Source organism: Styela clava, chromosome 3 (assembly GCF_964204865.1).
Source record: "Styela clava chromosome 3, kaStyClav1.hap1.2, whole genome shotgun sequence".
NCBI lineage: Eukaryota > Metazoa > Chordata > Ascidiacea > Stolidobranchia > Styelidae > Styela > Styela clava.
Window position 1 is genome coordinate 19,999,491 of NC_135252.1, and position 72,089 is coordinate 20,071,579.

At 35.1% G+C, this 72,089-nt stretch overlaps 4 protein-coding genes across 5 annotated transcripts in view; all 4 read right to left on the bottom strand.

Moving 5' to 3' along the window:
* The window catches only part of LOC120342406 (uncharacterized), an 8,466-nt gene extending 5,999 nt beyond the window's left edge, over window positions 1–2,467 (bottom strand). For both annotated transcript variants that reach the window (XM_078111164.1, XM_078111163.1), the window contains exons 1-3: window positions 2,328–2,467; window positions 1,343–1,532; window positions 589–687 (exon numbers count right to left, since the gene is read on the bottom strand). In XM_078111164.1, coding sequence (XP_077967290.1) covers window positions 589–687; window positions 1,343–1,532; window positions 2,328–2,421 — 383 coding nt within the window. In that variant the 5' untranslated portion in view covers window positions 2,422–2,467. The remainder of the gene's footprint in view (window positions 1–588; window positions 688–1,342; window positions 1,533–2,327) is intronic.
* Window positions 2,468–26,771: 24,304 nt separating this feature from the next.
* On the bottom strand, window positions 26,772–38,464 carry LOC120343236 (macrophage mannose receptor 1-like). Its single transcript, XM_078111260.1, has 13 exons — window positions 38,336–38,464; window positions 37,033–37,204; window positions 36,852–36,950; window positions 36,419–36,537; window positions 35,847–36,006; window positions 34,641–34,736; window positions 33,622–33,734; window positions 31,323–31,616; window positions 30,187–30,277; window positions 29,825–29,856; window positions 28,922–29,000; window positions 28,294–28,358; window positions 26,772–27,601 (listed from the first exon to the last, which is right to left on the bottom strand). The coding sequence occupies exons 1-13, from the start codon at window positions 38,379–38,381 to the stop codon at window positions 27,570–27,572; spliced, it is 1,398 nt and encodes a 465-aa protein (XP_077967386.1). The 5' UTR covers window positions 38,382–38,464; the 3' UTR covers window positions 26,772–27,569.
* A 4,941-nt stretch (window positions 38,465–43,405) lies between these two features.
* LOC144420786 (asialoglycoprotein receptor 2-like) lies at window positions 43,406–47,279 on the bottom strand. The gene is made up of 4 exons (XM_078110434.1): window positions 47,180–47,279; window positions 44,040–44,211; window positions 43,859–43,957; window positions 43,406–43,532 (listed from the first exon to the last, which is right to left on the bottom strand). The coding sequence occupies exons 1-4, from the start codon at window positions 47,232–47,234 to the stop codon at window positions 43,406–43,408; spliced, it is 453 nt and encodes a 150-aa protein (XP_077966560.1). The 5' UTR covers window positions 47,235–47,279.
* Window positions 47,280–48,736: 1,457 nt separating this feature from the next.
* Window positions 48,737–58,766, bottom strand: LOC120343273 (hemicentin-1-like). Its single transcript, XM_039412411.2, has 9 exons — window positions 58,640–58,766; window positions 58,003–58,098; window positions 57,398–57,510; window positions 54,964–55,257; window positions 53,035–53,125; window positions 52,842–52,873; window positions 51,550–51,628; window positions 50,837–50,901; window positions 48,737–50,329 (listed from the first exon to the last, which is right to left on the bottom strand). Exons 2-9 carry the CDS (start codon window positions 58,044–58,046, stop codon window positions 50,298–50,300), a joined length of 750 nt encoding a protein of 249 aa, XP_039268345.2. The 5' UTR covers window positions 58,047–58,098; window positions 58,640–58,766; the 3' UTR covers window positions 48,737–50,297.
* Window positions 58,767–72,089: the final 13,323 nt, after the last annotated feature.

The following is a 72,089-nucleotide window of genomic DNA, read 5'->3' on the forward strand; positions in this document are numbered from 1 at the left end:
TCTTACACATAAACTACTACCACTTGCATTCAATTTCATCCCTTTCCTTTACATAAAGTACTACCAATGTTTCTCTCATGACACTGTAGTCGTATAAGTTTTTTAGGATGAGCATTAAAACAATTCCTTTCTCACATATATCACCGCCAAGTTTCATTACATGCAAGTTTTCTCCATCGTAATATTTGCTATAAATATTTGTAACTGACATAATAGATTGATTTAGTCGTTTTCAAACCAACGTTTCCCAGTCGAGGAGGAATTCCTCTCAAGGGTGGATTTTGCCCTGTACTTGCTGTAGTATTACTATTATTCGGTGATTCCTTTTTGTAACTATAATTCTTCTTTATGCACACATCAAAAACTTTTTAACTATACGAAAATGGTGATGCGATTTGCGCATAACAATAGATAAATATCGTTTAAAGATTGAATAAACAAAGTACCGATGCTTTTTTAGGTATAATGAGGGGGAATAAATGGGTTCAAAATAGTCGATTGGAGGGATTTATCGAAAAAGTTAGGAACCACTTTCATTATTGATTACTGAGGGTTGAACTCAATTCAAATGAAATTGCAGTTGTTTACCAGTTAGTATAGTTCACATCTATAGGAGTTCCATCTATCCATGTCCAATAACCATCATGGTGGATGTCGGTTCCACCGATCCAAGCCGCGGGAAAAGCCCTGAAAAGGACGAGATACTAAATGCATAACGCATTCATATAAATTTTCATAAAAAATTGTGCATGTCAGTCTCTCCCTATTTAAAAAGGCGAAATATTTTCAAGTGTATTTGTATTTCGGATACACATTGAAGGAAAATTATAAAATTATCAATGCTGTTGTCGATGTCAGGTTGTAAACGCATTAAGATTTTTATTTCACTGTCATGTTAACATCACGTGTCAGAAAATAGTTTCATGATATAAATGAAGATTTCAATGGTTGTATAGTTATTAAAACGATGTCACAACAACAGACCATATTAGCTTGGTTTACTTTGTGTCATTATATATTATTGAATCGAAGTTATAGTCCATAAAGTTCTTTTACAATTTCAATTTTGTTATGAAGTCAGTCAGTTCTCAAATATCTTAACCAGGTTCGTTGTATTTTTTTCTGTAATTGTTTTTAGTATGTAGTATTTTCACTTCATTTAATACATCTCCGAAGGGCAAAACAATAAATTAATGATATCGATAAATCCCCTTTGCAATTTTGAAAAATGTTAGGACTTCATGGACGCCTTGTATTTACACAAGATAAGTGAATACTAAGTCAATATTTATAATGCGTAGTTCGGGAGGTCTTACAAATAAACCAATAACGCTGAAGATACCAGAATGCAAGAAGGTCTCCCACAGCTTCGTTCACATATTTTTCCTCAATGACGACGAGACGAGCTCCCTGTCTCCAAACTGTACAAAGAGACTGTGCTTGATAGAACGATACGTTGTCTTTCTCTTCATGAAAATAAGTCAAAGCATAGTTTCCAGAATATAACGTTGAAACCTTATCTTTCATCACATCTGAAAGTGAAAGAGCATCATTAGAAGATGTTTGTTTTCTAACACGGAGCTCTATTCGGAAAGCTTGAGCAGCGCCTTATTTGCAGTATGAAGGCGTGAAAACACCGAATCTATAACGAATTCGGCTATTGTCTTGAGGACATTGAAATAATGCAGAAATTGTCAACAATCAACGTTTATTTTGTTAGAATATTGAGACGACACTTGAAGATTTAAACCTATTTTTCCTATTTTTCATTGATCAAATGATTTTAAACCCTAACACTGCTATTTAATGGATACATTGAAAGCAATTTACACAAACTTTTTTCTTCATATTGCTTTTGCAAAAACGACGAAATATATCAGAGAAGGAAGCTTGTCAGCATATTTATACTCTCCGCCACATACAACACCACATACCTGTGGTCGGAGCGTATATACTTAAACAATACGACAAGTCCAAAATGATGTTACAAAGATCGTATCCAATATCGCGTTTAAAATGCTAAAAATGAGTGCGTAATTATTACGAGTACTTCCCACGCTGAACTGCTTTGGAAAATTTGCCTCAAGGTGGGCACGATGGCCTGCAAATAAAGTGTTGGGGTCAAAACGGGTTTACAGCCTAAGCTCAGCCCCTCATATTCATAATTTAATTAAATGGGTAGACAAGACAAACCGAAAAACAGCCTTTAGCGCGTCAGTAGCTGCTGCTTGTAAAAGGCCTTGTTCGGAGTAAAATCGTGTGATGAAACATAATAATTTAAAATATTCCTTATTAGTATTTATTACAGTTATCAAACGTTCACCTACCTGGACCAGTCATTATAAACGTGTCAAGTACTGGAATAACATCTGGACAAGCTATCTTCCACAAAATCACTAATATAACTATCTTGCTAAACATTATGTACTAATAACCTGCGAAAAAATACTCCTAAAGTTCATAAATCTGCATATTGAATATCAAATATCTGTGGTAAACCTCCTCCTTACATTTATTCGTTAAAAACAACCCCGCTAACTATTTATACACGGCTCTGCTATCTCTATTCCTGGCAATATTGTAATCATACTGTTTCCTGTATATTTATCTTTACAAGTGTCTTATACCATTAAATTCTGCACCAATATGTCGGTAATATAACACTGTAATGATACGGGGTCGGATACAGAGCAATCAAGGTGTAACCTTACTTACACCATGTATCTTACCTATTGTTATTTATAATTTTAAGACCATTAAAATTTGAAAACCTGGCTAGCCGCAGGACACATATATATAATATGAAAAACTAATTTGGAACCGCAAAAAAATATAGAAAAGTATCATGGAATAATAGGTGGCATTATTCATGATAAATTTATTTGAAAAAGTCATTATTAAAGATTGAGAGTAAAGTGAACCATTTTTTCCATAATCTGTGGGAATCCAAGCAACAAACCCAAATGTCTGTTATTAATATAGAATATTTAGAAAAAATATAAATGTTTCACATTTAACAAGTAAAGACAATAAACTATAAATTTCATAATTACAAAGATGACTCGTTGGATTTTTTACTTTACCGCTGTCAAGTTTTTTGGTTACTACTTATTCTCTGAGATAGTTATCGGATTTAAATTCGTACTGTATTTTTAATGTGGTTCTGTAATCCATACGCTTACTAGCGTAACTCAGATTTGACAATTTCGATAATCTCGATTTTGCTTTACTCAATCAGGATTGGGTGGATCATGGTGTCTGCTAAACTGTGCGATGCAACAGCTTCACTCATTTCTCAAGTTTTAGACGGAGTTCCGTGAAACACTGGTGTTCCGTGAAAGACATTCAGGTGTCCGTGTCAACTTTTCGTGAAACATTTTTTTATTATTGGTATATTTTATGATATAAAATAATACAAATTTGGAATAAAATAAAAGGTTACGTGATCATGAGTATCAACTGAGCAAACTCGGATCCCCAGAGTTTCCAGAGATTAATTCATCATTAAGATTTTGCCAGCAGTTTGTCAACGATATCACAATACGTAGCGCACCGCACGTTATTATATCAATTACCTTAGTTATGAAGGGAAATAGAAACTGGTCATCGTTGAAGATGATCTGGGTGTTTGTCTTTTATTGGTATCTGGTAGAATAGGTGACTTGTTACCAATCAAAACAAGCGCATAAATTCGAATTTGTTTGGTCTTTTTCCAACTGAAGTCTTAACCTACTAATATTTCCACCATTTTATTTTATTTCCCGAAACTAATCGAGATGAGAATTAAGACGAATAATAATTATTTGGATCGAATATTTCCAGAAAATATAAAACCTTTTATTTGGTGTTATACGCAAAAAATTTAAGGCATAAAAAGTGTTCCGTAGTTCAAACAAGGTTGAAAATCACAGTCTTAAGTAACTGTTTCAGGGTAAAACATTATCTCACACTTTTGAGCAACCTCAAACCTAAAAATCTTGTACCCATCCTAACACGCACTGATTTCGTCTTGTTTGAATCAACCCAAAACCTAAATCAGTGATGGTTCCTATTTACTCTACAGCATCTTTTTAAGCCTCGCCCGTTTTTAGAATTTGTCTAGTCTCGCGCCCCATCTCGAAAATACCTAGCTAACAATAAGCTGAAAATAATAGTTAGTAAGGTAAGGTATGCTTTATTTGAAAACGTTCTGAAAATACGTGGATGGAACGTGAATATCCAAAATAAAGAAATGTAAATAATCAAAATAAGGCGGACAAGATCAAATCTAACAAATCTACCCCCACGCCCCCTCAAAAAATTGTCTACGCCTCTTTGTAGGGCGCGCCCCACTGTTTGAGAATAACTGCTCTACAATGAAACTCTTCAATCGTAAAATTTAACAATATCCTGGTTATTTTATATCAAGCATAATGTCACAAATTATATTTCAAACAACATCACTTACATTTAAAGCAAAAAAGTTGAGATTTCAAGTTTAAATAATAGTAATTAAGAAGCAATTAAGTAATTAAGATCAAAGCATCAAAATAGCATTCCGGCTAAAAATTCAATCATACACCATATCGGTGTTATCGGAAGGCGGTTGATTAAAGTGCCTTAGGTGTAGCGCGGCAATACATATTTATGTTGAACAGAATGTGGTAATTTATATTGCATAATTATTGCTTATTTTAGTAATCTTATCTTTGTTGTGTCTATTACCTGACAGCAGTAATTTATTTGATGTATCATACTTTGCAGCAATACATATATATATTGTCCATAATGTCGTAATTTATATTTCATATTTTGTGCTCATTTTGGTATTCTCAACTTTTAAAAAAAATTAATTTATCTGATGTGTCATACTTTTATCTGAGTCATATTCTGTTGGTGCTTTATCGTTCGTGTACTGTTATAAGGTGCTGCTAACATTTTATTGAACTGAAGTTTAATATATATATATGTAAAATTCATGCAGTCGTTTGCAAAGTGATTAACTGAACGTAGGTTGAGACAAAGAATATTGAAATAAATTTACTGATTTGATTTGGTGAAAATTATACTTTGAATTTCAACTTAATTTACAAAAATTATTACAGTTTTAATATGAGATAAGAATAAATTTTCTTTGTATATATCAATTAATGCAATCATGACCTAAAATCTCCAAAAAAAATTATCGTCAAAATCAACATCGAATTCTTTAACTCTTTTGCTCTTGTTCCAGGTAAAACACTGAAAAATAAAGGAGTCAACTGAATATTATAAATATTTGATGGTAATTGTGTCATAATTCAAATAGGAAATTGGAATCTGCTTTTTGTTTCTGAATAATTGTGTCTTCCTCTCAAAGCATGGACTTGTACAAACAGACACTGAAAAGTAACGATATGTAAAGATATTATTTTAGACCAAAATCGTTCAGCTTGGCACTGCCTACCCTTTCATTACATCCTGGGTGAGCTGAGCATGGCATTTAAACCCGAGATGTGAGATCTGAGATGTCAACACAGCCAGGTCAAACAACTAGCGAACAACGTGATATCGTTTTTTTTACTCTACTAATTTATAGACGCACTATATGAATTAACTTTGAGCAATTCTTTGTCTTTGAACTACTTGAAACAGTTTAAATTTGGTAACTGGATAATCTGTACATTTAAAATGTACATGTGGTCTAATTCAGAAGCAGCTTTAGAATCCATTATTTGAGCTCCACTCCAGGGAAGGGTCTTCGAGGGTGCCCCCCCCCCCCCCTTTTTTTTAGCAATTTTGTCGCTTGAAACGCTAGACTTTCAACGCAGACGCCCTCAAGACTTGCAAACCCGCGTTTTCGGGCCCGCTAACTGTTAGGTTCTAACTTGGCAATTGGAAATTTCACAAACCCCTGCTTTGAGAATTCCAACACAATTCTATTATTTATCACCTTCGTTGTTGGTGTAACCACGTATTTCAGTCTTGAGTTTAGTAGACGTCTTCGCGGAGATCCTCCTATAAAAACAAAAAAAATTTTCTGAATAATAGCATGATATAATCAAGGGCGCCACTTTGGTATGCGATCTCAGCGTAATAAAACTACGTTGGTACATGATCTCAATCGCATACCAAAGTGGAAATTTTACTATGCGCTCACTCGCATAAACTCATGCTCACAGAATTTATTTATTAGCCCTAACCCCAACTCCGTTATTGCTAGATCCGATTAATATTGAAATCTCTGAGATCACACAATCGCTGAGATTGCATACCAAAGTGTAAGTATAAGCAAGCTTAACATGTGAAATATTACTTTTGGTAAAAATTGATGTTTATCAATCAGTAAAAAAGTCCGTTTTACAAAATATACCAAGAAAAAGATTATCATATATTTCAACTGGGGAAAGGAAGCCGCAAGAAATCAAAGCATATATAGTTTGGATTAATTGAGAATGAAAGGAAAAACTCAATGTGATAGTTCTGAGTCACTCTACAGCAACTGAACTCCCTTAATTTCAATATATGACTTATAACAATAACATTTACGATTATTTTTTAACATACAAAATATTACCTTTGGCAAAGAATAAAGACGAACTGAAGTATTAGAACAACGAACATTGTAATAAGAACAGGAAGTACCCATCCGTAATCTGAAAAAAAAATAAGTAGAGCTCACAGTTTTCAATTCCTTATCAATTTTCAACTGCACAGAAAAAGTAAAAAAATACCTATATAAATCTAATCGTTCACATTTTATTCTATTGACAATCGATATGATTTGCCAAACAATCTCTGCCCTGCTTATCATTTGTGAAAGTGGCAAGAGTATCACCGGAATAATTTTTTTAATTAAGGGCGTGTTGCATGGTTATTTGTAGAAAATAGGAGATAATCTTGGTCACTGGGCATTGATTTAAAAAATTGAATAAAAGGTAGGTATTGGGTTCGGAATTGCATCTCCGCCGATGTATAGATTTATACTTTACTATTGTACGGAGATCAGCTAAATTCGTGCAAAAGTATGCTCAACAGCTCCGCAATGAGACAAACAGTATAAACAGCACATATATTATAGCAAAAATGAGCCACCTTTTTTGCCGGTAGGCCATATAGCCAGCTTCAGACATCTAGCTGAGCCACACAAATAAATTAGTTTTCCATGTACACAACGAATTAAAACATAAGCGACAACCAGAGCGACTCGAAAAAGTCAAGAAAAGAGAATGAAGGGGCCGAGAAAAACGGCGAAAGATTTACCGCAGCGACAAGAGCAAAAATCGTTATGAATTTTTACCTATGTGAGCGACTTTTTAAACATAAACCGTCGGGTTTGGAGTTTATGCTTGATGGGAAAAAATCTGACCGTTGACAAAGGGCTACACTGAATGATTTGGCGGGCCGGATTGTGGCCGTGGGACGCTTGTTGCACATCCCTGCATTATAGTAATAGTACAAATATTAATTCTGTCTTATTATTCAGAAATCGATGTATATTAATATAGGTTACTCACCAGCACAAGCATTTTCTTCTGGGTTGTTCTCACTAAAAAAAAAACGCGTTTATATATTTTGACAAAGCAAATATAATTCCAACACAAAGTGCATGTAAATGTGACGTTGAAAAGACATTTTATGAACAATATTTACAGTGTCACAAAAGCAAAAGTAGAAAACAATGAGACTCGTGCCTAAACGTGCCATTTGCCCATGTCAGGTTTAAACTGATGTCCCAAATTATAAACACTGTTAAACAAAAATCACAAATAGGACAAAAATGCATAACTTACATATCATGTTCATTGTTCTCCCTTGCATAAAATTCCTGCTCCAAACCTTTGATCTGGTCATATTCTGGGATTGGTTCTCCAAGCGGAAGCACTAAACAAAAAAGCAGGAAACAATCGTTACTCTATCTTCATATGATTTCGGTGGCCTATAGTGAGCAAAACGTTAGACTTGACTATGTTGGTACCACAGGGTAAAATCGGTTTTAAACTCCACGGCCAGTAATAAACAGAGTAGATAATGCCGAACCGAAGAGACTTATTGAAAGACTTGTTCCGACCAGGAGCCGGGTTAATACATAATATAATAATAATATACATAACATTGACGGAAGTAAAGTTTGGGACCCTGATATGTGTATAATATGATATGATTTTAATAAGTATCCCGAGGAGAAGCACCATGACGTCCGACCGATTATCACTGGCCAACACATTTTTTGGTGCTCAAGGTTTCTAAGCTGATTTAGGTTAATTTAGGGGTGCTGAGTACGAAAATTATACTAGTTTTTTCTCATCAGGTCAAATTGTTGAAATTTTTGCTATTTTATACCTTTGTGGTGCTTAGGTTGTGCGTGCGCCAAGATGACGCACAACCTGAATCTTCATCTGGTAAACATACTATGTTTAGGTTGTGCGCCATCTTGGTGCACATTCTACCCAAGCGCCCCTTTTTTACTTTAAAATTAGGGGGATTTCTACATGCATTTTAGCGTTATAATTGCAAGTATAGGTTTTTATTGTGATGTATGCCAAAGGATTATGATATCACACACCTTAAAAGTCAAAGAAAAAGTCAAATTTACTATATAAAAAGATACGTAGTTGATAAAAAGTGGACACTGTGTAGCAAATAAGCCTGCCGATTGCGGTATATTTTGTTAAGTCAGACAGGAAATGAATAATCTGCGTTGTTTTGCTTGAGTTGCAGATTTTTGGAGCAAAAATTAAGAATGGCTACATCTTCTCTCAGTCGACATTGTTTAAACAATCCAAATGTATTTTGCTATATTTGCGCAGAATATACATTGCAATTCAACAGGAAAGGGAGCAGTAAATTTGTGAAGTCTGATTATCTTGCTTGCTTCAAAGTAATGCTGGGTGATCAAGATATGATATGGGCACCCCATATTGTATGTAAGCAATGTGTTGAACATCTTCGATAGTGGACAAAAAAGGATGGAAAGTCACTCAGCTTTGGTATTCCAATGGTCTGGCGGGAACCGAAAAATCATTTTGATGACTGCTACTTCTGTGCAGTAAACACTAAGGAAATCAATAGGAAGAACAGAAAATCGTTGGTTCATCCAAACCTCGAGTCAGAAATTAGGCCAATTCTACAATGCAATGAAATTCCTGTTCCAGTGTTTGAAGGCTTGCCCGAATTGGAATTGTCTGGCTGTGAAGAAGACCTAACCTTCGTTTTGTCCACTGATAGTAGTGGAGGCACTGTTTCAGATATCGGTTTTCCTTCTTCACTGCCACAGCTTTTTTCTCAAGAGGAACTTAATAATCTGACTAGAGATCTCAACTTTTCCAAAAAATCTTCTGAACTTCTAGCTTCAAGACTCAATAAAAAAAGTCTACTTCAGCCGAAAACTCTCATAACATTCTATAGAAAACGCCATATTGAATTCTTGTCATATTTCACTCAGGAAAAAGACATAGTATATTGCAACAACGTTACCAGCCTGCTGCGGCAGCTTGGTGTCCAACAGTATGACCCTCAAGATTGGCGCCTTTTTATAGACAGTTCCAAATGAAGTTTAAAATGTGTTCCTCTTCACAATGGAAACTTATTTGGATCTCTTCCTCTAAGTCTAGGTCATTCAACAACCAATGGATCGATCATATGTGTCGATTTGAAAATGATTGGATTTCTCCTTGGTCTACAAGGTGGCTACACAAAATTTCCTTGCTTCTTGTGTCTGTGGGACTGCGGGGCAAGAACACAGCATTTAATAGAAAAAGATTGGCCTGTGCGCAGTGAGTTGATTCCTGGCCCTCTCAATGTTTTGGCTCCTACTTTGGTCGACCGTTCAAAAATTGTGTTTTCTCTTCTTCACATAAAGCTTGGCATCATGAAACAGCTCTTGAGAAAGATGGCAACGGTTTCAAATAAATTTGCAGGAAATATTCAGGTCTAACCACAGAAAAATTAAGAGCTGGAAATTTTGATGGATGTACAAATGTAGTAAAATTCTTTTTGGGAAAAACAAAGGCGCCCAACTACAAGGTGCTTGTTGAAACACTACTTACGAGTCTTCGTCAACTGCGGTGCAAATATGAGCATCAAGTTACATTTTTTGCACAGCCATCTTGCCCGTTTTCCAGAAAATCTAGGTGATGTGAGCGATAAGCAATGGGAGCGCTTCCATCAAGATATCAGCGACATAGAAGTTCGCTATCAAGGTCGTTGGGATTCCACCATGCTTGCAGACAACTGTTGGTCTATCAGGCGCGATGATGCCGGGGCCTTCAATTCTAGGAAATCATTAAAACGTCAATTTATAGTTAATGACATCAATTAGTTAGCATTTATTACAACTTCCAGCTTTAATTGTCAATATTTTGGTGAGATTCCATGAATATGTTCAATAAAATTACAGAAAAATGTTGTTTCTTCAATTTGCCTATCTTAATTGTAGCTATCGGCATCCTGTATAGAGGGATATACCATAGAAGAAAAACTAAATCTGATAGAGAAAAAGTAACGGCATTTCTGGAATCAGCGCCTTCCAATTTGCTAAAAACGTTTAAAACATCTTGGGCACCATAAAAAAATTTTTTTTTTGTCGGCCAGTGTTATCAGTCCAAGTCGGGTATGAAAATAGCTTCTCGTTGTTTCATGTTCGTGTTCTTGAATGGCCAAATGAGCCGTAGTTAAACAAAGATACCGTGCAGCGACGTTGAGTCAGCGAGACATCTCGCATAAAAATCGGAATTTGAATCTGCAAACATACGCAGGTATTTATCGATTCTGTGGAAAGGGTGTTCCTAGCGCTTGTCTAGAATATCGGATCCTCACTCCTTGCCGTCACCTCATCAGGAGTTCTTGGGTAAGCAATGCAAAACCGAAAGAAGTCCGGTCCTGTTGAACTTCCGATTCTCAACCAATCGGCGTGGCGCAGTGCTGGGCCACAGAAATAGTGACGCACATGAAGCTAATCTTATTTGCGTCACTATTGTTAAATTTTGATTGCAGTAGCAATGAATGATAAAGCTGTTTCTTCTACTAAGTGGCAATTTTCATTCTGATTTTAAATTGAAAGAATTTATTTTTGCGAAATTATTTTTCTGTTTTTTTTTTAACTTTTTTCACGCATGAAAACGTTAAGTGACCATAAAATTTTGGGGCAACAAAATGTGCCAGAAAAAAAAGGTTAAGAAGCGCTGTCTAAATCATAGTAACTATGCCTACCAAGCAGTTAGTTACCGTGTTCGGGTGAAAGACATGTATATGCTTCGTATAATAAATATATAACCTTAGTCGGAGTAAAGCCCGTATGTCGGTTATGTGTATATTGTAAAGGATAGTATAGAGTAATAATATTTATCTTAGGAGAGATAATCCGTTGGGACAGATCAATTATGTGACACATAAAGCCTCTCTCGCCAATTATCAGTCCATGTATGTTATGGGAATAGCCAGGCTTGTCCATGGGACATATTTTTCTGTCCCATTCCCACCCCATCTCATAGCAATTATGCCTCTCCCATCCCATGGGATTCCCATTGGAATAAAATTCAATAAAAATTGCTAAATTTAGATATAGCGTATAATAAATAGAACTACATTTACGAAGAGACATGCAAAAAAACAAAATTTACGAACTTTTTATTCATAACTATTGTACTTGTGTCCATCAGCCCCTTCACGAAGTGTATTGTTAATGCTAAATATATTTTATAATCAACGAGATAGCTATGCTCAAATATATGGACACGAAGTCCATAACGAAATGTTTCACCATCATAGAATCCCATTCTCATGTACAAGCCAGGGCATAGCATTGCTACTAATTGTCTCATGTTTGTGTTCTTGAAACGTCGAAGTGACGTGGCCAACCAGCCCTAGAATGAAACCACCGTGTGGCGGCGTGGAGTCAATATGACCTTTCGCACGAAAATCAGAAATTCGATTGTGCAACCCACGCAGGTTTCTCAGCTTTGCAATAGGTGTTTGTAACGCTTGGGTTGGAAAATCGTTGAATTAATTATCATGTAAATAATCTTTGGCTTGTTAACCGACCGAATTTAGAAATGTACTCAATTAGGGGGTTTGTTAAATGTTCATGGTGCATCGACCAATAACAATTATTTTGAAGAACAAAGTTAGAAAGCTATAACATGAAAATAAAAAGGGCATGTGACACCATAAATATTTTTCGAGGGATAAATTTAGAAATCGGTGACTGAAGATTTAGTAATTTAAATGCTGTATATATTCTAATAATATGCTGCAATAAAATTAGAAAAAAAGGTGAGAACTTTTTACAAAACCGCCGCGAGAACCACACCCCCGCGCTTAAAATAAGAAACTAGTAATAATCCAGTTAGGGTCAGGGTTAGGTATGCAAGTTGCGCTGAAATTCAAATTTTTTTATTTGGCAACTTGGCGAGTGTGTTTTTTTTTCGAAGTTCACATTTCTGCATCAGTGGGGTTTTGTACAAAAGATCAAGAGACATACAATGATACCGAACCTTTTAGTTTCGAAAATCCTTCTGTCCATCCTTTGGTGCCATTTGCATAGTTGATCGCGTAGCATCCATAAGTTCCGGCATCATCTAGTCGAGCATTGTTAATTAGAAGAGTAGATTTTGCTGATTCAGCAGATTGATGAATCCGCTCATCAGTTTTATCAGTGATTCGTTGATTGTCTTTGTACCACGCAACATCGGGAAGTGGGAATCCGTCGGCGGTGCACTCGATTTTGATATTTCTGACTTCCGATATAATGATGTTCTGGCTTGACATTCTCAAAGAATGAGGGCTAACTGATAAAAATGAAACGTGTCTTATAAAATTTCACTGTTCAAAACAGTTTGACAAAAAGTTTTTTGCGTGAGTGCGTTTGAATAAACTTGAACAAGAAAAGAAAGATTTGGCAAATATTGTAAAACTGTCGTCGAAAAGTTTCTAAAACTTTTTAACTTTTATTTATGGATGATATTTAATTGGATACTCCCGTAGTATGTGAACCAAGATGACGGACACCGGAACGTAGTATGTGTACCAGGTTACGGTCAGGCCATAATTTTAGGTATAAATACTACGAGAGTCACTTGGTGGTCCCTGAGCTTGTAATAGAACTAAAATAAGGAAAATTGGAATCAAATTATGACCTAACCCTAACCTGGTACACTTACTATGTTCAGGTGTCTTGGTTCACATACTACGGGACTCAACGGGAGCATACCTTTAATTGATGAATAATATGAATGTTCAGGTATACGACTTAGATAAGCGACTTCGCGTATTCCTGACGTTGATAAGAAAAAATCTGCATATTTGATGCCATATTACAGTTATTAATCGGTAAGGTTACACGGGTATAAGATAAGAGGCGTATTCGAAATTTTCGGATTTTGCTGTAATGAAGTTATGGCTAGACCTTCTAAAAGCATGAGGTCGATCAAAAAATTTTTAATATGAATTAAATTCAACAATTCAAAATTGAATTTTCAAAGCAAAAATATGTTTTGAAATAAACTCCAAAGAAAAATAAACGACAAATATTGAAGATATATATTCACTGCTTTCAAAAATCTATCACTTGTGTAATCATTCCAATAACGTATACTTGCTTACTGTTATGTCCGTAAAATGAACATTCATTTATACAGTCGATTTCGATTCCTCGAATAGGAATACTGTTCACAAATCGTTATCTTTAGTGGCATATTACAGTTACAGAGGTAAAGGATAAAAGGTTGTTTAAATATTTCCGGATTTTACTGTGAAGACGTTTTGACTTGACATTCTTAAAGAATGAGAACAAATTGAGGAAATGTAATGCAACTTTATTGTTCGAAAAAGTTTAAGCAATGATTTGAAGGAAGCGTTAATGCGTTTGAATTAAGTGTGGTAAAACATGTTTCAAGAATGTAGCCATAATGCCTCTAAAAATCTTTCAACAACAGAGATTCCCCGAGGAACGGCGAGGTAACCGGAACTGGCATTAAATTTTGTAATATGCCGTATAATTGCTCAATAATATGATTTTATGAAGACTGAACATTAAATTAGACAGTTTGTTTCAGCAGGTTCAGCTTAAAAACGTGTCTTTTTTGTGTCAATCATCGGTATTAGTATTGTAAGGACAATAAACCACTAATATTGAAATATTGTCGTTGTAATGCTTTTGAAAAGATTTTTGTTATGTTTTACATTTTGCAAAATAATTCGAACAAAATGCACACTCATTTACGTAAAACCGCGTGTGTTGATGATGGGAATACTGTTAGCAAAATATGTATATTTAATCTGTAACTTTAATATGGCAATAGATAACATAGGACTACATGCGCGTTTATCAAATGTTCATACTTGACTTGCTTCAGAATTAAGTTTGTGTAATCAAGCATCGTCACCTTACATCAGTGATCGGCAAAGTGTTTTATGTGAGGCGCAAATGATAAAACGGAAAAGGTTTCAAAGCCCAACAATTTCTTTGAAAATTTTTAATTGTTAAGGGACATTTAATTAATAATTGTTTAGTTGAAATGAACGTACTGTATGATTGTTTTGTTTTATATATAGACAAAAACCAGTTGGCAAAAAGTTGTATGTAATATTGGATTTATAGAATTAATTTTTGTATCAATGCCATAATTGAAGTTTATTGGAGGCCCAATGGAGAATGCTCGGCGGTTTGCCCACAGTTTGCCGACCGCTGCCTCACTCACACCAATTTATTATTATTCAGTGATATGACAATATTTAGTTTAGATTAGTCTTTTGTCTGAGCTGACTTGTAAAAGAAATACAGCAATACCACTTGTTTGTCACTCGCGCAAAATATTGACATTCTCATCAAAGTAATATTTTGCACGTAAAGAGCTGATAAATTGCAGGTTTGCAGAAAACAAACTAAGCAAGTAAGTGTTGCTAAGAAAACTCCTTTCAAGTTGAGACTCGATAAATATATATTGAATGTCATAAATACGATCCATGTTTCAGCATATTTGCAATGTTTACATTTTTTAATCATCATGGAACAAAAACAGGACGATATCTTATAAAAACAAAAGAGCGATGCTCAAATATACAGACACGATGGCAAAGAGGGACATTGGTCTGTCTACCTTACCTTTTACAGTACCTTAGTTTACAAAGTCCAGTATACGGTACGTTTAAATTCACTCCATTCAAGTCAAGAAACTCGGAACATTCCGAGTCATAGCATAAGTGCACAAAACTATGACGTGGGTCGGCGGCAAATCTATGTTCATGCTTCATGTTTGTAAAAATTTAACAACCCTATTTTTCAGAACAACTTTTCGAAGTTATCAATACTCACTGGATTCGCATAAATATTTATGCTTCGACCCTTCGCAATCGTCGTTTTCCCACCCAATATAGCTCGTGGTTAAACATCTATTCCTCTGTGAATCTCTCGGCATGCCAGGGGCCCTGTCAAAACATTGATTTTAAAATAGTGCGTATAGAGAGTGAGTTCTCCTCAAACCATTAATAATAATGATTAAACTATTATTTGGGAAAAATAATATTTAAAACCAATAGCGATAAAGTTTTTTTTATTTTATATTCGCTTTCATAATAGTAACTACACTTCTAATATTTTTTATTATTTTATGTTCCAAGCAATCTAAAACCAAATTAAACAAGCACACCTTATGTAAGTGAAAACACTGTAAAACGCAAAGTAAACTCAAGTAGATGAACTTAACACAATTGCTTATAACGGTGGCCGTACAATTTAACCCACGTACATTTGAACCATGTACATTTGAACCCATGTGTATATCCGCGGGTTCAATCTATATGCGGTTGCTAAAACCCATGGGTTAGGGTTAGTATGGGTTTAAATGTCAGTAAAACAAAAACATATCATAGGTGCAATAGCATGCAGGTGCAATTGTCGTGGGTTCAAATGTACACGGGTTCAAATGTAATGGAACCGATTATATCTTAAAACATAAATGTCTCCAATCATATTACCATTCCTGAAAACTTATAATGGCTCCTCCATTCCATTGCCAGTTGTTGTTTTGATTCATAGCATTCCCTCCAATCCAGTACTTTGAAGTCATTTCTCTGAACGCATAAGATTGTAATTAATTTTGCTGCTTAGTACAATTCTTTTGCATCAAACTTTCCATTAATGATCCTTTGTTACCAGCTAAACATTAGGGCTCCATATACGACGGTAAAATGAATAATAATATATTAACCCACGATTCCATCAAATTACAGGCAAATTGTTGAAATAGTTATACCGAATGTCATAAAGAATTGAATGTTATATCGAGGTGTTCCCTTAAATTATAAAAAGCAGCAAGTGGGGAGGGAAAACTATGGGGTAAAAAATCAAAGAAACCAGAGAAAATAAATAAAAAATATAGACTGCAAACAATTCTTCCATCTACAAGTATACTGAAAATTCGAAATCGTCCATTAGCTGTGAGAAAAGCAAGATTTTCGATATCAACATTTTCTCTCGCAAAAATATCTATCAACAATCTATACAGAAAAATCAAACCTTTCGTGTGCAAGAATGAAAATCAAATATTGCGGAAAATGTTTAAAACATTGCTTTTCAAAATTCCTTTTGGCTTCGTTCTACTAATTTTAATTTCACTTTGTTTGAATTAAATTAAAATACAGTAATGGGTGCTCCCGAAGTATGCGAACCAAGATGGCGGACATCGGAACGTAACATGGGTAACAGGTTAGGGCTAGGCGATAATTTCTTTCCAATTTTCCTTATTTTAGTCCTATTATCAGTTCGAAGTTTATCCAAGAGCCTCCCGTAGTATTTATACCTAATATTATGGCCTAACCCTAACCTAGTACATATATTACATTCCGATGTCCGCCATCATGGTTCGCATACTTCGGGAGCCCCCAGTAATGTATACCTTCCTAATTTGCGTTGTACAGCTTGAAATGTGCCGGTATTTTTTACTTCCACAAGTCGCATTCCCATATCAGCACAGGTCTTTTCGGCTTCTTGAAAAGAAACCCCTGTGACACCTGGTACTAGAACCATATGACTGAATGATGACACGGAAGAGAGTTCTAAAAATTAAATTATGGAGAATTAATCACGTTTCGCACTTAGACACTCATGTTATGTTTGTTATAATTGTTCAGCAAGTCTATTCAAGGTACTTTACTGTAAATAAAAACAATTGGTTCTTACTTTTTCTTATATAGCACACCACAATTAACTCGGAAATGAACAAAAAGTGTAGTTGTAAAAGAAACGTACTGGTGTGTTAAAAATCTTTTTTTTTGTCAGAGGCTCGAACAGTATACTTATGTTTTTTATTTATGATAATTGTCTGTGAATAATCCAATTTCTTTTTCCTTTTCAGATGAATATTATATTTTTTCTCAATTTTTAGTCTTGTGAATGATTTTAAAACAACCTCCTTAACCAATGTGTAGATATACATTTAAGAAATGAACAAGATAGCCTATTGTAGGACCTTTATAAACGAACTAAGTACATTTGCATACCTGTCTGGCAGATAAAACCTTTGCGTAAGCTACAAGGCTGATCGGCCCACCATTCACTTGGAGTTATTATAATTAGGCAGTGCTTGTTGTTGTTATGGTTGTCAGGCTGTTCATATGCCCTGGAATAATAAAAGTAATAATTGTTACAATGGGCATTTCAAATCGAATGTTCAAATAGTAAATAATTGTAATTCGTTCAGTCGATATTTTCAAATCGCCGTCATCTTTTTCTCCAACCCGTCATTTATTTATTAGAGCTATATCTTTAAAATGCAATTCTGACATTTAACTTTTTTTTTTCTTGTAAGTTATTAATAAAACATGTTTATATTTTATTTTGTGTTGATTTCCAATTAAAAAAAATGTTTAAAAGTTTTTTTTTTTTAAAGTTTATTTTTTATTTTGTGTTAATTTTCAATTAAAATGAAAAGTTTTTTACATGACCAAACTCCAGATTTTTGACTGGATAAAAGAGCAAATTGGACATAATCTGACAGCGGTTTTTAATCACAGTTATTCAGCATTCCTGCAAACAGAATAACTTTATGTTTACAGTATTTTTTCTGCTTCATTTTTTGGATTGAATTCGCTAGATTACACTGTAATGGCACAATAACCTAATATCTCCTAATTAATATTCACTACTTTATTCAAGCTACACAAGTGATCGTACCAATGTTGGTATCCATCCCACAGCGGTGTACTATCTGTCCATCTCCAATACTCTTCTCCGTACATATCCGTGCCACCAATCCATGTTTCTTTATAGTCACTGAAATATTGAATTCATTTTTGAAACGTGAAATGCTTTCAAAAAGTTCCATACGGCAATATTGCTCATTTAAATTTTTTACCACCCAGGCATGAGATTAATAATCGCATCTTGAATGATTTTTTCATCCACTTTCACCAGGTTTCCATTCATTGTAACGCAAGCGTGCGCAGCCTCACAAAATTCGACAGTGTCATCACCCCCATAATAGTATGTGAGCTGGTAATCTTCGACGGTAATCGAATACAGTGTATCTGAACACGCAAAAAAGTAAAAATTAAAGTCATTTCAAATATTTATTTTTAATGTTCAACATCCACCGATTCCAAAGATGCTAGGGAGAGTCAAAGAATTGTAATATAATATTTCCCGCACCTTAGATGTGGTGATGAGCAAGTCGTATTATTCATCTAACTAGCAACGCACCAGTATATTGGTACAAGGTACGTATAAATGCTCAATTGCCAGGAACAATATCTAAAAATTTGGTACTCCCGTGGTGTGTGTACCAGATTAGGGTTAAAGTTTATTTCATTCCGATTTTCCATATTTTACATCTACTACGAGTTCGGGACTGTCTGACCAAATTAACATATAGGGAAAACAACAGCCTTCCATCTTCGACTACTAAAACTTCGATTGGTTTAGTACATGGAAAGAAAATGAATATTTAGTCCAAATAGCAACAACAACAACAACAACAACAACAACAACAACTACAACTACAACAACAACAACAACAACAACAAGAAAAATAGACAATTTATTGAAACTAATCGGAGGTCGCATTTAGTGGGGACATGGGGAGATGCAATTATTTTAGAAGTTTCCCAAATTATTTCAATTCGGAGGTAAAAATCATTAATTTTTACTATTATGTTGACGTAATCATGCAAAAAAGCCGAGTACACTTCAACAGAATGCACACCAAATTGAAACAAACTTGAATGCTTCTAGATCAGTGATTCTCAAACTAGGGTTTGAGAGCCGCATGCGCATGGAAAGATTTTAGACATGGCTGTAATCATTGGCTTGCTTTCGTGGATTTTCAGTTTTTGTCGCATTTCCAGATCTTATGTATAAATCAAATAACTCGATGATTATTTTAATTTCTATAGCATTTTAATTTTGTTCCAGTAATCGAAAATAGTCCCGAAAAATCTGGCGATCATCTCAAGCAGCTACTGCAGCTTGCATCCTCAACGATTACGACCCGCTTTGACAAACTTATTAGTAACCAAAGCCTAATTAAAAAGCTGTTAAGGTAGGGTGGGCAAAATTGAATCTTTTTTCGAATCGGATAATTTAAATGTGTGTTTTTTTTTTATACATAACAGGGATCCAGAACGTCGGAGGTCGATACTCCACTTGGAAATTAATAGAAACAATAAAAAGTCGGCAATAAAGCGTTTTTTAATGATTAATTTTATCATAATTTCTGATTGTCTTTGTCACCGCAATCGTTTTGGCGGCGATATTCTAAAGTTGGTATTCTATATTTCCGCTCTTTCTCGTTTTTACAAGAATAAGCGGTCGCCGAATATCGAAATTTCATATTTCTAGTATACCCTTGCGTTCACATCAGCGACAGCTGTTGAATACATTTAAGGACTGATTTCAAAACCAAATTAATTCTATTCTAAGGTTATCTTCTGCGTTGGATTCGATCTTCCTTATCACTGCTTGTAAATTAACCGTGCATGTTTAAAGTGAACGGTAACCGAGATGCAGATATTTATTATAATGATATTTAATTTTCTCATGCTTTTCATGGTGTCCGTGTTATTTTAGTATTAGGTAGATAAATCTAGCAAAATTACGATTGCGTGAATCCTGAATGTTGATTTAAAATAGCGATTAAATAAATTGGCAATAAAGGCATTTCTAGGCCTTTGTGCCTAATAGGAGGTCAGACTCTAATTATACCTAATTCCTTCAAGTTTTAACATTTTTTGTTTTCAAAAAAACAACACCCCGATGGTTATTATATAGCTAAAATACGTACTGAGTAATGCTCAATTTTCTTTGCGGAATTTGCAAATTCAGCACTTCACTTAATGATTTTGATTATGTCATGCCTTGAGGCTTAATTAACTGCCCAAATGCTTTAAAATTTAACAATTGTAATCATTTTCGATGATAATAGACGCAACAATTCGTGAACGAGTCAGTGTGCATTGTTACAACGAAATTCACGATTGATTTTACGTTCTACTCTTGGCTCAACGGCCATGCAGGGTCGAGTAAAATGTTTACATATTCGAAACATTACTTGGCAAAGGATGGAAGGGATCACTAAAGAGCTAATACAAAGTGCTTTAAAAGGAGTAGAACATGACATTTCCTATCTGGTTACAACTTAATGAGTGTTTTCCATACAAGTAACTTATACCAGCTTTTGGAAAAACTTTTGGTCATTTTTAAATCCATGCTATTTACATAACTAGAGTGTTTTAACGACCTAAAATCACCTTTTTCACAATGAAACGCCGAAAAGTCATTTTAACATTTAATTTTAAGAAATTTATGTTCGGTAATGCAAGAAATTGCTAATGACATGTCACCAAGCATGCCGAGTTTAAATCTGGGAAATTTATTTTAAATACCTAATCTGGTTTGACGTTTCTAAATTTACGGAACGGTCGGTACGTTTTTTTTTGCAAAATGATGAATTGAAAGGATACGTTAGGTGCAAAAATGAGCATATAACACCATAACGCAAAGACGACTTTTCAAATTTCCTTTTTTTTTCTGATAGCGAGCGCCGTTGGGAAATCTCGCACAATTCACGATTGAGTTGGAGACGCTCGAGTTCGGTGTCCAAGCAAAGCGGCGCAGGACACGTGGTACCGGATATTCGAATCGTAAAATGCCATTCGAACATTTTATTATTGGAAAATTTTGCCCAGCCCTAGTTGTTACGTGTGTTGTTGTTACGATGACTTAGTATTTTAATTACGCGCTTAAGGTTTGTTGCTATTTTACCTTGCGTTGTTTGTGTGTGGCTCTTCATACCTTTGAGGTTTGAAATTTGAAAAATAATCAATACAAGTATATATTGCAAGAGATTGTGCGGATTTTGCATTACTATTACAATTCCGGTCCTTACTATATCTGCAGCAACTTCCTAGTAAACGTGACTGCTTGGTAGGAGAGTAAAATTCAGGATAAAAAAATTAGAAATAAAGGTTAACAATTGATATTTGTTACGGTAAAATACCTAGTTTGATCCTATATTCTATTTAAAAATGTATCCTCTATCTTGCATAAGATTAGAATAATATAAATTCTAGGTGTAACGGAAGAACGAAGTTAATAAAGCATCTGGCAAATTCAAAATGTTGAAACTTACCTGCCCAAGCACATGTCCATGTTAATAACAAGACTGATATCAGAAGCAACCTCATGTTCAGTTACGACTCATAAGTTGTTAACAATATAATACCTAAAAATAGTTGAATATTTAAGAACATAATATTGTTTGCTCATTCAAAATATGCTTGACGTTTCATAGACGATGGCTGCTAATTGCGACAAGAGAGAACACATATTATGACAATTCTAAGTCATTCAAAAGTCTTTACACACGAACAAAAATACACTGCCTTTCCGTCACATTTTATTTATAATATCTAAAAAACAATTTAATATTTGAGAATCAAACAAAACATTGTATTATTTTCTGATAAAAATGCGCTTAATGTTTTATAGAAACTGGACAACTAGCTGCTAATTTCGACAAGAGAGAAAGCGTTAATGCACACAAACACAAATATACTATATTTCTGTCACGTTTCTTCTGACCAAAGTCACACTTTCGCCCCATTGCTACGATATGCTTGCATTATATGCATAGCAAAAGAATAAAAGAAGGATGAGTAGTTGGTCCTACAGAAACCCAATTGTTAATATTTATTAGAGCAGTCGTTCTCAAATTTTAGAGCCGCCCCTCATTTATAATTTGTCAATCTCTCACCCAACCTTAAAAATACCACTAAGCTACTAATGAATATAGTAAGGCAAACGTACGTTGGGAAACACTATATTACAGCAATTGCCAATTTAAAACAATTCTATGATGAGATATAGCGTGTCTCAACACCGAGCTAGCCCAAAAGCAAACAGGTCAATATTTAATGAATTTCTCAATTTTTTAAAAATACACAGACATTGTTTTGCAGTTTGCAAAAAATCAATTCAATCGTGATAATTAGGTCCAAGGTTCATTTGAAACATCGCTGTTACTCGCGTACATTTATATTTTTGACACGATGTATGCATATGCATCGTTTCGTCGAACTGTTGCTGTTGTTGTTTTGAAAATTTGTCTTTACTAGGAACGCATGCGGCCGTCGTGAAAAAATAATGCGTCCACATACAAAATCCTACGAACAAAAAAAAATTCAAAAATAGGATTTGGCGGCTATGCTTTGCAAACTTTTATAAAATAAATTCATTAAAATATTTGAAATTTTATTATACTTTTGGGGACAAGAAAATGGGGGGGGGGGGGGGCGAGCGCCCCTCCCACTTCCCCGACTTTTTATTTTTTTTTGTCAAAATTGTGCAACCATTATCCAACTTGCTGCAATATATCTGCTCAAGAATAGGTCCACCGAAACGAAAAATCCGTTTAAAATGCGAATATTGAAAAAACTCAGATATGTCGACATCGGATGGCCTGTCAAAATATCAAAAACAGTCACCTCAAACCCGATGCCATCAGTAGCCCAATTAGTAGCGCTTTTCCAAGCCCCTAATTATGGTTATTGATTACCAATTGAGATTCCAGCCTACATTTACGAATGCCGTCAATCATGTTTTGTCGACGTACGATTGAATCATCTCATTAGCATACTCGACCAGGATAACACATGGAAGTTGGTCGCAAGGTGGTAAAGTTTATTTTGACGATCGAGTCGTGATTGTAGCGCCGTTAAGTTAGGTACTGAGTGGTATAGCGTCGTGGGTCGAAGATAAGTAAGTTGAGGGAGGTCAGGCAGTTATTCAAGGGTGGGAAGTTTGAGGCAGATAGTGCAGTGGGTCGAGGATAGAAAAGTTGAGGATAAAAAGGTTGAAGGGGATAGGAAGGTCGGGGGAAATAGGACAGTAGTTCGTGGATGGGAAGTTTGAGGGATATATGGCAGTGGGTAGAGTATAGGAAGGTTGAGGGTGGTGGAGCAGTTGGCCAGGCGAGGGGAGACAGGGCAGCGGATCGAGAATAGGAAAGTGGAAGGAGGTAGGGCAGTGGGTCGAAGATTTAAGGTGGGGTGAATGTATAACTTCACGGGCTCTAAAGTCTAAACCATAGGTAGGCAAACTTTCGTCGTTCGCGGGCCAAAATTAAAGGTTGCAAGTCATTGGCGGGCCGCACGTATTTTAGAAAGGTAAAATCCAAAGGAATGGCCAACAAATCACATCTTTTCAGCGTCATTGAACCATTTGCGCTCAGCATCAACCTTTTTACGTTCTGTTGCCATTTCACTAATTATAATCAATTATAGGCTCATTGAACGAGTGATTGTGAGTTATATACTTGGTATGTTATAGTATAATTTAGTTTCTTAAAACAAATTTTGTCACGTAAAAAATATATTCGTCAATAAAGCTGTTTTGTTAATATAATTCAGTGAAGCGTCGCAGCCGAATCCGGCCCGAGGACCGTAGTTTGCCGACCCCTGATCTAAACCCTTTAATGAAAGTTTGATCATTTTACTGTGTCGGCCGATATTTTACCCATCACTGCATCTAGAAATCACTGATACATTCATGCATAGACCGAATTCGATATGAAGGTATCAAATATAATTGGCTCCATAACTGCAAACTCTCCCTTAACAACGAAACATTGCGATAATCCTAAGTGCTGAATGAGCAACTCAAAAATACGATTTCAATCCATTCATTGCTAGTAACAAGTATTTCATGGTTGCCGTAGTATATTAGTCTACTCAAAAGCGAGCAACGATGAGCACAATTGAATTGATATGACAAGACATTTTGAATTCTCGGGTCGGCCATGGATTGAGCGATGAGTGTTTCTCGGGAATTTTCTATTCTGAACCGGTAATTTTCTATCTTGCCAGAAAACCATGGCTGCTGCGCCCTTAGTTATAGACAATGTTATATTTGAATCGCTACCACATTTCGACACCATCATTGTCAAATTTTATTAGGGACGTTAATGCTTATTCACAGCTACGAAATTACCCAAGTCAGTTTTTTTAAGTGAACGAATAGCTCGCGGAGCACTGAAGCTCCGTACGGAGCACTTATGGCAGTGGGGATCAACGCCCGACAAAAGACTCATCTTCTCACCCTCATCGAATAGAAATACATTACTCAAACCATACATATAAGCGGAATAACAGCGAATAATGTATAAAAATTGGTTTCACGTGTATCTTACAGCAAAGCCTCCAAAATTCATTAAAAAACCAATACATTTTCACCCGCCTATCAACGTTTTCATACATAAAATACAATTACAGATCGAGGCTAGTGGTAGAAAAATATGTTCGAGTTGCCGTCTCTCAAATTAAACCTCGATTTGATATGTTGTGTATTATACATAAAGCTTATAATTTGCATTAGTCATAATAAACGCTATTATTTACAATTTTAGGGGAAAAGTTTCATATAATTTTGTGCAAGAAAAATGCTATAGTCGACAATAACCTTAAAATCGATAACTATTTACATGTTTACCGAATGCTTGGGTCGCGCGAAAAAGTAGTTGCGGACCCCTGCGTTAGAGTACCCAGATAATCATGTGAACAACTCAGAAGCGCAGAATTGTATTCCTAAATTACAATTTTTGAATTTTTTATCATTTCCAAATTTTTTAATCGCGATTTAAACCACCCTCCAGACTATTGCCATACCAGGTTTTCCGGTCCCGCTGGCTGATACAGTGTAACTTGACAATTAGTTATTTCAGAACAACCGCCAGGAGGCTGATTTGGACCGATTCAACATTTCTGCAAACTTTGCCCCCTCCTACATAAGAACCCCAAAACTTTCAAAATACGAATTTGGCAACATCAATAAGTGAGTTTTACGTCATATTCGCAACGATCCTGTTTTGTTAACCTGGGAAAGTGAGTACAAAATATATATTAAATATAGTAAAATTAACAAAATAATGTCTCAAGCCATTATGCCCTCTCAACCCTAGGCTATCCTTCATTGAGGCTTGATATTTTTTTGCCAGTGTTTTCAATATTCGTGGTTCACAGCGTCACAATATATTTGTAAAAGAAAACTGATAAACTTTTTTAAACTTGGGGCACTCCTTCGAACACGAGCCCTGGAAAATCTTACCTTCAAGTGATAGTTGAGTCCCCCTACCCCGATATTCAGTTAACATTGAAGCCACCGCCCTTGGTTATATAAAGAAATGTTGTAGCTTCCTGGTTAAACTGTTTCTATTGCTCAAGCGGATGAATGCGTATTTTTTCTAACAAATCGCTACGTTCAATAATTTATTAATATAAATACACTACAGAGATATTTTATTATCACGGTATAAACCTAATAGAACAATAAAATTAAGCATTGCGAAACCATTCCTTAGCAATTTTATTTTCAACATAGAATGCACTCGTTTCATCACTGTTTACCACCACTACTTTATCACTATTCATTCATACATAGAACGATATTTTTTTCTTCATATATATTTGATGCCGACATAAAAGAATTTGATATCGGCAGCAAATTCTTTTCGAGGCCAACCAGCTTGTAATTTTGTAAACAAATTTGAAAAAAATCTAGGTTTTGTGTATTTTCGTAAAGTATGATGTTTTTCTGAAATTATAATCATTTCATTCACGGTATCTGGACAACTATGTTAAATTAAATATGTAACAGCTGATACGATTTGGTTGTGACCGCGCTATTTCATTTCTATCCCAAAACTAATCGCGATGGGAATTCAAAAAAATAGTAAATAATTTGATGGAATATTTCCGAAAAATATAAAACTTATTTGGTGTTACACAAAAAATTTAGGGTTGACAAAGGTGTTCCTTAGTTCAAAAAGGTTGAAAATCACAGTCTTAAGTAACTTTTCTGGGCAACTACAAGCTTAAAAGTCTTGTACCAATCCCAACCCGCACTGATTTCGTCTTGTTAAATTCAACACAATACCTAAATCAGCGATGGTTCCTATTTACTCTACAGAAGTGGTGCCCATCTTTTTAAGCCGCGCCCCGTTTTTAAAATTTGTCAAGTCTAGCACCCCATCTCGAAAATAACTAGCTAACAATAAGCTGCAATTTATAGATAGTAGGGAAAAAGTATGCTTTATTCAAAAACATTTTGAGAATACGTGGATGAAACGTGAATATCCAAAATAAAGAAATGTAAATAATCAAAATGAGGCGGACAAGATCAAATCTAACAAATAATTTTTTTTATTTTCAATCACCTTCACTCCTCATAAAATTGTCTATGACCCTTTGTGGGCGCGACCTACTGTTTGAGAACCACTGCTCTTCAGTGAAACCCCTCAATCGTAAAATTCCACAAAATCCTGGTTATTTTATTTCAAGCATTATGTCACAAATTAAATTTCAAACAACATCACTTACATTTAAAGCAAAAAAGTTGAGATTTCAAGTTTAATAATAGTAATTGAGACGCAATAAAGAGGCGATTAAGTAATTAAGATCAAAGCATCAAAATAGTATTACGGATAAAAATTCAATCATACACCATATGGGTGTTATTGGAAGGCGGTTTATTTAAAGTGCCTCAAGTGTAGCGCGGCAATACATATTTATATTGAACAGAATGTGGTAATTTATTTTGCATAAATATTGCTTATTTTAGTAATCTTATCTTTGTTGTGCCTATTACCTGACAATAGTAATTTATTTGATGTATCATACTTTGCAGCAATACATAATTATATTGTCCATAATGTCGCGATTTATATTGCATATTTTATTGCTCATTTTGGTATTCTCAACTTCGGAAACAGTAATTTATCTGCTCTGTCATACTTTTATCTGAGTCATATTCTGTTGGTGCTTTATCGTTCGTGTACTGCTATAAGATGCTGCTAACATTTCATTGAACTGAAGTTTATATATGTGAAATTCATGCAGTCGTTTGCAAAGTGATGAACTGAACGTAGGTTAGGACAAAGAATATTAAAATATATTTACTGATTTGATTTGATGAAAATTATATCTTGAATTTCAACTTAATTCACAAAAATTATTACAGTTTTAATATAAGTTAAGAATGAATTTTCCTTGTATATATCAATCAATACAATCATGACCTAAAATCTCAAATAAAAAAATTATGGTGAAAATCAACATCGAATTCTTTAACTCTTTTGCTCTTGTTCCAGGTAAAACACTAAAAAATAAAGAAGTCAACTGATTAATATAAATATTTGATGGTAATTATGTCATAATTCAAATAAAAATTAGAATCTGCTTTTTGTTTCTGATCAGACACTGATACGTAACGATATGTAAAGATATTAATTTTGAGAGACCAAAATCTTTCAGCTTGGCACTGCCCACCCTTTCATTACATCCTGGGTGATCTGAGCATGGAATTTGATCCCGAGATGTGAGATCTGAGATGCCAACACAGCCAGGTCAAACAACTACCGAACAACTTGATATCTATATGAATAAACTTTTGAGCAATTCTTTGTCTTTGAACTACTTGAAACAGTTTAAATTTGGTAACTGGTTAATCTGTATATTTAAATGTAACATGTGGTATAATTCAGAAACAGCTTCAGAATTCATTATTTGAGCACCACTTTAAAAATTAATGACGAGCATATTGTATAACCCATGTACAATCAACTTCTTATATTATATTCCGGTGTGTAGCAAGGGAAGGGTCTTCGAGGGTGCCCCCCCCCCCTTTTTAGCAATTTTTGTCGCTTGAAACGCTAGACTCTCAACGCAGACGCCCTCAAGACTTGCAAACCCACGTTTTCGGGCCCGCTAACTGTTAGGTTCTAACTTGGCAATTGGAAATTTCACAAACCCCTAATTTGAGAATTCCATCACAATTCTATTATTTATCACCTTCGTTGTTGGTGTAACCACGTATTTCAGTCTTGAGTTTAGTAGACGTCTGTGCGGAGATCCTCCTGTAAAAAACAAATTTTATTTTTTGAATTATAGCATGGGTTAATCAAGAGCGCCACTTTGGTATGCGATCTCAGCGTAATAAAACTACGTTGGTATATGATCTCAATCGCACACCAAAGTGGAAATTTTACTATGCGCTCAATCGCATAAAGATATTCCCACTGAATTTATTTATTAGCCTTAACCCCAACTCTGTCATCGCTAGATCAAGGTAATATTGAAATCTCTGAGATCACACAATCGCTGAGATTGCATACCAAAGTGGCGCGTATAAGCAAGTTTAACATGTGAAATATTACCTTTGGTAAAAATTGATTTTTATTTCTTCCAACCAGTAAAAAAGTCAGTTTTATAAAATATACAAAGAAAAAAGATAATCATATATTTCAACTGGGGAAAGGAGGAGGAACCCGAGCATATATCGTTTGGATTAATTGAGAATAAAAACAAAAACTCAATGTGATAGTTCTGAGTCACTCTACAGCATTTGAACTCCCTTACATGTAATATACGACTTATAATAATAACATTTACGATTATTTTTCAACATTCAAAATATTACCTTTGGCAAAGAATTAAAATGAACTGGAGTATTAGAACAGCAAACATTGTAATAAGAACAGGAAGTACCCATCCGTAATCTAAAAAAATAAGTAGAGCTTACAATTTGCATTTCCTTATCAATTTTCAACTGCACAGAAAAAGCAAAATAATACCTATATAAATCTAATCGTCCACATTTTATTCTATTGACAATCGATATGATTTGTCAATCTCAATCTCTGCCCTGCTTATCATTTGTGAAAGTGGCAATAGTATCACCGGCTTATTTTTTTTAATTAAGGGCGTGTTGCATGGCTATTCGTAGAAAATAGGAGATAATCTTGGTCACTGGGCATTGGGTTCGGAATTGCATGCCCGCCGGTGTATACATTTATAGCCTACTATTGTATGGAGATCAGCTAATTTCGGGCGAAAGTCAACACCTCTGCAATGAGACAAACAGTATAAACAGCACATATATTATAGCAGAAGTGTGCCACATATTTTGCCGGTGGGCCATATAGCCAGCTTCAGACATCTAGCTGAGTCACACAAATAAACTAGTTTTTCTATGCACACAACGAATTAAAACATTAGCGACAACCAGAGCGACTCGAAAAAGTCAAAAAAGGAGAATGAAGGGGCCGGGAAAACGGCGAAAGATTTACCGCAGCGACAAGAGCAAAAATCGTTATGAATTTTTACCTATGTGAGCGACCTTTTAAACATAAACCGTCGGGTTAGGAGTTTATGCTTAATGGGAAAAAATCTGACCGTTGACAAAGAGCTACACTGAATGATTTGGCGGGCCGGATTGTGGCCGTGGGACGCTTGTTGCACATCCCTGCATTATAGTTATAGTACAAATATTAATTCTGTCTTATTATTCAGAAATCGATGTATATTAATATAGGTTACTCACCAGCACAAGCATTTTCTTCTGGGTTGTTCTCACTGAAAAAAAAACACGTTCATATATTTTGACAAAACAAATATAATTCCAACACAAAGTGCAAAGTGCCCTCAAAATAACAAATGTATCGTTTAAACCATGGATGGTCAAGATGTTTGGACGAGGGGTCAAAAATTTTGACCACTCAGACTGGAGGCCATGTAAATGTGACGTTGAAAGGACATTTTATGAACAATATTTACAGTGTCACAAATGCTAAAATGGAAAACAATGAGCCTCGTGCCATTTGCCCATGTCAGGTTTAAACTGATGTCCCAAATTATAAACACTGTTAAACAAAAATCACAAATAGGACAAAAATGCATACTTACATATCATGTTCATTGTTCTCCCCTGCATCAAACTCCCGCTCTAAACCTTTGATCTGGTCATATTCTGGTATTAGTTCTCCAAGCGGAAGCACTAAACAAAAAAGCAGGAAACAATATTCGTTACACTATCTTTATATGATTTCGGTGGCCTATAGTAAGCAAAACGTTAGACTTGGCTATGTTGTTATTACAGGTTGAAATCGGTTTCAAACTCCACGGCCAGTAATAAACAGATTAGACAATGCCGAACCCAAGAGACTTATTGAGAGACTTGTTCCGACCAGGGGCCTGGTTAATACATTATATAATAATAATATACATAACATTGGCGGAAGTAAAGTTTGGGACCTTGATATGTGTATAATATAATATGATTTTAATAAGTATCCCGAGGAGAAGCACCATGACGTCCGACAGATTACCAGTCCAAGTCGGGTATGGGAATAGCTTCTCGTTGTATCATGTTCATGTTCTTGAATGGCCGAATAAGCCGTAGTTGAACAAAGATAGCGTGAACCACCGTGCGGCGACGTTGAGTCAGCCAGACATCTCGCATAAAAATTGCAATTTGAATCCGAAAAACATACGCAGGTATTCATCGATTCTGTGGAAAGGATGTTTCTAACGCTTGGGTATCTAGAATATCGGGTTTACACATACAGTGAATGATGAAGCTGTTTCTGCTACTAAGTGGCAATTTTCATTCTGATTATTGAATTGAAAGTATCTATTTTTGCAAAAATATTTTTCTGTTGTTTTTGAACTTTTTCCTCGCATGAAAACGTTAAGTGATCATAGAACTTCGGGGCAACAAAATGTGCCAAGAAAAAACGAGAATAACGGTCAGAGACCGAAGACTTATCGATCGAAAGTTAGGGGATCCCCCAAAACAGCGCTTTTACTCCATGGTGACACCTTATTTCCCATCACTAATTAATTAATAACTCGCTAATTATACGACATATTTCGCCCAAAATCAATAGGCCGAGATATGATGAATGCACATGCAAAATCTGGAATAGATTCAATCTTGCTTTCGCGAGATATCGCGCGCATCTAACAGGCATTCTGCATTCACATTTCTGCATCAGTGGGGTTTTGTACAAAAGATCAAGAGACATACAATGATACCGAACCTTTCAGTTTCGCAAATCCTTCTGTCCATCCTTTGGTGCCATTTGCATAGTTGATCGCGTAGCATCTATAAGTTCCGGCATCATCTAGTCGAGCATTGTTAATTAGAAGAGTAGATTTTGCTGATTCAGCAGATTGATGAATCCGCTCATCAGTTTTATCAGTGATTCGTTGATTGTCTTTGTACCACGCAACATCGGGAAGTGGGAAGCCGTCGGCAGTGCATTCGATTTTGATATTTCTGGCTTCGGATATAATGATGTTCTGGCTTGACATTCTCAAAGAATGAGGGCGAACTGATAAAAACGAAACGTGTCTTATAAAATTTCACGTCTCAAAACAGTTTGACAAAAAATTCTAGCGTGAGGGCGTTTTAAATAAAGTTAAGTAAAGAATTGGCAATTATTTGTAAGAATGTCGTCGTAATGAAAATTCTGCCATTTTTTTATGTTCTGAAAAATAATACCGCCAGGATGTACATTCATTTATTATGCCCAATTGTTTTTTACGACCACACACACGTGTTGCTGATAGGAATACTGTTATAAAATTCTGTATCTTTAGCGTCTTATCACAGTAAATCATCAAAATAGATTATTTCATCTTTAACTTTACTATGGCGATGAATAAAATACGACTAAGTTTATCGGATGCCCATACTTGACTTGCTTGAGAATTAGGTTTGTGTAATCAAACATCGCCACCACCAGTGATCGGCAAAGTGTTTTAAGTGAGACCGAGATAATAAAATGGATAAGGTTTCAAGGCCCGACAATTTCGTTGGGGATTTTTAAATTTAACCACAGAATAAACTTGTTGAAGGACATTTAATTTATTCAGTTGCAATGAATGGTTCCATTACATACGACAATTGCACCAATGGAAATGTTTTTTGTTTTACGGATATTCGAACCCATACTAAGCCTAACTCATGGGTTTTAGCACCCGCACATAGATTTAACCCGCGGATGGGTTCAAATGTATGTGGGTTCAAATGTACGGTCACCGAAATGAATGTATGATTGTTTGATATATGAACAAAAACAAGTCGGCAAAAAATTCTATATATGAAATGTTGGATTTATAAAACTTATTTGTGTATCACTGCCATAATTAAAATTTATTGGGTCACACAAGAAAAGGCTCGGCGGCCTTACATCAATCTATTAATATCCTATCATATCACAATATTTACTTTAGATTAGTCTTTTGACTGACTGACTTTTAATACAGCAAGACCACTTGTTTGTCACTCGCGCAAAATATTGACATTCTTATCAAAGTTATATTTTGCAGGTAGAAGAACGGATTAATTGATTGCAGGTTTGCAGAGAACAAACTAAGCAAGTAAATGTTGCGAAGAAAATTCTTAATTTAAATCTGATCTTCGATAAATATACATAAATGTCCATAAAGTCTATTTACCCTTTCAATTTTGTTATGAAGCCAGTTCTCAATATATCTTAACCAGGTTTGTAGTTTTTTAATCAACAATTGTTTAGGTATTTTTACTTCATTTAATACATCTGTGAAGGTCAAAACAATATATGATATCAATAAATTCCTTTCGCAATTTAAAATTTTCAAGATTTTATGGACACTCTATATATTGATTGCCATAAAAACGTTCCTATTTTTCACTATATTTGCAATGCAGTATAGTTACATTTTTATTCACGGAAGAAAACAGGACGTTATCATATAAAAACCAGAGAGTGATGCTCAAATATAAAGACACGAATGCCAAAGAGTGGTCTACCTTACCTTACCGATGTCTAGTATGCGGTGCCGTTTAAATTCACTCTAGTCTAGTCAAGAAACTCGGAACATTCCGATTCATAACATTAGTGCGCAAAACTATGACGTGACTGGCGACAAACCCACGTTTATGCTTCATGTTTGTGAAAATTTAACAACCCCATATTTCAGAACAACTGTTTTTGAGTCAGAGGTCCGGAAACGATCAGATACCGTCCTAGTTCTGACTATAAACGATGCCAACTGTAGCAATCGAGATGCGTTACCATGACCTTACCGACAGCTTCCGGGAAACCGAAGTCTTTGGGTACCGGGGGAAGTATTGTTGTAAAGCTAAAAATTAAATAAATTGACGGAAAAGAACCACCAGGAGTGGACCCTGCGGCTTAATTTTGACCAAACACGGGTAATCTTACCCGGCCCGGACACAGACAGGACTGACAGATGGAGAGCTTTTTCTTGATTCTTTGGGCGGTGGTGCATGGCCGTTCTTAGTTGGTTGAGCAATTTTATAGTTAAATACTTATGTTATGCAATACTTACTGGATTCGCATAAATATTTATGTTTCGACTCTTCGCAATCGTCGTTTTCCCACCCGACATAGCTTGTGGTTAAACATCTATTCTTCGTAGAATCGCTCGGCATGCCGGGGGCCCTGTCAATACATTGATTTCAATATATCATAGGGCAGGGGTCGGCAACCTACGTCCCGCGTGCCGGATCCCGCCCGGGGAGCAATATAATCCGGCCCGCGACGCTTCGCCAAAGTATAGTAATAAAACAGCTGTTTTGACGATTATATTCTTCACGTAACAGAATTTATTGTGAGACACGTGTCGACTAAATTATATTATAACCTAACAAGTATATTTTTCACAAATACTTTTTTAATGAGCCTAAAATTTAATTATAATTAGACAAATGGCAACAAAACGCAGAAAAGTTGATGCTGTTGAAAAGTTGAAGTGTAAATGGTTTAATGAAGCAGAAAATATCAAATGGTCAGTCTTGGCTCTCTGCTAAAATTTTAACTTTTGACCTGTGTGAAAAAAATGTGATTCATCGGCCATCTGTTCGGTTTTTAACTTTTTAAAAATATGTGTGCGGTTCGTCAATGACTTGCAACCTTTAAATTTGGCCCGCGAGTGACAAAAGGTTGCCGACCCCTGTCATAGGGTGTCCATAGGGTCTTAAAAAACTTTTTAAAATTGCAAAGTGAATTTATCTATACCATATATCGTTTTGGCCCTCACAGATGTAATAAATGAAGTAAAAATACTTATTAAACAATTACTGAATAATAAAAAAACAAGCCTGGTTATGATATATTGAGAACTGACTTCATAACAAAATTACAATTGGAAGGGACCTTATGGACACCCTGTGTTTGTTTTCGTAACATAATAGTAACTATGATATTATTATTTTTTATTAATTTATTTATGTTCCAAACAACCAAAAACCAGATTAAACACGTACACCTGATGTAAGTAAACACACCGTGAAACGCAAAGTATACTTAAGTAGAAGAAGTTAACAAAAATGCTTATAATAATATTACCATTCCTGAAAACTCATAATGGATCCTTCATTCCATTGCCAGTTGTTGTTTTGGTTCATAGCATTCCCTCCAATCCAGTACTTGGAGGTATTTTCTCTAAACGCATAAGATTGTGATTAATTTTGCTGCTCAGTACAATTCTTTTGCATCAAACTTTGCATTAAATATCTTTGTTAACAGCTAAACCTTAAGGTAATGCTCGAATATAACTACACGAAGATAAAATGACTAATATATCAAACACGACTTCAGCAAAATTTCAGAAATATGTTGAAAGAATTGTAAAGAATGTCATAGAAAATTGAATATCAAATAAACGTATTCCCAAAAATTATAAAAAAAGATAGCAAATTTTGGGGTGGAATAACGGGGACAAAAGAAATAGGACAAAATAGACTGCAAACAACTTCTTTCACTGAAAATTTGGCATCTATTCGTCTGTTACTTGTGAGAAAAGCGATTTTTTCATAACAACGACAATAACAATAAGAATACCCTACATCGAAACATCAATTCAAAGGTACCTTTTGTGTGCAATAATGAAAATCAAATATTGCGGGGATTGTTTAAAACAGGGGTGTGCAACATTTTTTGCAGGCGGGCCAAATATCAATAACTGGGTAAACCACGAGCCGCATCTTCATTTAACATAGACTATCATATTAGGTGCAGGCACAAAATAGTGTCTTTTTGTTCTTGATCTCATGTCGTCATCATTAGGGGTCCTTGCAGAAAACGCATAAATGTTGCGTTAATCAACTGATAGGCTGGAACCTAAACCCATTTAGCCTCTGTATCTCTTAATATTAAATTTTTTCAAACTGTTTTCCAGTTGCCTAATATTCAATTGCCCGTTCTTACAAATTCATTAGCGTCTGCTTCGGATTTCCCTTTCAATTGCTTGCTGCTCAGCAAGTGACAGCTTTGTAAATCGCGTTGTCCGCTTCGCTGTTAGGACGTTGTAACGTCATAGGCATAGATAATAAATTGGACTCGAATATAAGCTTTGCAACGCGAAGGGAACCAAAATAAATTAAAAACTAGTTTGGATGGCCGCACACCATTCAAAATTGGCACTTTTCTGTAGGCCGCATTTGGCCCACGGGCCGCATTGTCGCACCCCTGGTTTGAAACATTGCTTACGTGACGTCGTTCTACTGATTTAATTTCGCTCTGTGAATTAGACTGAAATGCAATAATTTATACCTTCCTAATTTACGTTGCACAGCTTGAAATGTGCCGGGATTTTTCACTTCCACAAGTCGCATTCCCATATCAGAACATGTCAGTTTGGCTTCTTGGAAAGAAACTTCTGTAACACCTGGGACTAGAACCATGTGGCTGAATGATGATACAGAACAGAGTTCTAAAAATTAAATTATGAAAGGCACTTATATTATGTCCGGTGTGAAGGTCCGGCAAGACAATCTTATGTACTTTACTATAAAAAAAAAACGTTGGTCCTTACTTTTTCTTTTTAGTATAACACACTTAATTTAAATCAGGAATGAACACAAATTTTGGTTGTCAAAGCAACTTACTTATATTTTTGTTCGAATGACTACCTATGATTTTTAGAATAATTATCTGCAAACAATCCAATTTCATTATCATTTTCAAATAAATAGTTTATTTTTTCACCATTAATCTTAATTAATTAAGAAAAGCGTGATTAATTCCGAAAAAACCCTTTAACAAATATAGAGCTATGTAGTTAAGATATGAACAAGATAGTTTTTTGTAGGACCTTCATGAACGAACTAAGTAAATTTACATACCTGTCTGGCAGATAAAACCTTTACGTGAGTTACAAGGCTGATCGGCCCACCATTCACTTGGAGTTACTATAATTAAGCAGTGCTCGTTGTTGTTATAGTTGTCAGGCTGATTATATGCCCTGGAATATTAAAGGTAAGAATTTTAATAGAAAGTAAGAAAGGTAAGAACTTTTTTCCGACATCTCTCCGTCCAATATCGAAGTGAATCCGTTCTTATTTCATTGAAGCCATATCTTTAAAGTGCAATTCTGACGTATAACGTTGTTCTTCCTAGTAAGTTATTAATGAAACATTTTTCTAATTCTTACTTGGTAATAAAGTAATATATTGTTTTCGATAATTCAATTTTCTAGATTACGCTGTAATGGCACAATTACCTAATACCACTCAGTTAAAATTCACTGAACTGTTCAAGCTACTCAAGTGATCCTACCAGTGTTCGTATCCATCCCACAGTAGTGTGCCATCTGTCCATCTCCAATACTCCTCTTGGTACATATCCGTGCCACCAATCCAAGTTTCACTATAATCCCTGAAAGAGTGGATTCGGTTTTAAAACGTGAAATGATTCAAAAAGATTCCAGACGGCAACATTGCTCATTTAGTTTTCTTACCAAAAAGACATGAGATCAATAATCGCATCTTGAATGCCTTTTTTATCCACTTTCACCAGGTTGCCATTCATTGTAACGCAAGCGTGACTTGCCTCGGAAAATTCTACCGTATCATCGCCCCAATAGTAGTATGTGAGCTCGTAATTTTCGACGGTAATTGAATTAAATATATCTGAACACGCAAAAAAGTCAAAATTAAAGTCATTTAAATAATTTATTTGATGTTCAACATCCACTGGTTCCAAAGAGGCTTTAAAAATCATGTTTTCTTTACTGCAGTCAAAAGCGCCTAGCCGTAGCATATATACAGGTTGTGCAAAGAAAACCTTTGCAATATAAATTTTGTTTCGATAACAGTTCCCAATTTATCTTAACCAGGTTTGTTGTATTTTAATCAGTTATTGTCCAAGTATTTTTACTTCATTTAAAACATATGTGTAGGACAAACAATATATGATATCGATAAATTCCCTTTACAAATTATCGACACCCTTATAATATTTACCTCACTTTAGATGTGGTGATGAACACGGAATTCGCATGAGGAATATTTATGAAGTGTCGCAAACATAGTCAGATTAAACTTGGCTACGATCATATAAAACCACTAATTCGTATTGAACATCTGACTAGTAATGCACCAGTATATTGGTACAAGATACGGATAAATACGCAGTTTCGTTTGTCAAGAAAAATATCAGAAAATTCATTTGTGCATTTAAAATAAATCACAAAATATAGTGTTTAACAACGGCCTCCTAATAGGTCCAATTTACACACAAGAAGAGAAACAGCCACCTTCAACTACTAAAATTTAGATAACGGTTGGTTCGTAACATGGATAGAAAATGAATATTTAACAACAACAAAAGTAACCAGAAAAGTCCACAATTTAGCAAAACAAATAGGAAGGCACATTTCTTGGGGACATGGAGCCGCAACAATTTTAGAAGTTACCAGGATTATACCAATTATGCAGTAGAAATAATTTATTTCTACCATTGTGTTGACGTCACACTGCGAAAACGACGAGGACACTTCAACGGGATGCACAACGATTTGAAACTTACACTTGATACCTTTAGATAGATCTGCATTTTTGTAAAAATGAATTGACTCTAAAAATGATAAATACATGTATAAATTTTAAAAATTTTTGCAGATTATGCCCTAACAATACGATTAGCGTCTTTACTATATCTGTAGCAACTCCCCAGTAAGCGTAACTGCTTGTTGGAAAGGGTAGAATCCCGGATCAAATAGAAATTAGAAATATTGGTTCAAAATTGATAATGAAACTCACCTGCCCAAGCACATGACAACAAAGTTGATATCAAAAGCAACTTCATGTTCGGTTATGATTTATAAGTTGTTTAATCAATATAATAACTGAAAAAACAATTGAATATTGAGAAACCAAACAAAATATTGTATTATTTGATGACAACAAATGCGCTTAACTTTATAAAGAATGGACTACTTGCTTCTAACTGCGACAAGAGATAACATATATTATGACAATTCGAAGTGATCCAAAAGCGTCGCCGTACACAAACACATATGTATTTCTGTCTCGTTTCTTCTGACCAATTCTATGACAAGATATCGCAACTCTCAACATCGAGCTAGCACAAAAGCAGACAAGTCAATATTTACTGAAACTCTCTATACTTTCACAATAAACAGATATTGTTTGCAGTTTGCAGAAAATCAATCCAACCGTGATAATCAAGTCCAAGGTTCATTAGGAGCATCGCTGTTACTCGCGTACATTTACATTTTTAACACGAGTCGTTCCTATGCATCGTATTGATAAATTGTTGCTGTTGTTGTTTAAAAAATCGTCTTTCTTAGGAACTAACGGACCAGACGATTTCAAATTTTTATTATCCAAAGATCTTTACAGCCGCTAGCTAGAATTGGGGCTATCAATTTTCTGTCGAGTCATAAGTGTCATAAGACAAAACTAGAAAACATTCCCTGGAATCTTTGTTTTCAACGGTGTTTATTCAAGATTGATTGGGATTGTAGAGGTCAGAGTACATATGGGGCGGAGTCAGGGGAGTGGGGGACTTTCAAAAGTCGCACCCATTTCAATTTTTGAAAAGCCAAGCACATTCCTGTATTCTCAACAGTGATTTTTCGTAGCTTGAAACGATATTTAGACCACCGTTTTTCATCTAAATTTTGCTGTTTTTGTTTTATTCCATGGGAACACTTTTATATATCGCGTGGGAGCGATTTTCTATAACATACAGAAACACTGATAAGGCATAATACTATTTGAATATTGGATGATTTCTTTTGCGATATTTTCAAAACAAGAAGCAGTGCTGAAATATATGGAAACGAAGTGGTACGAGTAACCAACCTGCCACCGGGATCCGTATCGCAGCCGAGCAGCAGACAATTTTTATTTTTGATGACGTCGTAGCAAACAAAGGACGAATTCCCACTGAGCTAACAGAAATTTTTAAAACAAATGAACGTAACAGCATTCTAGAGAAAAATACGATTTTAACCACGGGAAATTTCAAAGCAATTGATGAAGTAGTGAAGTACTGATTTTCACAAAAAGAAGAAGAAAAGAAATACTAACGTGGTAATCAATAATACCAAAATAATAAAATAATAAAAATAATTCATTAATAGGCAATACTTGCACCAGATGCGCCGTGATACAGATAGAAAACTAAATCTATCCAACATTCGGCGAATTAATGTTAGCAGTTGCATCTTCGTCTGTCAGTCTTAAAGATCTGCCTTCAGCCAAATTTAAGAAACTATGAATAGCAAAGGAAAGGCAACTTGTTCTATAACGTAGGTAGAATATACAAGATATGTTATTTTTTGCACAGGATGGCGCTAGTGGTTCGCCTGAAATTTGCATGTTAGAATACCACGGGTAATCACGTCAACAACTCATACAGAAACGAGGAATTATATATCTAAATCACAATTTTTAAATTTGCTATCCTTTTGAAATGCTTATATTGAACTAACAGAATTTTCTCCATTGGCAAAACTAGAAATATTATCTGAACTCTTTGTTTTCAACGTTATTCATTTAAAGTTGAAGAGGATTGTAGAGGTAAGAGTATAGTAACATGGGCGTAGCGTCGTAACAGGTTTCACATCGCAAAATTTGTCCCCTTCCGCATCAGAACTCGTAAACTTCCAAATTACGTATCCGGCAGTATCACTAAGTGAGTTTGACGCCATATCCGCAACAACCTTGTTTTGTTAACCTATGAAAGTCAATGCAAAATATTAAATATAACAAAATTAACGAAAGAATGTAACAAAGCATTGTGGACTCTCAACCTTAGGCTGTGACTTTATTTAGGCTTAGTATTTTTGCCAGTGTTTTCAATAATCGCAGTCCAAAGCGTCATAATATATTTGTAGGAGAAAACTAATTAAATGGTTGTGAATTTAGGGATTATCTTCGAACACAAAAAATTTAAGTGATAGTCGAGTACATAAATCCCCCTCTACCCAATATTCAATTACAAATTATCGCCACCTCACTTCGATAAATAAGGGAAGCTCCAAAAGTGGGTGTACCAATTTGGAGGTAACTAATTTTGTTCGCCTATTTTACATCAAGTTGTGTAAAGAGACTGAAATCTATGGACAAGGAGGTATATTCACTTGGCTAGCCCAGACGGTCCCCGAAATCGTAACAGAACTAAAATAGGGAAAGTCAGAATAAAATTATGGCCTAACCCTAACATGGTACACACATTACGGGAGTAACAAATAAGGTAATGTTGTAGGCCTTGTAGTTCATTAGTTAAACTTTTTCTATTGCACAAGCGGATTTATGTTGTTCAGATTTGCTGACAAATCAAAAACAAAAGATAAACAAGTTTTTGATACAGACGTATGGCAAAGCCATATTTCATTCAACCAAACGTAAAAACGCTGATAAAATTTAGCATTGCTGAAGCCAATCTTTGTTGTTTTTATTTTTTAATAATATAGAATGAATGCCCTGGTCACATTTCTGTTTACCAAAAGATAATAGGTTTCGTGTATTTTAACAATGTGTGATTCTGAAAGTATGTAATTATTTCATTTAAGTTTTCACGCTATCTGGACAACTATGTTAAATTGAATATGTAACAGCTGATGCAATTTTGCTGTGACTCGTGACTAAAACAGAGAATGACGGGGTGTCTATCGTAACTCAAAATCAAAATGGATCTTTAGTATAAAGCCACATCTACCCACTCACCACTAATGCAAGCATGTTAGATTTGAGGAAAACACCACCGCGACGCTTTAGAATAAAAATTAGTAATTATCTAGTTGCGGTTAGAGTTGGGTATGATTTGAAAATTTGAATTTCCAGCACAATATGCATTCCTAACCCTGCTCTCAACTGGATAATTAGTAATTTTCCTATTTGAGAGTTGGCAGATCCATCAAATTTAGCAGTAAACAAGTACATAGTTATAAATATTGATACGCGGCGTCTCACGAAAGCGTGGTTGAATCTTCTCCAAATTTTGCATGTGCATTCATCATATCTCGGGCCAGAAGCCTATTGATTTTGGATGAATTATGTATAATTAGCGAGTTATTAATCAATTAGTAATGGGACACGCGGTGTCACTATAGAGTCATGAATCGAAACCGCAGTTTCGATCGATAAGTCTTCGGTCTCCGAACGATATTTTCGTTTCTTTTTTTGCGAAGTTTATTCAGGGTGTTCATAAACTCTGAATTATTTTTTAGATTACAAACAGAATTTATCGGTGCCTCATAGGCATATACTATATACAATGCCGGCCGCTATACATAGGGTTTTGTTTTTTATCAATTCTTCAAAAAACATCGTGTTTTAAATCAAATTTTTTCTGTATTTTTTATTGAAATACCCCTTGCATCGCCGCGAAACTACGTCAAAACGTTACATTCTGGCAGCTGCACACGCAGCCGGAAGGATAGTTTGAAAAATGTAAGTAAAATTTTTTATTTTGACCTTTACTTCTATTGCGTACATTTATCGCCACGTTTGTATCTCCACCAAAGTCATAATATTTTACCCGGAATGTTTAGCCGAGATATCAGAGGGACGTTTTGAGTAAGAAAAAATATGAAAATTAGCTCACGAGCCATAATATGAATTTCGAGTTCATGTATTGACATTCTTCTCATAAAATGATGGCAATATTACGGTTTATACTGTTCGGTTAATCTATGCTTAGCATAATTTGTTTTTATGATCGAAGAGATAGATTTTTTCAAGGTTATACAAACTCATTCATTCGATCGCATTTCAATTTTCGCAAGGTGGTTTCATCGCAGCAGGGTCATTCACGTAATGGCTTATCGGTTGCGTCTTACTGTGCCAAACACTGCCAAACACTGCTCAACTACAGCTTGAGAAGGTGTACATGAGCCTCTATCGATATTTGTGGCGTTTTGAAAAATTCATTGCAAATAGGAAGCGCTTGGCAAGTTTTTACATCCATTTTTCTTCAACCTATTTAATACAAAATAAACAAAACGACGTTACAACGTCCTCACAGCGAAGCGAACAACGCGATTCACAAGGAAGCTGTCACTTGCCGAGCAGCAAATATTGAAAGAAAAAAGCGGAACAGACGCTAATGAATTTGTAAGAACGGACAATTGAAGATTAGGCAACTGGAAAGCAGTTTGAAAAAATGTAATATTAAGAGATACAAAAGCTAAATGAGTTTTGGTTCCAGCCTATCAGTTGATTTTGTTGAAATCTAATATAGAATAAGATTTGACAGCAAAGTATTTGGGAATGAATCTTGGCGTATTATACCAAAAACATCTCAACTAAGATAACTTTTCTAATTTGAAAAAAGTCATGGCTTCAAATATGGCACTTTTCGGTTATATACTTTTTTTTCTAAAATGGGCGTCATATCAAATTGCTAGCACTGCATTTAAGCAAATTTGGATAAAGTAGTCGGGAAAAGAATCCAGCAGCAAATTTCTCACCGAATTCGTTTGAATTGGGTGTGACAATATATTTGGATTACAGTTTTAGGATGTTTATGCGTTTTCTGCAAGGACCACCCCCCAGCGGCCCGCGATTTTACCCAGTTATTATTATTTGGCCCGCCTGCGAAAAAGGTTGCACACACCTGTGCTAAATGATAATCTCTTTTTGTTCGAATAACTACCTATGATTTTTAGAATAATTATCTGCAAACAATCCTATTTCATTATCATTTTCAGATAAATAGTTTATTTTTTCATCGTTAATCTTATTTAATTAAGAAAAGCATGATTAATTCCGAAACAACCCTTTAACCAATGTAGAGCTATGTAGTTAAGACATTAACAAGATTTTTATGTAGGACCTTCATGAACGAACTAAGTAAATTTACATATGTGTCTGGCAGATAAAACCTTTACGTGAGCTACAAGGCTGATCGGCCCACCATTCACTTGGAGTTACTATAATTAAGCAGTGCTCGTTGTTGTTATAGTTGTCAGGCTGATTATAGGCCCTGGAATAATAAAGGTAAGAATTTTAATAGAAGGTAAAAAAAGGTAAGAACTTTTTTCCGCCATCTTTTTCTCCGCTCAATATCGAGGTGAATCCGTCCTTATTTCATTGAAGCCATATCTTTAAAGTGCAATTCTGACGTATGACGTTTATCTTCCTAGTAAGTTATTAATGAAACATTTTTCTAATTCTTACTTGGTAATAAAGTAATATATTTTTTTTGATGATTCATTTTTCTAGAATCTAGATTATGCTGTAATGGCACAATTACCTAATACCACTCAGTTAAAATTCACTGTACTGTTCAAGCTACACAAGTGATCATACCAATGTTCGTATCCATCCCATAGTAGTGTTCCATCTATCCATCTCCAATACTCCTCTTGGTACATATCCGTGCCACCAATCCAAGTTTCACTATAATCCCTGAAAGAGTGGATTCGGTTTTAAAACGTGAAATGCTTCGAAAAGATTCCAGACGGCAACATTGCTCATTTAGTTTTCTTACCAAAAAGACATGAGATTAATAATCGCATCCTGAATGATTTCTTTATCCACTTTCACCAGGTTGCCATTCATTGTAACGCAAGGGTGAGTTGCCTCGGAAAAATCAACCGTATCATCGCCCCAATAGTAGTATGTGAGCTCGTAATTGTCGACGGTAATTGAATTAAATGTATCTGAGCACGCAAAAGAGTCAAAATTAAAGTCATTCAAATAATATATTTGATATGCAACATCCACTGGTTCCAAAGAGGCTTTAGAAATCATGCTTTCTTCACTGCAGTCAAAAGCGCTTAGCCGTAGCATATACACAGGGTGTGCAAAAAAACCTTTACAATAAAAATTTTGTTTCGATAACAGTTCTCAATGTATCTTAACCAGGTTGGTTGTGTTTTAATCAGTAACTTTTCAATTATTTTTACTTCATTTAAGACATCTGTGTAGGACAAAACAATATATGGTATCGATAAATTCCCTTTGCGAATTTGAAAAAAAAATTAAGACTTTATCGACACCCTATAATATTTACCGCACTTTAGATGTGGTGATAAACACGGAATTCGCATGAGGAATATTTATGACGTGTCGCAAACATAGTCAGATTAAACTTGGCGAACAACTTATAAAACCCCTAATTCGTATTAAACAACTGACTAGCAATGCACCAGTATATTGGTACAAGATACGGATAAATACGCAGTTGTTGGAGTACTCATTTGTCAAGAAAAATATCAGAAAATCCATTTGTGCATTTAACATAAATCACAAAATATAGTGTTTAACAACGGCCACCTAATAGGCCCAATTTACACACAAGAAGAGAAACAGCCACCTATCCTGAATGGCTTCTTTATTCACTTTCACCAGGTTGCCATTCATCGTAACGCAAGCGTGCGTTGCCTCGGAAAACTCTACCGTGTCATTGCCCCAATAGAAGTATGTGAGCTCATAATCTTCGATGTAAATGTAATGTAAATCGATTATTCATTATATATTATTTTGCGTACTTTCGAGGTGATGGACAAGGGATTCGCATGAGGAATATTTATGACGTGTCGCAAACATAGTTAGATTAAACTTGCCGACGACGTTATACAGCCATTAATTCGTTATTAAACAACTAGCAACGCACCAGTAATTCATTAGTGTGTGTGTACCATGTTACGGTTAGGCCCTGTTTTATTCCGATTTTTCTTATTTTAGTTCTATTACGAGTTCGGGACTATCTGTGTAAGCCAGGTGAATATACCCAGGTGAATATAACCCTGCCCATATAGGCTTCCGTTCCTTTAAACAACTTGATGTAATACAGGCGAACAAAATTAGTTACCTACATACTAGTACACACACTTGTGGAGCGCCGAAAATTTACCTGAATGGCCAAATTAACAAATAGGGAAAACAACAGCCTTTCAGCTTCAACTACTAAAATTTAGATAGTGATTGGTTAGTACATTGGTTCTCAACCTGTAGTGCGGGAGCTTTTCAAATGGTACGCGAGCAGCTGTGAATTATTGCAACAATTGAATTTTTAGTTGACTAAAATGTGATGTTAACGATTTTTCTGTCTTTTAAACATTTATTCGCTGAACGGGTTCATAACGTTACCAGTCCTTGTCTTCAGAGATCGCCTTCACCCGCTAACGCCCACCTAAAATGAGACGGGCACGTTATCGTCCGTTTTACTTTTGATTCCGCAATGCATCTGCTTTGTGAAATCGGAAAGGAAGGAAGCGCTCGACTGGTGTCGAGATACCCGGATGGAGCCCTGATACACCATATATACTGGTGTTACTAATGCTATGAGGTGGCGGGATTCGAATTTTTGGCCAGCCGGTTCCATCACAAAAATTTTTCAGCCGATTCTGTTACAATAAGTCATATTTTTTAGTAAATAACCTGATTATTTTCGATTACTTCCTAATTCATATTTCAAAATAATGGTTGAAAGTAAGCATCATTATGTCGAAATTGGCATCGGAATTTTTGACGATTCAATTTTCAGACAAGCAATCACAAAAGGAAAATTACTACAAATATAAAAATTAACACGATGTATAAATGTTACGTGCAAACACGTGAGCTACTTGATTCTTAAAAATCGGTTTATCAGATAAGATGCAAAAATATATTGACAATCAACAGTAATGCTAACCGGTTCGGTGATCTCATAAAATTTCGTGAGACGGTTCTATAGAACCGGTGCAAATCGGCTGAATGCTATCTATGTATGTGTTTGCTGATCAGCATAATCTTAGGTCTTAACGCTAATTCATTTGAACACTAAGTTAGGTAGTTTATGATAGCGGCGATGAAAGTGTATTCGTCCGAGTCTTGCGATAATTTTGTGGTGGGAATTAGAGCCTTCCAGCTGACGATCTCTCGCGAATTTGCACGCAATTAATACGTTGTTAGCTTGTTACTGCACATAATTTATACGTTGAAACTTTACACGACAGTCTAAAAATGGGTATAGTGCCATATTATGAAATACTCTTATAGCGCGTTTCTTGTGGATTATGTCGGTGGTACGCGGCACCAGTAAAACACACTTAAGTGGTACGCAGTCAGTGAAAGGTTGGGAACCACTGGTTTAGTGCATAGACAGAAAATGAATATTTAGTCTTAACAGCAACAACAACAGCATCCAGAAAAATCGACGATTTAGCAAAAGCGGAGGTAGCATTTGGAGACCGCAACAATTCTTTAAGGTTCCTCGATTATTTTACATTTATTTTTACTATAATGTTAACGTTATACAGCGAATACAATTGAACAGACTGTACACGAATTAGGTACTCACACTCAATACTTCTTTAGCTAGATCTGCATTTTTTGTAAAAAAAAATTACTCCAATAACGATCAATACAAGTATATATTGCGAGAAATGGTATTTGTGGCAACTCTATAGTAAACGTGACTGCTTGTTAGAAGAGTAAAATTCTGGATTAAAAAAATTAGAAATAATGATTCTAAATTAATTGATTTGTTACGGTAAACTAATTTTTCTGTTCCGATATCTTAATCAGAATGTATTCTCTAACTTAAAGAATATTAGAGTGATATAAATATAAGTTTAACAGACGAATGGAGTTAATAAAGCTAATGTTAAAGAACCTTGCAAATTTAATATTGATACTCACCTGCATAAGCACAAGTCCATGTTGACAACAAGGCCGCTATCAGAAGCAACTTCATGTTCAGTTACGAATTATAAGTTGTTAAAACAATATAATATCTGAAATTGTATATAAATATAAAAATCAAACAAAACATTGTATAGCTTACTAATAGAAATGCGCATTTATAGAGATTCGACAACTGGTCTTAACTGCGACAAGAGAGAACATATATCATATCAATTCAAAACCTTCTGATCAAGGTCAGACTTTCGCACCATTCGCATCGTTGCATGCCTTGCATTATATGTATAGTGAACCGCCAGTGCAAAAATATATACGAAAGGTAAGTAGTTGGTCCCACAAATATTTGTCAATAGTGCAAGTCAATATTTACTGAAGCTCTTTATCTTTTTTACAATAAACAGATATTGTTTTGCAGTTTGCAGAAAATTATGTCCAAGGTTCACTTGGAGCATTGCTGTTACTCAAAGACATTTTTATTTCTGACACAAAGCTTACTTACATACGCATCGCTTCCTCAAAATGTTGATGTTGCTGTTGTTGTTGTTGTTTTGAAAAGTTGTCTTTACTAGCAACTAATGTACCGGACAGTTTCAAATTTTTAGTATACAAAGATACTCACTAGAGTTATGGGTGATTAATTTTCTGCCGAGTTATAAGGTAACGGTTATTTCACCTAAATTTCGCTGTTTTTATTTTAATGCATGGGAACACTTTTATATATCTTGTCGAATACTTTTCTATAACATATAGGAACACAGGTACATGACTTCCGGGTATATATATTTATACATTCATCTGTTGTTCAAATCATAAGTATTTGAATACTAAGTTATTGTTTAGCGATATTACGAAAACAAGAGAGCAATGTTCAAATATATAAAAAGGAATTGGTACGGGTATGCAATCTGTCACAGTAGTCTACCGGTAACGCGTCGCAGCTGAGCAACAGATTCTAACTTACGAAAAGCGGAACCGCCACAAGGAGCGATTTCTAAGTATCATGGAATTTAACAATATTTCTGAAATGAGTGTCAATATTTTTGAAAAATTTATTTCAAATGTTCATCGTTAAATATTGAATATAAATTGAACCATTATTCTAAAATCTGTGAGAGTCCAAGCAACAAACTTAACACCTTTTATTAAGATAGCGTATATTTAGAAAAAAAAGGTAAATGTTTCTCATTCAATATTTGAGTCTCCGTGTCATATTAAGGACGATTAACTATAACTTTCATTATTACGAAGATGACCCGTTTGATTCTTTACTTCACCCTCAAGTTTTTTGATTACTCATTCCTTCAGACGGTTCTAGGGGTGAAATTCGTAACGTCTTTTCAATGCGGTCCTTTAATTTATACCCTCACTAGCGTATCTCATACTTGACAATGTCAATAACTATAACGTTTTTTTTTATCTACATACGATTGGTAAACCATGGTGTGTCATTCTGCTATCCCGTAAAATGCAACTGCTTCACTCATTTCGTAGCTCAGTAATTTTCAACTGGTATTCCGTTAAAGACCTTCTGGTGTTACGTGTGACATTTTGTATCACTTTTTCATTATTGGTATATTTAATGATATGAAGTATTACAAATTAGGAATTAAGGGTCACGTATTAGTTTTTAGGATGAGTCTGTTTCATGATAATGGGAATCAATTAATCAAACTCGGATCTCGGAATCACCTTCTTTTGCGGTTTAATGACATCAGGTCGGATTAATTCGCCATTAAGATTTTACCAGCAGTAGGCAGTTCATCACATAAAGATGCCACAACGCGTACCGCACGTTATATCAATTACTATAGTTATGATGGGAAAGAGAAACTGGGAATCGTTGACCACTATCTGGGCGTTTGTCTTTCATCGGTATCTGCCAGGATAGACGATTTTTCTCATTAAAACAAGCGTATAAATTTGAAGTTGTTAGGTCTTCCTCATCCTGAAGTCAGAAGCTAAGCAATCTTTCGCTATTTCATTTCTATTCCAAGACTAATCAAGATGGGAATTCAGACGAATATCGATTAATTGTTATTTAACTTTATTTGGTGGCATACGCAAAAACAAATAAGTAAATAAATTTTCTAGGATGAAAGTCTTATCTCACAGTTCTGATCAAATTCAAGCTAAAAAGTCTTGCACCCAACCCAACACGCACTGAGTTTGTCTTGTTTGAATAAATACAAAACCTAAATCAGCAATGGTACCTATTCACTCCACAGTGGAACCCCTTAAAATTGTAAAATTTAACAAAATCTTTTATTTTATTTTTAGCATTATGTCACAACTTATGATTCAAACAATGACACTTACATTGAAAGCAAAAAAAAGCGATATTCAAGTTCAAATAATAGTAATTAAGAGGCAATTACGTAATTAAGATCAAAGCATCAAAATAGCATTCCGGTAAAAAATTCAATCATACACCCTATCGGTGTTATTGAAAGGCGGTAGATCTTAAGTGACTTAAGGGCAGCTCGGCAATACATATTTATATTGAACAAAATCTGGTAATTTATATTGCATATTTTAGTAATCTTAACTATGTTGTGCCTACTACCCGGCAACAGTAATTTATTTTCGTGTCATACTTTGCGGCAATACATATTATATTGAACATAATGTGGTAATTTATAGTGTATATTTTATGGGCTATTTTGGTAATCTCAACTTTGTTTGTTAACAGTAATTTATCTGCTGTTTCATCCTAGGCATACTTTTATCTGAGTCATGTTCTGTTGATAATTTATTATTCGTAAATTCTTGTGGTGCTGCTAACGTTTTAATGAATTAAAGTTTCAAAACTATTATTGAGGTTACCAAAATTGGGTTTCCTTAAAAAACATTCCATGGCAGGAGTTTGAGTGTAAGCTGTTTTAAACCGGGAAACCCTTGCAGTTGTTTGCGAAGTTATGAAATAAATTTAGGTTGCGACAGTGAATATTAAAATTAATTTACCGATTTCATTATGAAAAAGTTAAACTTAATTATCAAACATTATTACACTTTTAATACAATGTGATGACTTATTTTTTGCATTTTAATCAATACAATCATAAACTAAAATCTCAACAAATAAATAACGGTCAAAATCAAATTCTATTTTCATTCTCTAACTATTTTGCTCTTGTCCCAGGTGAAACACTGAAAAATAAAGAAGTCAACTCATTACTCATTAATTTAAATATTTGAAGGTAATTGTGTTATAATTCAAATAGGGTTGTTATAATCCGCGTTTTTTTTCTTGCCCCAATTGTGTTTTTTGCTTCAAACAGGGGCTTGATATGTAAACGATATGCATAGCCCATCGCGAACAACTTGGTATCGCTTTTATTTATTCTACTATAGTTACTCTACTAATTCACAGGCGGACGAGTTGGAATACCTTTTGAGCAATTCATTGTTATTGAAAGGCTTAAAACAATCTAAATTTGGTACTCCAGAAGTGTATGTATCAATATCAGGTACGGGAGTACCCTTAATTTGGTTACTCGTTAATCATCTGTGTGTCCAAATGTAATATGTTATGATTCAGAAGCAAATTCAGAATCCATTATTTAAGTTTCACATTTAAAGTAATAAAGAGCATTATAGGCTTATAAACAATCGACTCCCTATATTATACTGGATCATAATTTTATTATTTATCACCTTCGATGTTGGTGTGACCATGTATTGCAGCCTTGTTTTTAGTAGACGTCTGAGCAGAGATCCTCCTGTACAAAAAAAATAGTTTTATTCTTGGAATAATAGCTTATGTATTCAAGCGTGCCTCTTTCAGTATGGGATGTCAGTGTCATAAAACTACTTGGGTACGGAATCTCAACTGCGTATTAAATTGGCAACTTTAGTATGCGTTTAATCTCATGAAGACAATCTTATAGAATTCGTTTTCTAGGCCTAACCCCAACCCTGTAATCGTTGGGTTAGGATTGGTTATTACTAAAATTTCTGAGATCACACAACCGATAAGATATCGTATGAGCAAGATCAACAATTGAAATATTACGTTTCATAAAGAATGACCACTACTATTGTTTGGATTAATTAAGGATAAAAATAAATACTCATTAGGTTATAGTTCTGAGTCACTCTCACATCAGCTGAACCCCCACAATTGCATATATTACTTATAAAAATAACGAAGCTGAGTGTGTGAACCAATATGGAAGTGACTACTTTTGCTTGCCTAGTTTACATCAAGTTGTGTGTATAGAGACGAAATCATATAGGCAGAGGGTATACTCATTTGGCTAACACAGACAGCTTTCGAACTCGTAATAGAACTAGAATAAGGAAAATCTGAATAAAACAATGGCCTAACCCTAACCTAATATGAATATTTTTAACATCAGAAACATTACCTTTGGCAAAGAATAAAAACAAACTGAAGAATAAGAACAACGAACAATGTAATAAGAACAGGAGGAACCCATCCGTAATCTGAAAAAATAAGTAGCGATTACAGTTTGCATTTCCTTAAGGATCTTAAACTGCAAAGAAATGGAAAATTTAAATCACCGGTTCTCAACCAGTGGGCCATGGCTTCTAGGCCAAAAACACATATTCAGGTGGGCCAGCCGCAAGCCTATTGAAAATTTCTAGAGTTACTGATTGATAAATTAGTTAATTCGATTGTAGTGGCAATGGATGACGATGCTGATTAGGGAAACTGGTGAATTTTTGTTTATTTTCATTTAAAAATTAGAGATGGTCTACTTTTAAAAAAAGAATTTTTTTTTTTTTTTTTTTTGTAGTTTTTCCCTTGCATGAGAAAGTTGATAGGCCATTCGTTTTTGTGCGACAAAATGGGCCGCCAAAGATAAAAGGTGGAGAACCACTGATTTGGATTTTATTATATTAATCATCGGTAGGAGCAGTCGACCAAGCTCGGCTTATACATTTACAATTTGTGGAAGTGACAATGGTATCAACGGAATAATTTTTTTTTGATTTAATGTTGCAATGTTATTTGTCTGAAAAATTAAGTAAAAGGTAACTTATTGGGTTTGAAATTGCAATCCCGCTGGAGTATAGGTCCATACTCTACCACTGCATTGAGATTAGCTAAATTTGAACCAAAGTATGCTAAACACCTCCGCTCTGAGACAGATAGTATAAGCAGTACATATACTAGGGGATGCGGGGATGCGAAACATGTATTGCCGTTGAGCCATATAACCATGAACTTCAGACATCTATCTGGTCCACACAATAAAAATAGTTTCCCAATATATAACAACGAATTAAAAGTTAGCAACAACGAGAGCGCCGCGGAAGGGCAGAAAAAAAGAATACGTCTATCGCTTACCCTTCGAGTATGAAATGCGAAACGACGAAAGATTTAACGCAGCGACATGAGCAAAAATAATTATAAATTTTTACCCAATTATGTCAGTCGGTTTATGATTTTATGCTTGATGGGAAAAATCTGTAGCGCACAACGGCGGCCAACAGATTACCAGTCCAAGTTGGCTATGGGAATAACTTCCTAGTGTTCCTTGTTGACAAGGGCCACACTAAAAGGTTTGGCAGACCGGGTTATGGCCCGCGGGCCACTTGTTTCGCGATCCTGTACTATAGTGATAGCACAAATATCAATATTGTCTACTTTGGAACTCGATGTGTTCTATATTAAAAAATATAAGTTACTCACCAGCACAAGCATTTTCTTCTGGGTTGTTCTCACTGGAAAAAAAAACGCGTTTATCTATTTTGACAAAACAAACACGATTGCGGCACAATGCAATATTCAAAATACAAAACGCAACGTTTAAACCAAAAAAATGTCCCAAATTATAAAACCTGTTAAAAAAAATCACAAAATAGGACAAAACGACATAGCTTACATATTTTGTTCATTGCTATCCCCTTCATCGAATTCCCGTTCCAAACCTTTGAACCTATCGTATTCTGAAATTGGTTCTCCCAGCGGAAGCACTAAACAAAAAAACAAGAAACAATAATTTGTTTTTGCTGTATTTTTATGTGATTACGGTAGCCTGGTGTTTAACACGTTAGACTTGACTATGTTGGCACCACAGGTTGAGATGTCAGGTTTAACCTCCCAGGCTATTAATAAATTAAGTCGGTAATGCCGAACCAAAGAGACGTGTTGAGAGACTTTTACCGATCGATAGTCGTGTTAATACGTCATATGATAACATACATAATCCTTGGCGAAAGTTTGGGACCCGTATGTGTGAATGGAATTTAGAATAGGATTTGATTTTGATATGTAACCCGAAGCGAGGTAACGTGACAAACAGTATAAATAGCACATTTACTATAGAGGGGTGTGCAACATTTTTGCGTGTGAGCCATATAACCAACTTCAAACATCCAGCTGGACCACACAAAAAAAAGTTTTCCTATAGGAACACGAAAAAACAAAGGTTGAGAAGCGCTGTACTAAACTATAGTAACAATGATTACCGAGCAGAGGGTTTGGGTGAAAGGCTTGATTTTGTTTGTATAATTAATATGTAGCCTTAGTCGAAGTAAAGACCACGTGCCTGATATTTGTATGATATATATAGAATAGAATATAGCTCCAAATTTTTTTGTCCAATGTTTCTGTTTTTGGAATGTCGAAGAGGCTGTATACGGTATAGCCCAACAGTGGCAGTGTGAAACCACCGTTTGTAGTCAATATGACCTTTCGCAAATACCGGTATATGGAATTCGATTCTGCAAGCCTACGCAGGGTTCACAGCGTTGCGATAAGTTTTTCCAACGCTTGGGGCGGAAAATTGTTGGATTGATTATCATGCATCCACTCCGTGGCTTGTTAACCGATCGAATTTAGTTTTCTATTAAATTATTGGAACAGTTAAAAGTACACGGTGCATGGATCAATAACAAATATTTTGAAGAACTAGGTTAGAAAGCTATGACATAAAAACTATATAGCGATCGTTTACCGCCGACTTATCGATCTTCCGCATGTTCATTATGTTACTCGTCGAGAAAAAGAGCAGATGCAAGCTCGCTTTCGTGAGATATCGCGTAAGATACGAAAGTGTCTAACAGACAAACGAGAATATCGGTTGGAGACCGAAGACTTATCGATCAAAGGTTAGGGGATCCCCCAAAACAGAAACTGCGGTTTCGATTGAACCGCTCTCACTCCATAGCGACACCGTGTGTCCCATCACTAATTAAATAATACCTCGCTAATTATACGACGCAATTCATCCAAAATCAATAGGCTTCTGATCAGAGATATGATGAATACACATGCAAAATTTGGAGCAGATTCAACCTCGCTTTCGTGAGATATCGCGTGTATATAACAGACATACAGACAAACAAACAAACAAGCAAACAGACAAATACCTATCAACATACTTACCGATCTTAAGATCGATAAGTAACAAACAAACAAACAAACAAACAAACAAATACTTACTTATCCAGATCGATAAGTGACACATGTATATTTTTGTGCAATAATTTAAGAAATCGGTGACTGGAGATTTTTTGAAATGAAAGAGTTATAAATATATTCTAATATTACGCTGCAATACAGCCACACCCCCGACATTGTTGAAAATACAAAAATTAGTGATTATCCAATTAGGATCAGGGTTAGGATTGGGAATGCATATTGCGTTGAAAACTCGAATTTTCAAATCATTCCCAGCACTAACCCTAAGTGGATAATTATCATTTCTTATTTGGCAACGGGGTGAGTGCGTTTTTCTCGAATTTCACATTGTTGCATTGGTGACGGAGGCTTAGCACAAAAGATCAAGAGACATAAAATAATACCGAACCTTTTAGTTTCGCAAATCCTTCTGTCCATCCTTTGGTGCCATTTGCATAATTGATCGCGTAGCATCTATAAGTTCCGGCATCATCTAGTCGAGCATTGTTAATTAGAAGAGTAGATTTTGCTGATTCAGCAGATTGATGAATCCGCGCTTCAGTTTCATCAGTGATTCTTTGATTATCTTTGTGCCACGCAACATCGGGAAGTGGGAATCCGTCGGCGGTGCATTCGATTTTGGTATTTCTGGCTTCGAATATAATGATGTTCTGGCTTGACATTCGTAAAGAATGAGGGCGAACTGAAATAAAATGAAATGTATCCTATAAAATTTCACTGTTCAAAACAGTTTGGCAAAAAAATCGAAGCGAGAGTGCATTTGAATAAACTTGAAGTAGAAATGGAAAGAATTAGCAAATATTTTTAAGAATGTCGTCGTAATGTTTCTAAGACTTTTTAACTTTTGTTTTTGGCATTTAATTGAGTAGTATTATAAATATTCAGTTATACGGCTTATTTAGGCAACCACACGTATTCTTGATGTTGAATGGCAATATTGTTGAAAATAAATGTATCTTTGATACCATATTACAGTTAATTATCAGTAACTGTATAGTGATTCCTCGCAGGGCAAATAAATTTTGAAGTAAACTTGTAAAAAAAATAACACCAAATATTGAAGAAACATATTTGTACTGCTTTCAAAAATCTATCACTTGTGTTCAATAACGTATACTTGATTACTGTTATGTCCGTTGAATGAACATTCAATTATACAGTTGATTTTGGCAAATGCGCCTGTTTCTGGCGTTCCCTTGAATAGGAATATACTGTTCAAAAATCTGTATATTTAGTGTTATTTTACAGTTACAGAGGTAAAGGATAAAAAGGGTATTTAGATATTTCCAGACTGTTGTGAAGACGTTCTGACTTGAAGCCTAAACTGAGGAAATGTAATATGTTTTAATCAATTTTGCCGTTCAAAAAAGTTTAAGCAAGGATTTGAAGCCGTAATGAGTTTGACTTAAATGTGGCGAAAAAAGTCTAAAAAACGTAGCCATGATGCCTCTGAAAATTCTTTCAACAACAAGGATTCCCCTAGTAACGGTGGGTGAACCGGACCAGCATTTTATTCTATTTTGTACAATTGTTTGATAGTATGAATGGGAATACGTTTAGAAACGTGTATTTATAGTGTCAGTCAATCATCGTCATTATCATTGTAAGGACAAGGTATATAATATTGTCGGTGTATTGCTTTTAAAAAAAATTAGGTTATGAATTATGCTTGTCAAAATGATATCGCCTGAATGCAGATTCATTGATGTAGCCCTATTATTTTTCACGACTACACATGTTGATGATAGGAATATTGTTGGCAAAATCTGTATATTTAGTGTCATTTCACAGTAAATCATAAAAAATGTTTATAAGAGCTGTAACTTTGCCATGGCGATAGATAACATAACACATGGCCGTTTATCGGATGCCAATTCTTGCCTGAGAATTAACTTTGAGTGACCAAGCATCGTCACCTTACGTCAATGGTCGGCAAAGAGTTTTAAGCGGGACCAAAATAATAAAATGGAAAATATTTTAGGCCCAACAATTTCATTAAAAATTTTAAATTTTACCACATAATAAACTTGTTTCTATTTATTCCGTTTAAATGAACGTCATGTATGATCGTTTGATAGATGAGCAAAAACCATTTGGCAAAAACGTATATGTTATGTTGAATATAGAGAACTTTTTGTGTATCACTGCCTTAATTGAAATTTATCGGAGGCCCACTAGAAAATGCTCGGCGGCCTACGATTGAGCCGCGGCCCGCATTTTGTCGATCACGGCCTTACATCACCCTATTAATATCATATCACAATGTTTATTTTAGATTAGTCTTTCTACTGAACTGACTTATAATAGAAATACAGCAAGACCGCTTGTTTGTCAGTCGCGCAAAATATTGACATTCTTGAAGAACTGATTAATTGCAGATTGCAAGTTTGCAGAAAACAAAATAAGCAAGTAAATGTTACTAAGAAAACTTCTAATGAGCCTCGATAAATATATATATATATATATATATTATAATATATTTTCACAACAACAAGAAGAAAAATACAATCAAGAACAACAACAACATAATAACAAAACGACTCATGCGCACATGTCGTGTCCAAAAATTATTCATGAGAGGATTGCTGCGAAGTGACCGGATAGAATGAAGCCGTAAAGCTAAAAATTGGAGAAAATGATGGAAGGGGACTACAATGAGAGGAGCCTGCAGCTTAATTTGACTCGACACGGGGAAACTTACCTGGCACGGTCACAGGCAAGATTTACAGATTGAGAGATCTTTCTTGATTCTGTGGGTGGCGGTACATTGCCGTTTCTATTTGGTTTCAGTGATTTTTTTGGTTGAAGTATTCAATACTTACTGGATTCGCATAAATATTTATGCTTCGACTCTTCGCAATCGTCGTTTTCCCACCCGATATAGCTTGTGGTTAAACATCTATTCTTCTGTGAATTTCTCGGCATGCCAGGTGCCCTGTTAATACATTGATTTCAAAATTGCGCAGCAAGTAAGTCCTACCCAAAGCACAAAATCATTTTGTGCGCAAGAAATATTTAAAATTATATATTGATAAAGAATTACTTTATATAAAGTGTCCATATTCTCTATATATGGAATTTATCGATACCATATATTTTTTGGTCCTCACAGATGTAATAAATGAAGCCAAAATATCTAAACAATTACTGATTGAAAAACAAAAAGTCTGGTTGAGATTTATTGAGAACTGACTTCATAACAAAATTAAAATTGGAAGGGATTTTATAGACACCGTGTATTTGTTTTCGTAACATAATAGTAACTATGATCTTATTAATTTTTATTAATTTATTTCAAGTTCCAAGCAATCAAAAACCAGATTAAACACGTGCACCTGATGTAAGTAAAAACACCGCAAAACGCAAAGTATACTAAGTATACTTAAGTAGTAGAAGAAGTTAACAAATATGCTTATAATAATATTACCATTTCTTGAAACTCAGAATGGAGCCTTCATTCCATTGCCACATGCCGTTTTGGTTGACAGCATTCCCTCCAATCCAGTACTTGGAAGTATTTTCTCTGAACGCATAAGATTGTAATTAATTTTGCGCCTAGTACAATTCTTTTGAATGAAACTAAACTTTGCAATAAATATCTTTGTTAACAGCTAAACATTAGGGCAATGCTCAAATATAAGTACACGATGATAAAATGACTGATATATCAAACACTTTCAACACATGTTGAAAGAATTGTAACGAATGTCATAAATGAATTGAATACCATATCAAGGTGTTCCTAAATTATAAATAGGTAGAAGATTTAGGGGCGGAATGACGGGGACAAAAAAATCAAATGTGCCCAGAAAAATATAAATGAAAATTATAGACTACACATAACTTCTTTCTTCTCCAATTACTGAAAATTTGAAATCGTCCATTAGTTGTGAGGAAAACGCGAAATTTTTTCAACAACGACAACAACAATTTCCCCCGCAAGAATAATATATAAATCGATGCAGCAAAACCAAAACTTATCAAAATTACTCGATTAGTTTTGACGTCGCTCTAATAATTTTAATTTCGCTCTGTGAATTAGACTGAAATGCAGTAATTTATACCTTCCTAATTTGCGTTGTACGGCTTGAAATGTGCCCGGATTTTTCACTTCCGCATTCCCATATCAGCACAGGTCTGTTTGGCTTCTTGGAAAGAAACTTCTGTAACACCTGGTACTAGAACCATGTGGCTGAATGATGATACAGAACAGATATCTAAAAATTAAAGTTATGTAAAAAGTTAAAATAATCAATTTTAGACGTTCGTAATTGCATATTATGCATATTATATTCATTGGTTTTGTATGGAGAACTGTTATTTTTCGTATTTTTTATCCAAGAACCAGCGCACATAAACTGAACCAGAAATAAATACCGCACGCGCGAAGTATCGCTGTCAAAGCAATTTATTGACGAACTAAACGCTAGCCTCGTATTTGGTTTTGGTTTGAACAATTAAGTGATTTTTAAAATATTTGTTCGTAACTAATCAAATCAAGTAAATCTTGTCAATCTTGTTTGCAGGACATATTTTTCTGTTTCATTCCATCTCGCTCTGTGGTAATTTATGTCTGTTTCGTCCAACCCAATGGGACGTTTCTGATGCCAATTCTGGCCGACCAATTCTGTTGACAAATGCTGAATAGAAAAATCAGTACTTATTTATCCGGTATACCACCTCAAAAAGTACAAAGCTAAGAGTAGCTCTGAGGCAATCAAATTTTCACGGAGAATAAAATGTGTGTTGCCCCGTCCCATTCCATTGGACATTTTCCATAAAATTTTCACAAGATTGCAAAAGCCGCTGGTCATGCCGCTTGCACATAGTAGATTTTTACTTTTCAATGGAATCGTATCAGATTCAGCCTACGCAGGCCTAAGTTCAGATCCGTATTTGCTCGTTTTGTAGCCCGGGCCCATCTTTTTTTCAACCAACTCACTAACCGGGCTCTTATTCAAGCACGGTCTCTTGTTAATTTCGATCGTTACAATAAATATATTGTTATTTCCAGTTCTCAAGTATGATTTAAACGAGAACAACGAAAATTTTGACTTTTTCTTCGCACCGCAGGTACAAATTCGCAAAAAGTTTTGCGACGCCCTATCAATATTGATACGACGCACTTGGGCGTCGCGACGCCCAGTTTGAAAACCATGGTGTTTCGTAATCAATGCTATCTGTTATGTACTTGGATGCCTATGGCGAGAGTGTTATCTACCGGCGCGCAAAATTCAACAACGTTGTGACAAAAGTGCTTCTTATTTCCTATTGTTCTCTACCACTGAAAAGTCAGCTTTTACATCGGGCGGGTATTCAAGCACCGGCCCTTATTTAATTTTATGTTCTGCTCCACAAGGGGGGCGTAGACAACTTTTTGAGGGCGCGTGAAACTTGAAAATAAAAAATATTTGTTAGGTCGTATTTGTTTTCAACTTACTAATTATATACGTTCCATACACGTATTTTCAACGTAATTTTTTAATAAAACGTCGCTTCACTATCTGTTATTTGTAGCTCATTTTTAGCAAGTTATTTTTGAGGTGGGGATCGAGACTTTAAAATTACCTGTCTGACAGATGAAACCTTTACGTGAGTTGCAAGGATGATCGTACCACCATTCATCTGGGGTTCGTATATTTAGGCAATGTTCATTGTTGTTATAGTTGTCAGGCTCATGATATGCCCTGGAATAATGAAAATAACAATTGTTGTTAACGATTAATACAATATTTGTAATACCATTTCGGGTATTAAACATGCGTTGATAATAGTCTAATCTAGTAATCGAGTAATAGAAAGTGAGAATGGTAATATTTATAAACAATAAAAAAATGGACAAGTCTTCAGCCATGCAAAGGCCAAGTTCTTTCTATTAATAGAAATATATGCCAAAAGCATATAAACAGTGAATTATTACGTTTGTGTAGTGGCACAACAATCTAATCCATACATTGGTTAAAATTCACTACACTAGTGTGTAGTATGAAAGTATATGACGCTTTTAAGAATTTGTGTCTATTGCTGCAGACAATTTAGAATCAACTTTCAATATGTCTTCAATACTCTCATATCGGGAGTGAGCGAAGGTTGTTAATAATAGTTTTAATTCGAAAATCAATGCCTTAATCGGGGCATTTCAACTTTAGTTTGGTGATCATACCAATGTTGGTATCCATCCCATAGTAGTGTACCGTCTGTCCATTTCCAATACCCTTCTCCGTACATATCCGTTCCACCAATCCATGTCTCTCTATAGTCCCTAAAACAGTGGGTGCGGTTTTAAAACGTGAAATGCTTTTAAAAGGTTCCAGGTCAGTGCTTTTCAAACGGTGGGGCGGCCCACAATGCGAGCGTAGATAATTATTTGAGGGGCTTGAAGCTAATTAAGAGAAGAAGAAAAATTGATTAGATTTTTTTTTGCCCGACTTGAATATTTACATTTCTTTATTGTTTAGAAATTGCAGAGAGATGTTGTTATTGATCTGTAAATATTACTTGTGTCGCACTGTCTGGTATTTGTAGCTTATTGTTAGCTCGTTATTTTTGAGGTGGGTCGCCAGAGTAAGACGCGGCTCAAAAAGGTCAAAAACTACTGTTCCAGACGGTTATATTGTCCGTTCAGTTTTCTTACCAATAAGACATGAGATTAATAATTGCATCCTGAATGATTTCTTTATCCACTTTCACCAGGTTGCCATTCATTGTAACGCAAGCGTGCCTTGCCTCGGAAAATTCTACCGTATCATCGCCCCAATAGTAGTATGTGAGTTCGTAATCTTCGACGGTAATCGAATTATATGTATCTGAGCACGCAAAAAAGGCAAAATTAAAGTCATTTAAAAAAGTATTTGATGCTCAACATCCACTGGTTTCGAAGAGGCTTTAGAAATCATGCTTTCTTTACTGCAGCCAAACGCGCTTAGCCGTAGCATATACACCGGGTGTGCAAAACATCCCTTTACCATATAAATTTTGTTACGATAACAGTTCCCAATTTATCTTAACCAGGTTTGTTGTATTTCAATCAGTAATTGTTCAAGTATTTTGACTACATTTAAAACATCTGTGTAAGACAAAACAATATATGGTATCGATAAATTCCCTTTGCGAATTTGAAAAAAAATTAAGACTCTATCGACACCTCACAATATTTACCGCCCTTTAGATGTGGTGATGAACACGGAATTCGCATGAGGAATATTTATGAAGTGTCGCAAACATAGTCAGATTAAACTTGGCGAACAACTTATAAAACCACTAATTCGTATTAAACAACTGAGTAGCAATTCACCAGTATATTGGTACAAGATACGGATAAATACGCAGTTGTTGGAGTACTCATTTGTCAAGAAAATATAATATAATATAAAATAAATCACAAAATATATTGTTTAACAACAGTCACCTGATAGGCCCAATTTACACACAAGAAGAGAAACAGCCACCTCAAACTACTAAAATTCAGATAAAGGTTGGTTTGTAACATGGATAGAAAATGAATATTTAGTCCAAACAACAACAACAGTAACCAGAAAAGTCGACAATTTAGCAAAACAAATAGGAGGGCGCAATTCTTGGGGACATGGAGCCGCAACAATTTAAGAAGTTACCAGGATTATTCCAATTAGGCAGCAGAAATCATTTATTTCTATCATTGCGTTGACGTCACACTGCAAAAACGACGAGGACACTTTAACGGGATGCACAACGATTTGGAACTTACACTTAATACCTTTTGATAGATCTGCATTTTTGTAAAAATTGTAAAAAATGAATTGACTCTAAAAATGATAAATACAATTATATATTTTAAACAATTGTGCAGATTATGCCTTAATAATACGATTAGCGTCGTTACTATATCTGCAGCAACTCCCCAGTAAGCGTAACTGCTTGTTGAGAAGGGTAGAATTCTGGATCAAAACGAAATTAGAAATATTGGTTCAAAATTGATAATAAAACTCACCTGCCCAAGCACATGACAACAAAGTTGATATCAGAAGCAACTTCATGTTCGGTTATGACTTATAAGTTGTTTAAATAATATAATATCTAAAAAAAACAATTAAATATTAAGGAACCAAACAAAATATTGTGATATTTGATGACAACAAATGACAACTTAACTTCATAAAGACTGGACTAATTGCTTCTAACTGCGACAAGAGGTAACATATATTATGACAATTCTAAGTGATTCAAGAGCGTCGCCGCACACAAACACAAATGTATTTCTGTCACGTTTCTTCTGACCGAGGTCACACTTTTGCACCCTTGCTACGGCATTCTTGCACTATATGAATATAAAAAGCATAGGAGAAGGATAAGTAGTTGGTCCCACAGAAACCCAACGGATAGTATATATTAGAGCATTTGCCAATTTATAACAATTTTATGACAAGATATCGCTTCTCTCAACATCGAGCTAGCACAAAAGCAAACAAGTCAATATTTACTGAAACTCTCTATACTTTTACAATAAACAGATATTGTTTTGCAGTTTGCAGAAAATCAATCCAACCGTGATAATTAAGTCCAAGGTTCATTAGGAGCATTGCTGTTACTCGCGTACATTTACATGTTTTAACACGAGTCGTTCTTATGCATCGTTTTGCTAAATTGTTGCTGTTGTTGTTTAAAAAATCGTCTTTCTTAGGAACTAACGGACCAGACGATTTCAAATTTTTATTATCCGAAGATCTTTACAGCCGCTAGCTAGGATTGGGGCTATCAATTTTCTGTCGAGTCATAAGTGTCATATGACAAAACTAGAAAACATTCCCTGGAATCTTTGTTTTCAACGGTGTTTATTCAAGATTGATTGGGAATGTAGAGGTCAGAGTACATATGGGGCGGAGTCAGGGGAGTGGGGGATATTCAAAAGTCGGACCCATTTCAATTTTTGAAAAGCCAAGCACATTCCTGTATTCTCAACAGTGATTTTTCGTAGCTTGAAACGATATTTAGACCACCGTTTTTCATCTAAATTTTGCTGTTTTTGTTTCATTCCGTGGGAACACTTTTATATATCGCGTGGGAGCGATTTTCTATAACATACAGAAACACTGAAAAGGCATAATAGTATTTGAATATTGGATGATTTATTTTGCGATATTTTCAAAACAAGAGAGCAGTGCTGAAATATATGGAAACGAAGTGGTATGAGTATGCAATCTGCCACAGTAGTCTACCGGGATCCGTTTTGAGCCGAGCAGGTTTGAACTTACGAGAAAGCGTAACCGCCACAAGGAGCGCAATTTTTATTTTTGATGACGTCATAGCAAACAAAGAACGAATCCCACAGAGCTTACAGAAATATTTAAAACAAATGAATGTACCAGCATTCTAGAGAAAAATACAATTTACAATTTTACCCACGGAAAATTTCGAAGCAATTGGTGAAGTAGTTAAGGAGAAAACATTTTATTCACAACAAAAAGAGGAAAAGAAATACTAACATGGTAATCAATTATACCAAAACGAGAATATCGATCGGGGACCGAAGACTTATCGATCGAAACTGCAGTTTCAACTCATGACTCTATAGTGACACCGCGTGTCCCACAAGATGGCGCTAGTGGTTCGTCTAAAATATGCAAGTTAGAGTACCACGGGTAATCACGTCAACAACTCGTACAGAAACGAGAATTTGTATATCTAAATCACAATTTTCAAATTTTCTATCCTTTTGAAATGCTTATATTATGCTTATAACAGAATTTTCTCCATTGGCAAAACTAGAAATACTATCTGAACTCTTTGTTTTCAACGTTATTCGTTTATAGTTGAAGAGGATTGTAGAGGTAAGAGTATTGCAACATGGGCGTAGCATCGTAAAAGGTTTAACATCGCAAAATTTGTCCCCTTCCCTCATCAGAACCCATGAACTTCCAAATCACGAATCCGGCAGCATCACTAAGTGAGTTTCACGTCATATCCGCAAAAAAACTTGTTTTGTTAACCTTTGAAAATCAATGCAAAATATTAGATATAACAAAATTAACGAAAGAATGTAACAAAGCATTGTGGACTCTCAACCTTAGGCCGTGATTTTATTTAGAGTTGGTATTTTTGCCAGTGTTTTCAATAATCGCAGTCCAAAGCGTCATAATATATTTGTTAGAGAAAACTGATAAAATGGTTGTGAATTTAGGGATTACCTTCGAACACAAAAACTGGAAAAAAATTTAATTGATACTCGAGTACATAAATCCCTCTGTACCCCAATTTTCAATTACAAATTATCGCCACCTCACTTCGTCAAATAAGGAAAGCTCCAAAAGTGGGTGTACCAAATTGGAGGTAACTAATTTTGTTCGCCTATTTAACATGAAGTTGTGTAAAGAGACTGAAATCTATGGAAAGTGGGTATATTCACTTGGCTAACACAGACGGTCCTCGAACTCGTAATAGAACTGAAATAGGGAATATCAGAATAAAATTATGGGCTAACTCTAACATGGTACACACACTATGGGAGTATCAAATAAGGTAATGTTGTAGTTTATTGATTAAATCTATTGCACAAGCGGATTTATGTACAGATTTGCTGACAAATCGCCAAGTTAAACAAGTTTTTGATACAGATGTAGCAAAGCCATATTTCATTCAACCAAATGTTGAAAAGCTGATAAAATTAGGCATTGTCGAAGCCAATCGTTGACGTTTTTATTTTTAATTCAATATAGAATGAATGCCTTGGTCACATTTCTGTTTACCAAAAGATAATAGGTTTCGTGTATTTTATCAATGTGTGATTCTGCAAGTATTTAATTAATCATTTCACTTTAGTACTCACGCTATCTGGACAATTATGTTAAATTAAATATGTAACCGCTGATGCGATTTTGCTGTGACTCGTGCCCAAAACAGAGAGTGACGGGGTGTCTATCGTAAATCAAAATCAAAATAGATCTTTTGTACAAAGCTCATCTACCCACTAACCTCTAATGCAAGCATGTTAGATTTGAGGAAAACACCACCGCGACGCTTTAGAATAAAAAATTAGTAATTATCCAGTTGCGGTTAGAGTTAGGTATGATTTGAAAATTTGAATTTCCAGAACAATATCCATTCCTAACCCTGATCCTAACTGGATAATTAATAATTTTCCTATTTGAGAGTTGGCAGGGGCTTTGTACAATGGATCCATCAAATTTAGCAATATACAAGTACATAGTTATAATTATTGATACGCGGCGTCTGAAAATATAGTCGGACATTGGTAGCATAGTGGTTTTGTTTATTACTTATCGATCTTTAGCTCGGTAAGTATGTTGATAGGTATTTGTTTGTTTGTCTGTCTGTTTGTCTGTCTGTTTGTGTGTTTGTCTGTTTGTCTGTCTGTTTGTCTGTCTGTTTGTCTGTCTGTTTGTCTGTCTGTTTGTCTGTCTGTTTGTCTGTCTGTTTGTCTGTCTGTTTGTCTGTCTGTTTGTCTGTCTGTCTGTTTGTCTGTCTGTTTGTCTGTCTGTTTGTCTGTCTGTTTGTCTGTTTGTCTGTTTGTCTGTCTGTTTGTCTGTCTGTCTGTCTGTTTGTCTGTCTGTTTGTCTGTTTGTCTGTCTGTTTGTCTGTCTGTTTGTCTGTCTGTTTGTCTGTCTGTTTGTCTGTTAGATGCACGCGATATCTCACGAAGGCGTGGTTGAATCTGCTCCAAATTTCGCATGTGCATTTATCATATCTCGCACCATAATCCTATTGATTTTGAATGAATTATGTTGTATAATTAGCGAGTTATTAATTAATTAGTGATGGGACACGCGGTGTCACTATAGAGTGATGAATCGAAACCGCAGTTTCGATCGATAAGTCTTAGGTCTCCGACCGATATTTTCGTTTCTTTTTTGCGAAGTTTATTCAGGGTGTTCATAAACTCTGAATTACTTTTTAGATTACAAACAGAATTTATCGGTGCCATATAGGCATATACTATATACAATGCCGGCCGCTATACATAGGGGTTTGTTTTTTATCAATTCTTCAAAAAACATCGTGTTTTAAATCAAATTTTTTCTGTATTTTTTATTGAAATACCCCTTGCATCGCCGCGAAACTACGTCAAAACGTTACATTCTGGCAGCTGCACACGCAGCCGGAAGGATAGTTTGAAAAATGTAAGTAAATTTTTTTATTTTGACCTTTACTTCTATTGCGTACATTTATCGCCACGTTTGTATCTCCACCAAAGTCATGATATTTTACCCGGAATGTTTAGCCGAAATATCAGAGGGACGTTTTGAGTAAGAAAAATCATGAAAATTAGCTCACGAGCGATAATATGAATTTAGAGTTCATGTATTGACATTCTTCTCATAAAATGATGGCAATATTACGGTTTATACTGTTCGGTTAATCTCTGCTTAGCATAATTTGTTTTTATGGTCGAAGAGATAGATTTTTTCAAGGTTATACAAACTCATTCATTCGATCGCATTTCAATTTTCGCAAGGTGGTTTCATCGCAGCAGGGTCATTCACGTAATGGCTTATCGGTTGCGTCTTACTGTGCCAAACACTGAACTACAGCTTGAGAAGGTGTGCATGAGCCTCCATCGATATTTGTGGCGTTTTGAGAGATTTATTGCAAATAGGAAGCGCTTAGAAAGTTTTTACATCCATTTTTCTTCAACCTATTTAATACAAAAAGAACAAAACAGGCAAAAATAAAACTTGATTTAAAACAATTCTTTTTGAACAAATCCCTAGCTATACAGTTGTATTTGAATGAATTGAAAACTTGGAAATAATTATTGATTGATATGTAACAATCCTGGTTAAGATATATTGTGAACATACGTCCTAACAAAAATAAAACTGTAATAAGAGTTTAGAACATTATAAATATATGGCCACGCTTTCTTTCGCTCCGAGCAAGGTACTTTACAAGAAGCCATTTAGGCCTCACATTTCGCCTTTTAACTCCACTTCGCATAACAGTCGGGTCAAACACGTCTATTGAGAGTTGCGTAATGCACTGAAAGGGGAAGCCAACACAGATAAATACACGTAGAAGTATCCGGTACACAATGCGGTGATGCCCCTGGTTGACGGAGTTAGGTACTTTATCGAACTAAATATAGCAAGATCATTGTTGACAGTCGAATTCCTATTCCTTTTATGGTTATCGCGTTTCCATGCTCACAGTTTCGCAATACGCAGAGATTGTATTACAGTAATTTATTGCTTCATACCGGAGCTCCATTCCAAATCATAAAGCAATTAATTGTATTCACAAATCTTGAAACGATAGTGCAGTCCATGAACAAGACATTTTAATTTAATTAGGTGTACTACAGAACATACCACGAAAATGTCAAATTAAGGTCTAAAGGCAAATCATACTTATAAAGTTCACCACTCTCGTGGAATATAGTCACATTAATTAAATGATCCATTTCATATCATAGAGTTCGTAACGACTGAACAGTTTGCAAACAAAGAATATTGTCCGAATTCGACTTTTTTTTAACTATTCCTTTTAATTAAGACCTGGTCAAGTGAGTTAAGCCATTACATAACATTTCTTTTATATTGTCATGGTAATTTTTTGTTTATTTTCGATTTATGTCTTTATTTATAGTTAAATCTTATTTGTGTTCATTTTCATAAATAGCGCGTTTCGCCCCCATGCTTGAGGCAGCAAAGGTTAATGGCAAATGTGGATATTTTAATCAGAAGTGCCAGGGGCCTAAAGACTGAACACACACATATTAATGTCCAAATGGGATGATGGCAAATCTACATTAAACAAAAGGGCTACCCACTCTTTGAGCTTGTGATATTGTTCGAGTGATTCTTATGTCCAATATTATTCAAGAAATAGGATAATTTTCCATTTAGCTTTTTAACGCATGGGGAATATAGTATGAAATACTGAGTCGACTCAGTCTGGGTAATTAATAAATTTCGAATTGAATATGCTGCTGCGACCTGTTGCTCTTTCCATATATATATTATGTGTTATCAAATGAAGATTTTTTGATACGTAGCTAATTGAAGGGCTTATGATAACAGACTTACATTCTGTACTCTGAGTGGAAAGAACTATTCTTTTGCTTTTTAGTACGAGTAATATACGAATTGTTTGTAATGGGGTAATATATATGTCTACGATGAGTATTAATTGGAAAATTACCAATATTTTGTCATATTTTTTAAAAAGAAATTTTTGAGCAAATAGCGATGCATCCAACCTTATTCCTAATTAGGCTGGAAACAGAAATATTTGTCGATTATACACAGGACGAAAATATTTTCTCATGTACTGAGCAAATCAAGTAATATTTGCAAATTACGTAGTATTTATTTTTGTTGGTAGAGTTTATTTTTTGACTTACAGCAATGTTTTAAAAGAAACGTTTTGTTCGCTGTTTGCCCAATTTCACCAGACTACGATTATAGTGATATCGGCCTGATTTACAGGTCTGTTTTGATCTGATGTCATAAAAGCCAGACCGTGTTCCAAGTCAGACTGCTGTATCTTGGTTATATTGATTCATTTGAAAAATAACTCTTAGCAAATGCGCATAAATAAAATACTTATAATATGATGCGAACGATTACCTAAACGACTTCAAAAGTGAAACAAGTTTAATTCCTACAACAGAACTTCAAACTGTGTCAATATTCCACGTCTGTGAAGTTAAATATGATTTGCTAAAGAATACGTTATTCGAACTGCTTCAGTAAAATGGTGGAGCTAGTTATACGTAAAAATTTTAAAGGCTCAATTTAAATTTTATGAGTTTTGTTACATATAGACAAAAGCATACAAACTAAAGATTAGAACGCCTCTAATTTCCTATTCCTGAATAACAAAAATTGACGTTTGTGCTTGTCAGACGTCAGTCCATTCTAGTTTATAATGCAAACTCCAACTGTAACACTGCTGCCCACGTAACGTAACAATGGTACCTATTCACCAAGCTTGGTAGAGAATATATATATGTTTTCGCGCATCCCATGTTAGGCTTGGGCCCTAATTTTACTTATTTTAGTTCTATTACGAGTTCGTGGACCAGTATAGTGACTCCCGTGGTATCTGTACCTGAAATTATGGTCTGACCCTAACCTGGTACACATACTACGTTTCGGTGTCCGCCATCTTGGTTCACATACTTCGGGAGTACCAATTGCTGTGGACTGATAGTGGGCTGCTTGTATCATGATAGAATTAATTTCATTTGCAGTTTCATGGATTTGGAGAAAACTTCCGGACTTGTTAGCGTTTCATGACTTCGTCTGTGACAAAACATTATCTGCGACTTTAGGAAATCAATTTTGACAACGAATCGCTTTAGTTTTGGTTGGAAATTTTGAATCCCATTTTCAGAAATTAAAAATTCCCGCTTACCGAGAATTTCGAGATAAAGTCCCTTTGAAACAACAAATTCCGATTCGACGACCCTGCTTTCGATTTTCTAACATTTCAAGCTCGGTATGATGAAAAATATTTGCTCATTGGTAGCCTCGAAGCAGCCACCAATAGACCTTAGTCATTTAAAACCCATCCTACGCTCAAAAATAAAAGTGATGTAAAAAATTTTTTTTTAACATTAGCTCTTATGGGAAATGTGATCACCAGAAAAGCAGAAATTTGCATTTTTGGGGATTTTCTATATATGTTTCATCGTATACGTGTGTAGTTTTGAGGATAGAATATTTTTTACATTATTTTTGATATTTTTATCATGATAAACATGGTCAAGATATTTGATAATCGTTCATTAAAATTTTAATGATCGCGGTGTTTCCGATGACGTCATTCTCACTAGACCATGAGATTCTGCCAACGCGCCGTGCTCTGTGGAAACTGCTTGTGATAACAGAATACTGGAATACCGATACCGGGACCACAACTGGCGGTCAACGAAAGACCTATTTTGGTTTTTATTGGATGTTATATATTTCATGAATTCCATGCAACTATGTACATTTCTGGTACACCTTTCAGAATCCAATGGCCTAACTCAGTTCATATGTTGAGTCTTGTTGATACCATGTACCTATCACAAAATTGGTGATGTTCAGGGCTGGATTTAGACCATGAGAGGTCCTTCATATTTTTGAGCTCAGAATTTCTCTCTAAACAACACCACATGTCATTGCTTAAAATTTAAAAATTTGAGTGCATTAAATTTTTCATTCCCCCCATTCATGAGTGTGAATTTTTAATTAAAGGAATAAAAATTTACTTGAGGCAGTTTTACTTTTAATTTCTTTGATCAAACAACCGCTACAGCCATACTTTAACATAGAAACTTTCAGCAGAATGCGCATAATAATAATTTCCCTTATTATGATGCTGTGGTTGAAACCAGTTGTGTACAGAATTTTCTACCCTGAAAAGCTTGATATATATATATATATGTTTCGTAGGGTTTAAACTTGTCAAGTTGTCAAAAGAATTACAAACTTCGAAACCGAATTTCGAGGCTCTAGGTTTCAGCCTGCCTAGCCTATTGGTAAATCCAGCTCTGGTGATGATCCCTACAGCAAATTTCTGGCCCTAATCACTCAGCAGATTGAAATAAATGGTTTTCAGCATTTATTAGCAAAGATAGATATTTTAATTAAACATATAGTTCAACTTAAAGCCTGTATAATGATATTATAAATATATGTCCCATTATTACTGCATTGTGAGAAGGCTTTCCACACTATCAAGTCTATAATAAGGTTTTAGCGTCTTCCAATGTCTCAGATTGAAACTTCAGTCTTCATTTCGCATATTCTTTTCATTAATGCCATTAGCATTTGAAGCTTGACTGATTCCAATGTACCTTTTCCATTGTTGTTTAATGTGACAGCCTAAACGTGACTTCAAATTTTTTTCTTACTTTAATCATCACATGTTGGAATACCCGAGCTGACTTCTACTGATTTGTTATTAATTTATAATTTTTTTTATAAATTAACTGTCGTACTTGCTAAGTGTCCACTAAGTGAAAATCTACAAAAAAAGCAGTGGTTTAATAATGGACTACATGGTTAACCGAATCCAAAAATATTCCGTAACTTAGTCAACCCTTCCTCCAAGAAGTTTTTGTTAAATTGTTCAAACATCTTAATTAACTGTTAATCTTGATAGCGAACATGGGGGGCTTACTAAATACGGTAATTTAGTTTTCACCTCTTGCAACCTTGGTACGGTACCGGTAGTTTAAATAACACGTCAGCATGCCTTCAGTAAATGATTGCTAGCGGTACAGGTATAAATGCGTAAAACCAGTAAACAAACGTGATAGAAATGGTATGGGTTATGGATTGTCAATGTTAAAAGCTTCCAGTACCGGTACCGTACCCAAAGCGGCATTAGTGCCGCATTTGCAGCGCATATCCCACAGAGCACGGCGAGTTGGCAGAATCTCATTGTCTAGTGAGAATGACGTCATCGGAAACACCGCGATCATTAAAATTTTAATGAACGGTTATCAAATATTTTGACCATGTTTATCATGATAAAAATATCAAAAATAATGTAAAAAATATTCTATCCTCAAAACTACACACGTAT

What these genes read in the sequence shown, in the direction of transcription:
- LOC120343236 (XM_078111260.1), bottom strand. Translation starts at nt 38,381, where the DNA reads ATGAAGTTGCTTTTGATATCAACTTTGTTGTCATGTGCTTGGGCAG. An exon ending in ATTATGAGTTTTCAGGAATG is followed by an intron (nt 33,735 to 34,640) that starts GTAATATTATTA and finishes ATGTATTGACAG; the next exon opens with GGCCCCCGGCATGCCGAGCG. An exon ending in ATTTTAATTCTTTGCCAAAG is followed by an intron (nt 28,359 to 28,921) that starts GTAATATTTTGA and finishes TGTTTTTTACAG; the next exon opens with GAGGATCTCCGCACAGACGT.
- LOC144420786 (XM_078110434.1), bottom strand. Translation starts at nt 47,234, where the DNA reads ATGAAGTTGCTTCTGATAGCGGCCTTGTTGTCAACATGGACTTGTGCT. An exon ending in ATTAATCTCATGTCTTTTTG is followed by an intron (nt 43,958 to 44,039) that starts GTAAGAAAACTA and finishes CCACTCTTTCAG; the next exon opens with GGATTATAGTGAAACTTGGA. An exon ending in TGGGATGGATACGAACATTG is followed by an intron (nt 43,533 to 43,858) that starts GTATGATCACTT and finishes TTATTATTCCAG; the next exon opens with GGCCTATAATCAGCCTGACA.
- LOC120343273 (XM_039412411.2), bottom strand. Translation starts at nt 58,046, where the DNA reads ATGTGGCAATGGAATGAAGGCTCCATTCTGAGTTTCAAGAAATG. An exon ending in ATTCTGAGTTTCAAGAAATG is followed by an intron (nt 57,511 to 58,002) that starts GTAATATTATTA and finishes ATGTATTAACAG; the next exon opens with GGCACCTGGCATGCCGAGAA. An exon ending in AGGATTTGCGAAACTAAAAG is followed by an intron (nt 53,126 to 54,963) that starts GTTCGGTATTAT and finishes TTTTTTGTTTAG; the next exon opens with TGCTTCCGCTGGGAGAACCA.